Genomic DNA, 72,089 nt, shown 5'->3' with positions numbered 1-72,089 from the left:
GGCATCCTTCTCTTCAAGGAGATTCTTTCTCTCACTCAGCTCCTCTGAGGCTTCGTCAAAATCAGAGTCGCTCAGGAAAGTGATGTACTTAGCAGAGAGTCGTTGATAGTGGAAATTGTCACTGAACTCCTCTTTGGTCGTCTCAAAGTTCTCTCTAATCTTTTGTGTTGGCTTGATAACACGTTTAGATCGTACTGCTTGTTCTTCAGTTAACATGGACTCTGCTTCCTGCATATCTGAGTTTTTGGGAGCAGGGTGACTTTCTGTATGTTCAGTTACTGAGAGATCCACTAAGCTTCTTGTGGACATGTTATTCCTAATTAAGCGGTACTGTTTCTTTAGGAGGGTATTCCAGCTTGTGCACTGTGCTTATGAAGCCACGTGCGTGTAAGATGGCGTACAGCTCTAAGCTCGCTGGCAGACTGTGTGTAGACATGCAAGACTGTAGATTTAAGCTTCTTTTTGACTATTCTGCCACAGATGTACGTTAGAGATTATCCCCTGATTGGTTGTGAGTGATAGCCCCTGTACAAGCAATGGTAGATAGCTGAACTCACTAATATCTCCAGATATAGGCACCAGTTGCATGTGATGATCCAGTGAGGAGAATACAATGGTGAAGCTTTGATCATTTATTGATTTGCCTTGAAAACAAATGCAGGGAAATGAGGGTATGCTGGGAGGATATTAGAGGTCAAAAAGAATAGCTCTCACCAGGTTGAAGGTCTGCGACAAAGAGGAAGTACAAAGGACCTTACAGAGGATGTGATGTCACAAAAGAGGGAGGAGAGCAATGCAATGGAAATTTACATAACACATTATAAATGGTATTATAAGAATAACCACAGGGTGGCAGCGTTACACAACATAGTAAATGATAATATAATGCAAACAACAATTGTAGAATACAAGAATAAAGGCTGGAACAGCACAGGAGGAGTTTTATAAGATCTGGTCAGTATCACATTAATTCCCACAGAGGGCTCAGCATTCTCTCTTGGACCACTATAAGAATCCTCACATGTTTCTCCTACATACGGAGGGGGTGTAGAGACCTTTCCTTGCTTTGCACCCATTTCTTATAACCTAATTGAGATGGAGGAAGAGCAGAACTCTCCCCAGGACTGGCTGTACTGAACCGTAAATGTTCTGACAATTCCTGTCAACTGGGTATGGAGGACTTATGTCTATGCTCAACTTCCTTCTCAACTGTCTGTTAGTATTATCCCTTAAAACCGTCACTTGCTTTCACCAGTTTCTGGGTTAGCGGGTTTCCCCTTGCCAGAGTGGTGGGACGTCTTACGGTTCTCCAGGACACACACAATAAAGTTAGTACAGTTTTCACAGTATCATTTGCTGCTTACCTTTAGCATAAAATAAAATTACTTAATGCTTCATAACATCATAATATAAAAGAAAGCATAAGAAAGCGACAGATAAGAAGCAATAGAAATTGGCTGACAAGAGAAACCAGGGTGCAGACAATATTTGAATTTTTCCCAAAATAATTCCTCTTTTAAATCCTTCCCTAAGGAATTTTTCTTTTAGACTTGGCCAGTAGTCTATTTATAGTCTATCTTGCCTAAAGATAGATACAATTCAATTCAGTGTGTCTGAAGTGGATTCAAGATAGAAACAACAGTTTCTTTCGGAAAGCATCGGAATCTCCCCAGTCCTAAAGGCAGGAAATTTCCGTACTTACCGAATTCCTGTATGTTCTATCCCGGACAGAGCCCCCAGCTGAAAGAGATCTGCTTCTGTATGCACCCTGATTTCTCCTTCATTCCCAAGGACAGGCGCCTGGAGAGCTATCAATGACACACACACACACACACACAGTATGATATCAGAAACAGCTCTGGAGTTTATTCTAAGAATACAGCCTCTTATACATACATACATACATACAGGAAACAGATGTGGCTCACATTACAATAGTGCTGAGTAGAAACAATTCCTTATATGGAAATAAGGCTAATGTAAATACATTCACCCTCTAGTATGATTTCACCCAACATCCTGTCATTCATACAGATCATATAGCTTATTCTATTTAACCCTTCAGTCGGGAGTATGTGCACCCAGTATTAGACCTCCCAGAGGCTGTGGTCACATTTGATCATGGCATCTGGGTGGTAAATGTATGCAATCGACATTACTGTTTTAAAAACAGGTACCCGGCGGCTATGGTGTCTGCTGTCAGCGGGCGGGGGCTCAATATTTAAACCCCCCACTGCTGACCTTATCTTATGATCTTATGTTGAGGTTGCGGGAAGTAGTTAACCCCTTCCCGACATATGACTTAATAGTACATCATGGCGGCAAGTGACGTACATCATACATAATAGTACATCATGGCGGAAAGTGACTTGCCGCATTTTGATGTACTATTATGTCATGGTGATTGGGCGGGCACCGATAGCCGAGCTCCTGCCGTATCCGCCAGCAATGCTGTAAAAGTCTATGCCGGCGGATTAACCCCTGACCGCGGCATAGAAGGTGTGGGTGAGGGAGCACATCGGGTCCCCATGCTGCTGTGGCGGGGACCTGATGGGTGACAAGGCAGCCCAATGCCATGCACAGGCTGCCCAATGCCTTGCACGGCATCGGGACCTTCCTTCTATGGGGGCCGAGGAGATCCAGCCCCACGCTTACTCAGTGTAATACACTAACAGACAGATGTATTGTAAAGAGTTGCAGAGGGGATCAGACCCTTAAAAGTTGAAGTCCCAGAGTGAGACAGAAATAAAGTTTAAAGTGTTTTTAATAAAAAAAAAAAAAAGTTTCAAGTAAAAAAAGAAAAAACGCCCTTTTCTTCTGATTTTATAATAAAAAAAGGAAAAAACACACATATTAGGTATCACTGTGCCCATATAAGACACAAAGAGGATTTCTGTGTGATATCAGGAAGAGGTGAAGCAGCCTGATTAGCTTGTAACGCCCCAGACGAAGCAAAGGCGAAACCCGGGTCGGGCATCTACACACGCTTTTTACCAATCGAAGTTTGTAAGTACAATAAATCTTACTGAATATTAAACACCCTGGGTATTGCACTATGTTCTGTTTCTCCTGAAGGAGAGAAAAAAACTTTGCTGGTCGGTATCGGGATTGTTATTGGAGATGTGCCTGTTACATCGTGGAATCTCCATAGAATCTTCCTGTGAGTGAAACGCCTGCCTGTGGAAATCTAGCGCGGACCTATATATATGTACTTTTCTGGAGAAGGGACTTACTCCAATTTCTTTGACTGCTGCTTCACCTCTTCCTGATATCACACAGAAATCCTCTTTGTGTCTTATATTTGTTTTAGTCCCACTGTGTGGATCAGGTATTTATAACATGGATATTTTTGAGTTCAGAGAGAATTTGCATCTGAACATAGATGAAGTGTTCAACACAAAAAAAGAGATCCATCAGTCTAATGACATTGATGTTGTTTTTATTGAATTGCAACACCTCATTTGCAAAGAAATTAGGACCACATGGGATGTGATCTCACTAGAAAAATTCCTAGTGGAAGAGAAAATCCCAGATGGTCTCAGGTGGCAAATCCCATTCAACTCAGATGATGATGAGGATTTAAATGATTGCTAGAAATTTGTTAATAGCTGTGGTTTAAATGCAAGGTTTATCATTGAAAAAAGAAAGACCAAACTCACAGCATTATGCAATAAAATCGACAGCATTAAAACCAAGTTATTGCCCTTTAAAGATATGGAAGAGTACAAAGAATTTTCATATAAATGTCAGAAGGAGACTTTAAAAGTTGAACAAGATGTAAAAAAAGAAAAAACAGAAAAAAATATGTTAAAGTGAATGAAGATTATAATAACAATAAGGTTTACAAATGGCGGAATAAAAAAGTAGAAGGGAGAGAACACAAACAGGAGGATATATCTGATACCTCTGCCAATATCTGAGCTCCTATGAGTTAAAAGAAGAAGAAGAGAAAAAAGTTCTCAATAAAGGACTCAAATTTGCCCCCACATATAAGGGTAATAAATTTGAAGTGTATTTGGACATACACAGATACATAAGGAAACTTAATATCTTCAAATATATGATGTCAAAACCAATAATAGAAGCTGTGGTGATGGAACAACAACCACATACCTCCCTAAAAAATTTATCAAAATTCTACCCGAATAATAAGGATAATGAATGCATCGAGGCCTTCAAGAAAGGAGTAATAAAAGGACTAGAAGGGATTAAAAACAGTAAAAATATAAAAAACAACCTCAGTCGGAAAGAGAAAGAAGCTTTAAAGGGGTTATCCCATCTTAGACAATGGTCGGATATCGCTAGGATATGCCCCCATTGTCTGATAGGTGCGGGTCCCAGAGGTGGGACCTGCACCTACAAGGAGAACGCAGCGGAGAAAGTGGAGGAGGGCGCACTGCGCATGCACAGCCGCCCTCCATTCATTTCTATGGAGCCGCCGAAAATAGCCGAGAGCTGGATCGGCTATTTCCGTCGGCCCCATAGAAATTAATGGGAGAGAGGCCGCTCATGCGCGGTGCACTCCCATTCACTTCAATGGGAGAAGCGGGGAGCTGCGCCTGGTGGTGGACGGATCCTGGGAAACCCGGGGTCCTCCAGCCACAACTCTTCCCGGCTCCGTTTTCGTTGTAGGTGCGGGTCCCAGAGGTGGGACCCGCACCTATCAGACAATGGGGGCATATCCTAGCGATATGCCCCCATTGTCTAAGATGGGATAACCCCTTTAAGGGATTTAGAGAATAACACTAATATAATAATAAAACCTGCGGATAAGGGGGGAGGGATAGTGGTTCTTAATAAGGAGTGTTTTGAAAAATAAATTGCAAGAATTCTAGGTGACAAGGTAACTTACAAATTGTTAAAAAAGGACCCAATTAACGAATATAAAAAAGAACTAAAAATATTACTCGATAGAGGCCTAAAAAAAGGAGTCTTGAATAAAAAAGAATTTGATTATCTCCATAATATTCATCCAATCACACCCTTTATTTATTATTTGCCGAAAGTCCACAAGGATCCAGTCAATCCACCAGGGAGACCCATTGTCTCTGGGATCGGATCTATCACCAGCAGGATCTCAGAATATGTGGACATATTTCTTCAGAAGTATGTGCCCACTACACCATCCTACCTTAAAGATACAGGTCATGTTCTGCAGATCTTGAAATGAGGTTGACACGGTGAAAGAGGATGTACATCTGATGACAGCAGATGTTTCATCACTCTACACCATAATTCCCAACGATAAGGGTTTGGAGGCAGTACGATATTTCATGGACAATGACCAATGCATGACAATCGAACAAAAATAATTTATTTTAAACTGCATCGAATATTGTTTAACCCATAATTACTTCTGGTACAGTGACTCATTTTACTTACAGACGTCTGGTGTGGCGATGGGTGCGAAATCCGCACCCAGTTTCGCCAATCTTTTCATGTCCTATTGGGAAAATATTTTCATTACCCCAATCATACAGAAAAATAGGAGCAGGAGGGATGTTGATTCTTTCGAGAAGATATATCGATGATTGCCTGTGTATCCGGAAGGGTGATGAGTCCTCTCTAATGGTGTTTATTCAGTACATCAACAATAATCAATAGAACATTAAATTTACGGAGGAAAGTAGTAAAATTAGGGTTAATTTCCTTGATTTGGAAATATCTATCATCAATCAACGACTTACAACTAAAACCTTCTTCAAGCCTACAGATAGGAATGGCTATATTGATGCCACTAGTTGTCATTATAGCCCATGGCTACAGGGGGTGCCCAAGAGTCAGTTCCAACACATAAAAAGAAATTGCTCCCATCAGGCAGACTATGAGACACAGAGTGATATCATTTTAAATAGGTTTAAAGAAAAGGGTTACAATGAGGAGGTACTACAAGATCAAAGAAGCGAAATTGGTGAAAACCATGGTGGAACAAAAACAGCCAGAGAGAAAAACACTGATAGATTCAAGTGGGCATTTAAAACTGTGTATTCAGCCTCATGTCCTGAGATCAAGCAGGCAATCAGTAAGAACTGGAGAATATTGAAGAATGACGAGGTCATTGGTCCTCTGATCCCAAACAAACCACCTTTTATTTTTAAGAGGGCACCCACTGTACAGAACAAAATAGTACGAGGATGCTTAAAAGCGAAAACTAAAAAGTCCACCAAAAATAACTTTGTGTGGTGTGGTTTCTGTTTGGGTTGTAAAAATAGATTCATGATGGATAAAAAATGTAGTACTCAAAACACTATATCCTCCTGCTCCAATCAAAATGAATTGCGCATGAGAGGACAACTATCTTGTGAGTCCGCAGGGGTAATCTATGTATTAGAGTGCCCCTGCAGGCTACAATATGTGGGCAGAACCTTAAGAAAATTAAAAACTAGGATTGGCGAACATATAGGCAATATAAAACGAGGTCTTGAGTCACATAGTGTATCTGCACACTTTAAAAGAGTCCACCAGAAGAATCCTGCTGGATTAAGATTTGTTGGAGTCGAACATGTGCAGAAAAATTGGAGAGGTGGGGATGCGGTACAACAGATTAATAAAATCGAGGCAAAATGGATATACGAACTGAATACCCTGCAACCCAAAGGTCTTAACATAGAATGGGACATGAAGGCAGTTAGCATGTATTGAACGTGATCACCAGTTTAGATATCTTTAAGTGTCCATCAGCTGCTCCTTATCTAGTATATGTAGGAAAATAGGTGGTTCAGGTACAGGGTGGGCTAATAGAGGATTTAGCATAGGGTATTTATTAGGTAGTCCCTAGTTTATCAATAGTTTCCATGCCATAGGTGTGTTTTTTATATATAAGTAGTAGTATTGGGGTTAACATAATCCCTTTTATTGTACATGAAATGGGTAGAAAAGATAATGAAGTATGATACCCAAATCATTTGTGTTGCTCATGTTCAACTCAGAGCGCGCACACTGGCGCTGGCTCTAATGTGTTCGTTGAAGTCATGCATCTTTTCAATAATGTAGCAATGTGTTGGTGATTTTATGTGTGAAGAAAGGGGGAAAAAAAAAAAATGTATACGATTTTATTGTATGTTTTAAAAGTTGACGATTTTACAATGCAATTTTAAAATAATCTGATTTTAAAATAATCAAATGTTTATCGAATGTATACGATTTAAATAATCAAATGTTTATCGAATGTATACGATTATATGTGAATCGGGATTCGGGAAACCGGATCTGACATAAGAGTTTGGAGTTATAAGATCACAGCTTTGCCTGATTAGCTTGTAACGCCCCAGACGAAGCAAAGGCAAAACCCGGGTCGGGCATCTACACACGCTTTTTACCTATCGATGTTTGTAAGTACAATAAATCTTACTGAATATTAAACACCCTGGGTATTGCACTATGTTCTGTTTCTCCTGAAGGAGAGAAAAAAACTTTGCTGGTCGGTATCGGGATTGTTATTGGAGATGTGCCTGTTACATCGTGGAATCTCCATAGAATCTTCCTGTGAGTGAAACGCCTGCCTGTGGAAATCTAGCGCGGACCCAAATATATGTACTATCACTGTGCCCTTAACGACCGGCTCTATAAATGTATCACATGATCCACCCGTTCAATAAACACCATTAAAAAAAAATATTTAAAAAATGACAATTTTTTTTTTGCCACCTTACATCACAAAAAGTGCAACACCAAGTGAGCAAAAAGCCATATTTCCCACAAAATGGTCCCAATAAAACCATTACCTCATCCCGCAAAAAATTAGCCCCTACATAAAAATATCACTGAAAAAATAAAAATAACTATAGCTCACAGAACATGGAGACATTAAAACATCATGTATTTGCTTCAAAACTGCTATTATTGTGTTAAAGTGAAATAAATAAAAATAAAGTAGACATATTAGGTATTGTTGCGTCCATAACAACCTGCTCTATAAAAATATCACATGACCTAACCCCTCAGGTGAACACCGTAAAAAAATACAATTGTGTCAAAAAAGTCACCTCATCCTGCAAAAAATGAGACCCTATCTAAGACAATCGGTCAAAAAATAAATAAGCTATGGCTCTCAGACTATGGAGACACTAAAACATCATTTTTTTTGCTTCAAAAGTGCTATTATTTTGTTAAAGTGAAATAAATAAAAAAAAGTAGACATATTAGGTGTTGTCACGTCTATAAAACTGTCACATGGCCTAACCCCTCCGGTGAATGCTGTAAAAATAAATAAAAACTATGCCAAAACAACAAATTTTTTGGTCACCTTGCCCCATAAAGTGTAATAATGCTTTAGGGATGAGCAAATCGACTTTGGATGAAACATCCGAAGTCGATTTGCATAAAACTTTGTTTGAATACTGTACAGAGAAAGCGCTCCGTACAGTATTAGAATGTATTGGCTCCAATGAGCCGAAGTTATTGCTTCACGAAGTCTCGCGAGACTTTGCATAATACCTTCATAAATTAATTTGTACTGTAAAAAAATATTTCCTGAACTCGGGTTCAGTTCCAAGTGGTACCTTAGAATTGAACCCGAATTCGGGAAATGTTTTTTTACAGTACAAATTAATATATGAAGTTATTACGCAAAGTCTCACGAGACTTCGCAAAGCAATAACTTCGGCTCTTCGCAGCCAATACATTCTAATGCTGTACAGAGCTCCTGCTCCGTACAGTATTAGAACAAAGTATCATGCGAATCGACTTTGGATGTTTCATCCAAAGTCGATTCGCTCATCCCTAATTCATTATTACACTTGATGGGGCAAGGTGACAAAAAAAATTGGTTGTTGATTCGCTTATCCCTATAATGAATGATCAAATAAATAAATAAATAAGAAAAAGTATACATATTAGGTATTGCCACATCTGTAACGATCTGCTCTATAAAAATGGCACATGACCTAACCCCTCAGGTGAACGCTGTAAAAATAAATAAATAAAAACTGTGCTAAAACAACATTTTTTGGTCACCTTGCCCCATAAAGTTTAAAAATGAATGATCAAAAATCACATGTACCCAAAAATGGTACCAATAAAAACGTCAACTCTTCCTGCAAAAAACTAGCCCCTGCACAAGACGATCAGCAGAAAAATAAAAAAAATATGGCATTCAGTAAATGGAGACACAAAAACATAATTAAAAAAAAATGCTTTATTATGTAAAACTGAAACAAAGAAAGAAGATATATTTGATATCATTGCGTCCGTAACAACCTGCTCTATAAAAATAGCACATGATCTACCCTGTCAGATGAATGTTGTACAAAATAAAAACGGTGCCAAAACAGACATTTTTTGGTTACCTTGCCTCGCAAAATACATTATATATTGCAATTAAAAATCTGATGTACCCCAAAATAGTACTAATAAAACTGGCACCTTATCCCGTAGTTTCGAAAATGGGGTCACTTTTTGGGAGTTTCTACTGTAGGGGTGCATCAGGGGGGCATCAAATGGGTCATGGCATCTACCAACCAATCCAGCAAAATTTGCCTTCCAAAAACCATATGGCGCTTCTTTTCTTCTGTGCCCTGCCATGTACCCTTACATCAGTTTATGACCACATGTGGGGTTTTTCTGTAAACTGCAGAATCAGGGTAATAAATATTGAGTTTTGTTTAGCTGTTAGGGCTGTTTCACACGAGTACATGCCGTGCGTGACATCTGTTGCGTAAATGAGAGCCAAGACCCGCTGCGGACAGCAAAAGCACGGAGCATTAACATGATTGATCATGCTACGTGCCTCTCTGTGATCTTTTTACTACAAAATCACAAACAAAGTATACATATGGTGATTGTTAAGTAATAAATATTTTATGAGGTATCACTTTCTGTTTTAAAAGCAGAATAAATGAAATTTTGAAAATTGTGAATTTTTCAAAATTTTGGTTAAATTTGGGATTTTTTCATAAATAAAGGTGAAATATATTGACTCAAATTTATGACTAGCATGAAATATAATGTGTTACGAGAAAACAAACTCAGAATGGCTTGCATAAGTAAAAGTGTTCCAAAGTTATTACACCATAAAATGACACGTCAGATTTGCAAAAAATGGCCTCAGCAGGAGGGCGAAAACTGGCCCGGGGTAGAAGGGGTTAAACAGGTTGTCTCACTTCAGCAAATAGCATTGATCATGTAGACAAAGGTAATATAAGGCAATTCCAAATATATTGTGATTGTCCATTTTGCCTGGCTAGCTTGATTAATTTTTAATTGCATTATACACTTCTCGTATCCAGGGATTATGACCACCTTGCAATCCAGCAGTGGCTGTACTTGCAAACTAGAGTAAAAAGTCAAAAAGTGGATCCAGCACCGATTTAAAATCCAAGTGAATCTTTATTTAAGGCCTCCTGCACACAACCGTTTTTTTTTGCGGTCCGCAAAAACAGGTTCAGTTTTTCCGTGATCCGTGACCGTTTTCTTCGTCCGTGGGTCTTCCTTGATTTTTTGAGGATCCACGGACATGAAAAAAAAAGTTGTTTTGGTGTCCGCCTGGCCGTGCGGAGCCAAACGGATCCGTCCTGACTTACAATGCAAGTCAATGGGGACGGATCCGTTTGACGTTGACACAATATGGAGCAATTGCAAACGGATCCGTCCCCCATTGACTTTCAATGTAAAGTCAGGAGTTAATATACCATAGGATCGGAGTTTTCTCCAATCCGATGGTATATTTTAACTTGAAGCGTCCCCATCACCATGGGAACGCCTCTATGTTAGAATATACCATCGGATTTGAGTTACATCGTGAAACTCATATCCGACAGTATATTCTAACACAGAGGTGTTCCCATGGTGATGGGGACACTTCTAGTTAGAATATACTACGAACTGGGTACATGACTGCCCCCTGCTGCCTGACAGCACCCGATCTCTTACAGGGAGCTGTGATCCGCACAATTAACCCCTCAGGTGCCACACCTGAGGGGTTAATTGTGCGTATCTTAGCCCCCTGTAAGAGATCAGGGGCTGCCAGGCAGGAGGGGGCAGACCCGGCCAGTGCGGCCCCCCCGCCCCCCTCCCTCTATTGTATTATCATTGGTGGCCAGTGTGCGGCCTCCCCCGGCCCCCCCTCCCTCCCTCTATTGTATTATCTTTGGTGGCCAGTGTGCGGCCCCCCCGGCCCCCCCTCTATTGTGTTAATATCATTGGTGGCCAGTGTGCGGCCTCCCCTCCCACCCCCCCGATCATTGGTGGCAGTTCCGATCGGAGTCCCAGTTTAATCGCTGGGGCTCCGATCGGTAACCATGGCAACCAGGAAGCTACTGCAGGCCTGGTTGCCATGGTTACTTAGCAATATTACAATATTAGAAGCATCATACTTACCTGCTGCGCTGTCTGTGTCCGGCCGGGAGCTCCTCCTACTGGTAAGTGACAGGTCTGTGCAGCGCATTGCTTAATGATCTGTCACTTACCAGTAGGAGGAGCTCCCGGCCGGTCACGGTCACGGCCACGGATCACGGACTCGGATGCCAATCTTGTGTGCATCCGTGTTCTTTCACGGACCCATTGACTTGAATGGGTCCGTGAACCGTTGTCCGTCCAAAAAATAGGACAGGTCATATTTTTTTGACGGACAGGAAACACGGATCACGGCTGATACTTACAGCAATACACAAATAAGAGGAGATGGCACCGCGACGTTTCAGACAATTTACATGTCCGTAGTCATAACAGAGGTGAACTGATACTGTTGGCCAAATTAAATGGAAAGTCCAGGTGCATATAGATAAAAATAGCTAAAAACTGGACACTATTGGCAGAATAGAGTGGCACAGGAACAATAAAATCAGGTGAAAAAATGAAAAAAAAAAAAACAAAAACTGCAGTGATCCGCAAAACCACTGTGCTAGGACTCAATTTCAGAATAAATACTTGACATATTATCTTTGTTTATTTTATAAAAATGGATATATTAAGGCTACTTTCACACTCGCGTTTGGTGCAGATCCGTCATGGATCTGCACAGGCACAGACAGATCCGTTCAGATATCACAAACGTCTGCATCCGTTCAGAACGGATCCGTTTGTATTATCTGTAACATAGCCAAGACGGATCCGTCTTGAACACCATTGAAAGTCAATGGGGGATGGGTCCGTTTTCTATTGTGCCAGATTGTGTCAGTGAAAACGGATCCGTCCCCGTTGACTTACATTGTGTGTCAGAACGGATCCGTTTGTGGTCAGTTTCATCAGACAGACACCAAAACGCTGTAAGCAGCGTTTTGGTGTCCGCCTCCAGAGCGGAATGGAGACTGATCGGAGCCAAACTGATGTATTCTGAGTGGATCCTTTTCCATTCAGAATGCATTGGGGCTAAACTGATCCATTTTGGACCGCTTGTGAGAGCCCTGAACGGATCTCACAAACGGAAAGCCAAAACGCCAGTGTGAAAGTAGCCTAAGTTGTCAGGCCTGTGCAAATTTGCATAAAAAAAAAACAGGGTGTGAATAACCAAACTATCCAAATACCCATAAAAATATTTAACTAGTATCTAACCTGCAGTGCTATTAGAAAAATAAACTATTCTTTTTTTCTTTTTTTTATAAAAAAAGAAAATAATAATGATAAAATCACCTTAAAGGAGTTTTCCGAGAATTTTATATTAATGACCTACCCCCAGGATAGGTCATCAATATCAGATCTGCTGGGGTATTACACCCAGCACCCCTGCCGATCAGCTGTTTGAGGGGAAGGCACACACCGTGTGAGCGCAGCCTTTCCATTCATTGTTTACCTGATTGCTGTTTTGATTTCAACCGCTGCAATATCATTCATTTCAATGGGACAGCTATACGTTCCTATACACTTGAATACGAAGGAGCCATCCCATAGAAGTGAATAGGACGGCTTCTTGTAATTATACCTGCTCACCAGTGGCGTGCCCAGGGTGTTTGGCACCCGGGGCGGGTCATTTCTCTGGCAAATTCTCCCCCAATACTTGACCACATACCTCTTACATCCAGGGACATCTCCTGTCATGTAGACCTTCTCTTTCCTCTTCTCCTCTGTTAGACCTCCATGACAAATTCTTTCAGCCACATCTCGTCTCTAGAGAGTTTGTAACACAGACACGTTAGATTTCTAAATTTTTCCATCAACCTCCCCATCCTGGTGTCCCCACAGTGTCATCCTGCTGCCACCCCCCAATACTGTGCCCGTTGTGCCCCCCAATGCCCCAGGTACTATACTGCTGAAAAAATAGTGACCCTAATAGACATAATTGGGGTCATTTATGAAACTAGTGTAAAGTAGAAATTTCCAAAAGAGATGTCAAATATGAAAGGTGGAATCTGATTGGCTGCTATGGGCAACTAAGCCAGTTCTACTTCACACCAGTTTGATAAATTACCCCAAATGTCCCTATAGTGTCTACAGCAGTTATAATGTCCCTATATTGTGCTCCAGGCAATAATCCCTGTATAGTGTCCCCAGAAATAATAGTATGGCCCCTACACTGCCTCCCCAATAGCAACGTCCCCCACGCTGCCCCCCACACTGCTCCCCACACAGTAGTGTCCCTCACACAGTACTGTCCCCCACACTGCCCCACACACAGTAGTGTCCCCCACACAGTAGTGCCCCCCACACAGTAGTTTGCCCCACACTGCCTCCCACACAGTAGTGTCCCCCACACTGCCCCCACACAGTAGTGCGGGGGGCACTACTGTGTGGGGGCAGTGTGGGGGACACTACTGTGTGGGGGGCAGTGTGGGGCAAACTACTGTGTGGGGGACACTACTGTGTGTGGGGCAGTGTGGGGGACAGTACAGTGTCCCCCACACTGCCCCCCACACAGTAGTGTCCCCCACACTGCCCCCCACACAGTAGTGTCCCCCCACACAGTAGTGTCCCCCCACACTGCCCCAACACATGACTGCCCCCCACACAGTAGTGTCCCCCACATTGCCCATATAGTAATTTTCCCCCGACATAGTAATCCCTCCCATAATAATTTGCACCCACACAGCATCCCACCATATTCCCATATTCTCTTGTGTGCACCCCTTTATGTGCCCCAATGTTGGCACATAAAATAAAATAAAAAATTTGCCCTCACACAGTATCCCACCATATTTTCCCCCCACACGTCCTCCTGTGTGCACCCCGGCCCCCTCATGTCCCCCAAAGTTGGCACATAAAAGAAAAAAACAAAACTAAAAGCTAAATACTTACCTGCGCTTGCTCGCAGAGTCCCAGCACTGTGCTGCTGATGACGTAATCACGCGCACCTCCACTGGGATTTCACTACCGCATAGGATTCAGGCCTACTAGGCCTAAAGCCTATGGCGGTGATCGGCGGCAGGGCAGGAAACTATGCACTCCGCTCCCTGCCCTGCCGCAGGGCCGTCTTTAATATTGATTGGACCCTGGGCAAAAATTTACTTAGCTGGCAATCACGCCCTCCACCACAACACACACACAAAAAATCCACACATCTGGTAGAGTACAGTGAATGACTGTAAATACTTCCAGTCAGGGCTGGCGCCACCAGTAAGGCGAACTAGGCAGTCGCCTAGGGCGCCATTTAGCAGGGGGCGCCCGTTGCGGCTTAAAAAAACCCAAAACATTGGTTATAATTTAAGTTCGGGCGGCTGGCCGGCCGGCGGCGCCCCTCATGCTGTGCCACGCCGCCTGAGCGTCTGAGGGTGAGCGCTTTGCCGCTCTAAAGAATCTCCAGTCGGGACGCCTCCGGCTGCCGGCTCACAGTCACTGCTGTAGTCTGAGTCTGACTCCTACTAGTGAGTAGTGAGTCAGTGACTAACTGCAGTCTGCGTCTGCGAGGCTGCGCCTGCTGTACCTGGCTCTGGCTGGCTGCTGAGGGTGGAACGGAGGCGGAGCTCTGCCACCCTCCCAGGCTCCCTGAATGATCTTGAATCGATCTGAACTGTCTGAACCCCCTGACCCCTCCCACCCTTGAGCACGTCACGTGACACAGATAGAGAGAGGGGTGGAGGCGGAGCGAAGGAGGGAGAGAAGGCTGCACATTGAGCAGCAGCCCAGCAGCCACCAGCAATTTTCCTCCCCCGACCCCCAGTGCGGCAGCAGCGCATTGCCTTCTCCTAAAGTCCTAGACAGTTCTTCTGGGACAGAACAGAACAGAAGTGGGCTCCAGTCCAGACCATCCTACCTGGATTGGAGTGCAGCAGGACAGGTGCAGCTGCTTTCTTCTTCCCCAGGATGGACGGACCCCAGGGCGACATTGGTGAATTACTACCTACCGTGTGTTTGTCTCCAGGAGGACCAGTCCCCAGAGCCAAACTGCAGGCGAGACCAGCTCATCTTATTGTCCTGGACTGGTAAGTAGTCAGTAGACAATGCAATATGTTTATTATTTACTGTATTTTTTGCCTTATAAGATGCACTTTTTCCCCCCCAAAAGTGGGGGGAAATGGCCGTGCGTCTTATTGCGGATACTTCGCTGGCCGCTATGCTGCACAGCGCGGCCAGCGAAGTATCAGTGTGGAGGGAGGAGGCGGGGGACACTCATGGCGGGGCCCGGTGCAGTGATTCTACTCTAATACACCAGGCCCCGCAACTGTTAAGTACATTCAATCCGAATGGGTCTGCAATTACTGTACTGTACTTACTGTAGTACCTTATGTATAGCATTAAGATGGCGCTGACCGTCCGCTCCCTCGGTCATGCGCCGCCTGCTGCAGTTCCCTCCTCATGCGCCGCCTGCCTGTTCATTCATAAAGTGAGATAAGCAGGCAGGCGGCACATGAGGAAAGAGCTGCGGCAGGCGGCGCATGACCGAGGGAGCTGCTGGTCTGCGCCGTCTTAATGCTATACATAAGGTACTACAGTAAGTACAGTACAGTAATTGCGGACCCATTCGGATTGAATGTACTTAACAGCTGCGGCGGGGCCTGGTGTATTAGAGTAGAATCACTGCAACGGGCCCCACCATGAGTGTCTCCGCCTCCTCCCTCCACACTGATGCATCTGATGGGGGATCTGTAGATGACACTTATGGGGATCTGTGGATGACATAAGTGTCATCCACAGATCCTCCCATAACAGTGCGTCATCCACAGATCCTCCCATAACAGTGCGTCATCCACAGATCCCCCCATAACAGTGCGTCATCCACAGATGCTCCCATAACAGTGCGTCATCCACAGATCCCCCCCATAACAGTGCGTCATCCACAGATCCTCCCATAACAGGGCGTCATCCACAGATCCCCCATAACAGTGCGTCATCCACAGATCCTCCCATAACAGGGCATCATCCACAGATCCCCCATAACAGTGTGTCATCCACAGATCCTCCCATAACAGTGTGTCATCCACAGATCCTCCCATAACAGTGTGTCATCCACAGATCCTCCCATAACAGTGTGTCATCCACAGATCCTCCCATAACAGTGTGTCATCCACAGATCCTCCCATAACAGTGTGTCATCCACAGATCCTCCCATAACAGTGTGTCATCCACAGATCCTCCCATAACAGTGTGTCATCCACAGATCCTCCCATAACAGTGTGTCATCCACAGATCCTCCCATAACAGTGTGTCATCCACAGATCCTCCCATAACAGTGTGTCATCCACAGATCCTCCCATAACAGTGTGTCATCCACAGATCCCCCCATAACAGTGCGTCATCCACAGATCTCAGTGAAGCTCTGACTGAGACTGTCTGTCACACTGACACTGACAATGACAGTCTGACACCGCTGTTCTGTCTGTGTCTGTCTCTCTGGTGGTCTGACTGAGTGACTAACTGCGTCTGCTGTGCTAGCTTACCTGGCTGGCTGCTGAGGGTGGAGCGGAGGCGGAGCTCTGCCGCCCTCCTGAACCCTGAATGATCTTGATCTGGACTGAACCCCCTGACCCCTCCCTGACTCCTCCCACCCTTGAGGACGTCACGTGAACATATGTAATGTCATGATATGGGCAGATCATCTGATAAGGGGGAGGGGGGGGCAGCAATTTTTATCTTGCCTAGGGCGGCAAAAATCCTTTCACCGGCCTTGCTTCCAGTTCTGAAGACTCCAGCGGCTCAGGATGAGTGCTCTGGGCAGCTGGGCTAAGGCTGGAAGTGGGCACCACTCTGCAGGAAGGAGACCAGGGCTCGGCTCACCCTAGTGTTACAGTGCACCCCAGCAACCCACAGTATGCAGTATAGCACCCTATAGTATACAGCACCCACAGTATGCAGTATAGCACCCTATAGTATACAGCACCACACAGTATGCAGTATTGCACCCTATAGTATACAGCACCACACAGTATGCAGTATTGCACCCCACACTATACAGTACCCCACAGTATATAGTAGAGCAGTATAGCAGCCCACAGTATACAGCACCACACAGTATACAACACCTCACAGTATAAAGTAGAGCAGTATAGCACCTCACCGTATACAGCACCCTAAACTATACAGCCCCCCACACTATACAGTACAGCAGTATAGCACTCCATAATATACAGCACCCACAGTATACAGCCCCCCACAGTATACAGTACAGCAGTATAGCACTCCACAATATACAGCACCCACAGTATACAGTATACAGCCCCCACACTATACAGTACAGCAGTATAGCACTCCACAATACACAGCACCCACAGTATACAGCCCCCCACAGTATACAGACCCCCACAGTATACAGGCCCCCACAGTATACAGCACCCCACACTATACAGCACCCCACTATACAGTAGTTTACAGTATATTAGCATAACAGCCCCTGTCACCTTTTTCTGATGTAATCTTCACAAAAAAAGCTCCACAGTTAAGGGAACTTCTCCTGCAACACTCCTGGTAGAAAGGACCTTGATGACCTCATAGCCATGTGACCAGTAATATTGCTAGGTTACTGGTCACATTGTGATGATGTCATCTAAGGTCCTAGAGAATCACAGCTCTCACAGTACGTTGCCTGGAGTGCCGGCAGGCATGGCATGGCAGCACCCCCTGTGTAGCTGACAGCCTGACACCCGGGGCAGTGGCTAGCAGGGCTCAAGAGGCAGCTGCTTTGGGCCCCCCAGGAGCAACTGGGCCCTGGGCAGCTGCCCCTTTTGCCCCTTGTTAAAGACGGCCCTGCCCTGCCGCAGTATGTGGCTGTCAGCGCTTCAGCGCTGTATTGATCGAAGCGCTCATTGCTTCTGGGCCTGCTGGCACCCCCGTGAGAGCCGGCACCCAGGGCGGACCCTTCCCCCCCGGGCACACCACTGCTGCTCACCACTGCAATGCTGACAGCGAGCAGGTAAACAGTGAAGGGAAGATTGCGCTCTCATGGCACATGCCTTCTCTTCAAACAGCTGATCGGCGGGGTGCCCACAAGTTCTGTTATTGATAACCTGTCCTGAGGATAGGTCATCAATATTAAAATCCCAGAAAGCGCCTTTAATAAAATATATAAGGGTCTATTAATGACAGCAATGCAATTTGCACCACTTTATACAAATGCAAATATGCATGTGAAAAATAGAAATACATACAATGTTTGATAACTATTAACCTGGTATTAGACATGTACGACAGGCATGCTCAACCTGCGGCCCTCTAGTTGTTGCAAAACTACAACTCCCAGCATGCCCAAACAGCCTACAGATATCAGCCTACAGCAGGGCATTGTGAGAGTTGTAGTTTTACAATAGCTGGAGGGCCGCAGGTTGAGCATGCCTGATGTACGAAGACCAATACACGAACCATCAGTATTGAATATTAATAATGATATATTAAATCCTTACGTAGATTTAATCCATGTGGATGTCTCGTATCGAGGCAAAACATCCAATACACTTCCTTCTCTAAGGCCCCTTTCACACGGGTGAGTATTCCGCGCGGGTGCAATGCGTGAGTTGAACGCATTGCAACCGCACTGAATTAGGACCCATTCATTTCTAAAGGGCTGTTCACATGACCGGTGATTTTCACGCATCACTTGTGCGTTGCGTGAAAATCACAGCAAGCTCTATTTTGTGCGTTTTTTCACGCAACGCAGGCCCCATAGAAATGAATGGGGCTGCGTGAAAATCGCAAGCATCCGCAAGCAAGTGCGGATGCGGTGCGATTTTCACGCACGGTTGCTAGATACGATCGGGATGTGGACCTGATCTTTATTATTTTCCCTTATAACATGGTTATAAGGGAAAATAATAGCATTCTGAATACAGAATGCATAGTACAATAGCGCTGGAGGGGTTAAAAATAAATAAATAATTTAACTCACCTTAATCCACTTGCTTGCGCAGCCTGGCTTCTCTTCTTTGCTGTGTACAGGAAAAGGACCTGTGGTGACGTCACTCCGGTCATCACATGGTCCATCACATGATCTTTTACCATGGTGATGGATCATGTGATGACTGGAGTGATGTCACCGCAGGTCCTTTTCCTGTACACAGCAAAGAAGAGAAGCCGGGCTGCGTGAGCAAGTGGATTAAGGTGAGTTAAATTATTTTTAATTTTTTTTTAACTCCTCCAGCGCTATTTTACTATGCATTCTGTATTCAGAATGCTATTATTTTCCCTTATAACCATGTTATAAGGGAAAATAATACAATCTACAGAACACCGATCCGAAGCCCGAACTTCTGTGAAGAAGTTCGGGTTTGGGTACCAAACATGCCGATTTTTCTCACGCGAGTGCAAAACGCATTACAATGTTTTGCACTTGCGCGGAAAAATCGTGCATGTTCCTGCAATGCACCCGCACCTTTTCCCGCAACGCCCGTGTGAAAGAGGCCTAATACTTCTCTAAAGCCAGGCAAGAGTATTTCAATTCTTGTTTGAGGAATTTTTATCCATTCTTCCTCGGAAAAGTCTTAGGCCCCTTTCACACGAGCGCATAACACCCATACTGAATCCTGACCGGTTCATTTTAATGGGTCTGTGCACATGAGCATTTTTTTTACGCATCACGCAAAAAGATAGTTGCATGAGAATCACAGCATGTTCTATATCCTGCATTTTTCATGCAGCCCTGGCCCCATAGAAGTGAATGGGGCTTCAGTGACAAACACTTTGCATCTGGATTCTGGATCCAATCTGGATGCAGTATGTTTTTCACTGATGGTTGCTAGGAGATGTAGTTTTATTCACACGGGTGAAACACTCATCAAAACTGATTGCACTCATATGGAAAAACTGAAACACTGCATTCAATTGCAGACAAAACTAACTGACCTTGCTTGAGAAATGGTGCATGTGCACTGAATGCATCCTAACACAATCCGTATCGTTCGTGTGAAAGAAGCCGTATAGTTCTGTGTGATTCCTTGGTCATCTTGCATGCACTGCTATTTTGAGATCCATCCACAGATTTTCAATGATGTTCAGATCAGGGGACTGAGGGTATGGTAAAACCTTCAACTTCTGCTATTTGAGGTAGTTTCAGTTTGCCATTTCCTCAGTTTGAAATGTAATTAAGAAATGGCAGTTTTAGGCTGGGTTCACACCTGAGCGTTTTACAGCGCGTTCCTACGCGCTGTAAAACGCTCAACAGGCAAAAAACAATGTTTCCCTATGGGCATGGTTCTCACCTGAGCGTTTTACAGCGCGTACGAACGCGCTGTAAAACGCCCTACGCCCCAAGAAGTACAGGATCTTCTTTGGGGCGTATTGTCACGCGTATTGTGGCAGTTTTTCATTGGATTAATCACACAAACGCGCGTACTACGCGCGTTTCCAAAATACAAAAACGCCCCAAAATACGCGTCAAAAACACCCGATAAAAACGCCTGTAAAAAGTGCTTATCGAATACGCTCAGGTGTGAACACAGCCTAAAGGAACAGTGTTGGTCAAGAGAAGGTCTGGGAGTCTAAGAACAATTTCAGAGACAACTGTTTGTAGGATTGCTAGACAGGCGAATCAGAACCCCCACATGGCTGCAATAGACCTTCAGGAAGATTTAGCAGACTCTGGAGTTGTGGTACATTGTTCTACTGTTCAGAGACACCTGCACAAATATGGCCTTCATGGAAGAGTCATCAGAACCTCTCCTCCATCCTCAACACAACATTCAGTGTCAAAAGTTTGCAAAAGTACATCTAAAAATGCCTGATGCATTTTGGAAACAGGTCCTGTGGATCGATGAGGTTAAAATAGAACTCTCTGCCCACAATGAACAAAGGTATGTTTGTTGTGGACTTTTAACCGTTCAGATGGTCACCATCTTATATGGCAGCTAGTTTTCAGGCTCCTGTCCCTTATGGCAATAATACAGTGGCCATGTTTGATCCATCCACCATGTTTGACCCATCTTGTTTTAACCCTAGTACATTTTGAAAGCAAAATACCATTAGGTTTATAGTATGGAGGGATCCACATGGGTTAAGTTTTTGTTGCACTGCACAGTGACGTAGAATTTGTTTAAAATTTATTGTGGCTGTCAGATGATGAATTTGGGTCCTGTTGGTGGAGCGGATTGTCTGGTAGTACCGTCGTAGTTTCAACCAAAAAACAATTGCAATAGTGACACAAATAAATCTTTTCATTAAAAGAACCTATTAACTACAATGAATTTAGGTCGAGTTGGTGGAACGATTTGTGTGGTTCATTTCGGTAACCGACGAGACTCCTCCGTGCTAAGTAGTTATTTGACCTCAAAGCACGTCCAACATCTTCGAAGGACAAGTGGTGTTCAGTAATAACAGGTCTGTAATGTCCTTAGAAGTCTGGGGCTGCACACACGCTACACTGAAGGTATCTACCCTTTGTCGACAGGTGCGTGTAACCTACTCAATGCCGTTCGTCATATGGATCGGGGATTGCAATACTGACGCAGAATCTTTTTTTCACTAACAAATTGTATTAGTGATGATAAATTTGGGTCCACTGCACACTTGTACAGGGCGAAATATTTAACTAACTATATCAGAATCAGAATTAGCTTTATTCGCCAAACACGACAGTCGATCGTGCTCGGAATTGGGTTAGGCACAGGTACAGGCATAGTACTAGGGGGTGGAAGGGGTGGGTTATGCAATGGGCACATCAGGGGCGAGGGATTATGGGCGGGAGATGGGGCGCGATGAGTTCAGCAGTCTGACGGCCGTTAGGAAGAAAGTGTTCAGCCTCCTCGATGTCCTTGCAGGGATGGCCTGATACCTGCGGCCGGACTTTAGACGTCTGAAGAGATGATGGACCGGATGGGAGTGGTCATTGAATATTTTCAGAGCCCTGGAGCGCAGTCTGTTGGAGAAGATAGAGTCAAGGGGTGGTAGTGGCAGTCGAGTAGTTCTCTCCGCCGAGCTGATGACCCTTTGTAGTTTGCGCTTGTCACTGGCTGATGAGCCGGCATACCACACCAGAAGGGACGAGCACAGTACCTACTCGATGGTACAGGAGTAGAAGGACTTCAGTAGGTCCTGAGCCATGCCAAACTTCCTCAGTTGTCGAAGGAAATAGAGCCGCTGGTGAGCCTTCTTTATGATGGACGAGATGTTGGGACGCCAGGATAGGTCCTCAGAGATTGTCGTGCCTAGGAGGCGGGCACTGGGTACCCTTGCGACTTCAGATCCGTCAATATAGGTCGGGGGGGTGTCATATAGGCCCACGAGTATGGTGTCATCTGCGAACTTGATGACTTTAACTGAGGCCTCCTCCGATCTGCACTCGTTCGTGTACAGAGAGAACAGGAACGGGATAGTACACATCCCTGAGGGGCGCCAGTGTTGGTGACCCTCGGTTTGGAGGTCAGATTGCCTAATCTGACAACCTGGGACCTGTTAGTGAGAAATTCCATGATCCAATGTCGTAGTGTTGGGTGAAAATCAAGCGCCGTAAGGTTCCTCTGCAGGATGCTGGGGAGATGGAATTAAAAGCCGAGCTGAGGTCTAAAAGGAGGATTCTCGCGTATGTGTTGGGTTTGTCGAGGTGTTCAGTGACATATTCTAGGCACATGTTAATCACATCGTCAGTGGATCTGTTTGCCCTTTAGGCGAATTGCAGAGGGTCCAGCCGGTCCAGAGTGGCGGTCTTCAGGATGGAGAGGACCACCTTCTCTAGGGTCTTCATGACCACCGAAGTCAGAGCCACGGGCCGGAAGTTGTTTAGATCAGAATCGCCCTGTTTCTTCGGCACAGGGATGATAGTTGAGATCTTAAAGCAGGCGGGGACATGTCCCTCCTTAAGGGATCTGTCAAAGATTGGGGTGAGGGCCGGGGCCAGTTGGACTGAGCAATATTTCAGGCACGCAGGAGTGACACCATCGGGACCAGGGGCTTTTCTCGCATTTAGCTTGGACAGCAGGGTGTGAACCGTAGTCACATTCACTGTAGGTGGATCAGCAAAGTCAGCGAGCGGGCCAGATAATGTGGCAGCCGGGACTGGGGTGCCCACTCTGGGGGGCATTGTCCGAGTTACATCACCCTCGGTCGAGGTCTCGAATCTGCAGTAGAACCTGCCCAGCTCCTCTGCCAGCGCCTGACGAGGGGTGGTGAGCGCCGGGGGGGTTTGTAGTTGGTCGCAGACCTAAGGCCCTTCCAGACCGCTCTCCGGTCGTTTGAGCGCAAAGTATGGTGGATGCGTTCCGCGTAGGCCCGTTTCGCCGCACGCAGTTCCCGATTAAGGCAGTTTTTGGCCAGTCTGTATTCTAATTGATTACCGGATTTATGCACGGTTTCCTTGCGCCTGCGTAGTTGTTTGAGCTTGTTTGTGAACCACGGTTTGTCATTTGGGTAAATCGTGTAAGATCTTGAGGGGACGCAGGAGTCTTCGCAGAAACTGATGTACGAGGAGACAACATCCGCCCAGGTGTCCAGGTCATTCTCTTCTAGGGCTCCCCAGTCTGTGCAGTCAAAACAGGCCTGTAGTTGTAGCTTGGCCTCCTCGGACCACACTCTGGAAGTTCTACGGATCGGTTTCGATGACTCTAGGCGACGTCTGTAGGAGGGGACCAGATGGACAAGGCAGTGGTCGGATGAGCCTAATGCGGCTCTCGGGACGGCTTTGTACGCTTTCCTTAGAGGCGTGTAACAATGATCCAAGGTGTTCGAGAGTCTCGTGGGACAATCAATGTGCTGGGAGTAGCGTGGTAGGACACGACGGAGGTCCGCTTTATTAAAATCACCCAACACGATGAACAGTGAGCCAGGAAGGACCGACTCCCAGTTTGTGATGGTATCGCTGAGGGCCTGTAGGGCATTACCGGTGTCAGCGTCGGGGGGGATGTAAACACCCACCAGCACGTACGAAGAGAACTCCCTTGGCGAGTAGGCCGGCCTGCAGTTGATGAGGAGCGCCTCAAGGTTCGCAGTGCATATCTGTTCTAAGAGGGAGACACTAGGGCACCAGGTAGCACTGATGTAGAAGCAGATGCAGCCGCCTTTGGACTTCCCCGAAAGGGATGGTACGCGGTCCGCACGAACAAAGTTAAATCCGTGGAGATGGAGAGCGTTGTCCGGGATGTCATCATGCAGCCATGTTTCCGTGAGGCAGATGATCGGGGTATGCTCGCCGTGACCATACTTGCAGACTATCAGCCAGAGTTCGTCCAACTTGTTGGGGAGGGATCGGACGTTCGCAAGGAGAATCGAGGGTACCGCTGACCTCAGACCTTTCCTCCTTAGTCTGACGAGAACACCGGCACGGCGACCTCTAGGCCGTCTGTAAGCATGGGCTGTCGGCGTGGCTTCGGAGATCATTGCTGCATGGCTCCACACCTCGTCGAACAGCAGCTTGCCTTCCAGGAGGGAGGTGCCGCCCGTCTCCCAGCGGGTGAGATCCGATCTGGAGAGGGTGGGGGCCTTAAGGGCAATGCAGGGAGCAACCATTGCAATTCTTCCCGGAGACACCGTTGTACCCTGATGAGGAGCTTGGCCGGAGGGGGGGGGGGGGGAGGGTTAACTTATATGCAGGCACGGAGGAGCCGCAGCAGCTTGGAAGTCAGGGAGACGCAGGAGATCGTCGCAAATGCTGGCCTGGGGGGGGGGAGCTGGGAAGTCAGGGGGGGGTGAGACACAGGAGACCAGCGCAACGCTAGCCTGATGGGGGGGGCCGAGGTAGGTGGCTGTAAAGCCGCAGGAGAGTGTGGGCCACCTGGGGGGAGGGGGGGGGCAGGGGGGACAGGCCTAGCCCGCTTCTACGGGCAAATAACGGCTGAAAGGGACCAGAGCTCTATCCCAACTTGCATGAGTTTGAATTTCCCGCCTATGTTGAGCTGCTGGAGGAGCCGGTCATGTGACCTGTACCTGCGCCAGCGCTTCTGGTCTCTGCAGCTCCGGAACGGATTGACCCCTCAGCGGCCTTCACTGGAGCGGGAGCAGCAGAACCGGAGTATAACCAAGCAGGTAGTGAGAGCTTGGGCCACCCGGAGAGGGGCTGGGGAGGATGGGCGGACCTAGCCCGCGGTCGAGCGGCCACCACGTCCCAGCCTAGAAAGCCGGTCCCAGCCTAGAAAGTCACGCTGGGTCCCCCTGGAGGTCGGCCTGTGCGAGACGGGGGGAGTGAGGGAGGAGAGGATCGGCTCCGGTGGTGAAAGGATCAGCTCCGGTGGTGAAAGGATCAGCTCCGGTGGTGAAGGATCAGCTCCGGTGGTGAAGGATCGGCTCCAGTGGTGGGCTTGAAGAAAATCCGAACCACATGGAGTCAGCGGTCACACACCCCCAGTGTCCCGATCCAGCGTCCTGGTCAGCGAACAGTCTTCTGGAGAGGTGAGCAGAGAAGACAAGAGGGGCAGTGGGGGACGGGGAATTCAGCTGTAATGGCTGAAGGCAGGGGGGGGGCAGAATTGGGGAGAAATAGGGAGAATTAGGGAGAGCGCTGTGCCGAGGCAGCCATCATCGGCGCCATCTTGGAGGTATCTATAATTAATATCTATCTATCTATCTATCTATCTATCTATCTCTATCTCTCTCTCTCTCTCTCTCTCTATATATATATATATATATATATATATATATATATATATATATATATAAAAAGCAAAAAACCACTGGCAGCACCACCCTGGGTAGTATGGAAAAATAGACGGGTGCAATATCCAAGTACGGTAAAAGGTGCTTACCCACTTATAGAAGACAAAAATCGGACTGCACTCCAAGCATTTCTTCAAAAAAGTGTGTTTTTATTCACCCATATGGTGGCAAAAGCGACGTTTCGGCTCAAGCATGAGCCTTTCTCAAGCATTGGTGAACAGTGAATAGCAGGTATATAAAGGTGTGCCAATACATACAATCAAACAACATAATTGATACTTTAAAAGTAATACATGTATACAATGTACAGATATGTGCAAAAACCGCATAATGGTCATGATTATTAAGATGACTAGTGCATTCCATACAGTAAATCTCCAAGATACAATAAATTACATGTAAAAACACCATAGGACATATAATTGGTTACATCTGTAACTCATCAATACATCATTCATGCATCAACTGTAATAGTGCACATGTGCAAATAAGGAAGACTAATGAATTACTACCTGGGGGAGTAATGGCGCCCACATATACAATAGCGCTGATCCGCACGTCCTCAGGAGACCACCGCGCATGTCACAATCGTTTCACGTCATCCTGGGAGACCGACCGATGCATAACAGTGCCGCCTACTGATGACATCAGCGGCGCACCCGATAGCATGTCACCGCCTTCTCCCATCGATGACTCCACATAGCGGCGCATGCGCAATAGTTACAGCAAGCTGTTTGCCGCCATATTGGACAAGGGAATCCGAGCAAAGAAATGATCATAAAATCTGTCGCTTACTGCCCTATTCGTTCTGCATATTCAGTTATTGTGGTTGAATACCACCATACTGCAGGGTGGATGAGTAACCATCTTTTCCAAAATGGTACACCCAAATCCACTCGTCACCCCAATACCATGGCACGTCAGTGTCGTCAGAATTGTAGGATCATACCCTGCTTCAATACACAACTGTGAGGGTACTCCTCATTATAACAGAATGATTCAAGACAAGCGACAGTGTGCACTATAGAAAAAAAGGTATAGAATACTCAGTGTCAGCTACAGCAAGGAAAATATAAATTGCTCATTCCCAATTTTTTGTAAACTCTTCTTGGCGGGACATACGCATGGAATCCAGAGAAAAAAATATCTCAACACAATTATTTTTTCGTGGGCTCATCATCCACCAATCAGGTTCATCAGTTTTCTGAGGTGCCATCTGTGCAGGTGTATCTGGAAAGATAATGCAAAAGTGTCAGTGTCATAAATTAGTAAAATTACCCATTACATTTATATTAAAATCAATTTGTTACTCATAGTTATGTGTTTACATTTTTTCTTTTTTCTTTTTCTTTTTTTAAACCAATGAATCTGTCAACCACAGGAGGTATTGTGGAGCCCACATCAATGAAACACAGGGGCAAAATGACCTACTCACAGACCTCCACCATATCTATAGTCAATATTTAAACCTTTGGGGTGCAGACTTTGTAGTGTCTGGATCGAATGCATTTCTCTTTTTTTGAGTAGAGATACTCGATCTCCACCCCTCCGTGGCATTGGAACTTGATCCAGGATCCAACATCTAAGATCTTTTTCTTTATGTCCCAGTAACCCAAAATGTCTGGGCACTGGCAAATCTTTGCGTCCCTTTCTGATTGTGTAACGGTGATTATTCAGCCTAGTCTTAAAATCCGTGGAAGTTTCGCCTACATACAGAAGTTGGCATGGACAGGATAGGACATAGACTACAAATGAGGAATCACACGTTAAGTGAAACTTAATGGGGTATATTTGTCCCGTGTCAGGATGTGTGAATGTCTTAGATCTACAAATCAGGCTACAGTTGACACAATGCAGGCACGGGAATCTATATATCTCATATACATCTATATCTATCTATCTATCTATCTATCTATCTATCTATCTATATATATGATATCATATATATAATATATATCTATAATTAATATCATTAAAATAATGAACTAATTCTGAATATTGGTGCAGTAGAACTTGATGCACATGGCAATATACTACACCTGCAGCCACAGTAATTAAAGCTCCAACATGTATTAAAGATTCATGACGTAGTCAGATCTAACCGTGGCCTAATAATGTCACGGCTGTATGTGAGCAACAATAGTAATACACAGTACAGAGCAACTGACTGGACGCAGAACTAGGGAGGATAAAGGGTGACCCCTGTCCGACCCTCAACGCTCTCCCTATTCTGCTAAAGCACATGCCCGGATCCCAATGGCGGAACGAGGCATGCCCACTAATGACCACTGTAACCCCTACAATAGTGGAAGGGGCACGGCCACCAGTGCCCTACTCAGTATATGGAGGGAACCGTGGCCATCTCAGATCCAGTCAGAAAACAAACAGGAACACAACAATGTCTGCAGACTTAGCTGAAGGTGTTGCAGCCACAGAGAAGACGGATCCAAGGACAGGCTGGCAATATCCGGAGTGCTAGCTGCAGCAGAACACAGGTCCAGTGAACTGATAGCTACAAGTGAAGAAACTAAAGCAAGAGCTACAACTGAAGTGAGAACTATAATCCACATCCTATCATAGGAGGAGGGGTGATATAAAGAGAGGGAAATCAAACACATGAAGAACAGCTGTGGTGAAAGAAACCAAAAGTAAACAGAGTAGTGAGAACTCCTCCCAGCTCTAGTAGTGACATCATCACAGGGGTGGAGAAACAGAGCTGTGAGAACGTCCCAAAGCTCTGGTAGTGACAAATAAGCAATGAATCAGATTCCACCTTTCTTTTTCCAAAGGAGCTCTGCAAAATTAAAAGCGGAATCTGATTTGTTTCTATGTGCAACTAAGCTATTTTCCTTCACACCAGTTTAGATAAATCTCCCCCACTAACTGTATGAGTAAAATAACTTTAATGTGGCTGCAATAGAACATTATGCACATGATGATGCACTCAGCCTACACAGTCTCCATACAGTCTACCTGCCCTTGCCCTCTCCAATATTCTTTTTAAAACCGTTTTTAGCAACACTGTCCCTAGAGCATGAGCTCTTGCCACATGTCTCGGTGAAATGGTGGGGACCGCGAGGGATGAGGCTTTTATAGGGCTATGACAGCAGGAGGATGGCTAACAGCAGATTGGCTGGCTGCACAGCATTATGGGTCATATCACGTTCTTACTTTCACTTTGTAACACGTGCAACCAACATTGTAGGAAAAACTGATTAGTTGCCATGAAGCGTAAGGAAATTCAGTTTTGTGTCAAATCAAATTTTTCCTAAACTTCGGATCGATTCCACTTCGGATGCTTTGATTCGCTTAACACTAGTGTTGAAGCAGGGCCGTCGTGCCAACATTAGCATCATGGCCACCATTCCTCATATTCTGCCCACATATCCTGCATACTGCCACGCTAATGTCCAACATCGACTTTCTGAATTCCCACACTGCCAAATATGCTATTTTCCCGTCACCACTGTGTAATGCCTGCCTCATGCACTGCTAGTTGGTTCCTCACGTCTAGTATCCAGAGTAGCAGACTCTGTATCCCTGCCGCTTATGGCTACAGATTTCCCACTGCTGCCACCCTGCAGTGTCACGGGCACGCTTCCACCCTTGCCATTTGATGATGACAATGCCTTCTCTTCACCCAGTTCCCATGTGCAATCAACTAAATGTACATCGGTTTGTTCCTTACTAATGTCACCCTCACCTGTCTCTTGCGCACATCCCCGACCTCTCACAACGTGCTCCCTCCCGACTGTTATCATTGGTAATTGCATGCCTAGAGGAGTCCGCAGCGGACCTCTCCTCCAAGTCTGTGCTGTCCTGTAACTGCTAGCTGTCCTCAATAAGCTCATCCTTACTGAAAAGCAGAACAGAGCCGAGTTACATGGATAACAAAAGGAGCAGCAAAAGCATGAGGCAGGTTCAGGACAGGTGAGGGCACAAAGGCAGTTCCTGGGCCAGGCTGAGTGTATTTGTTATCACCTGAGATGATGTTGAAGAGTGAGTTAATTCCAGTAAAGCTGGATAGATATAGCCTTGCGGTTCGCGCGGCGGTCTTTTCCTGGCGAACTTTGCTCGTTCGCGATTCGCCGAACATACGGCGATATTCGCACGTGCCATTTTTTTGCATAGCGCTGAACTTTGACCCATGACACATCCATCAGGTGGGACAGGACAGCCAATTGAGACGTTTCAGCACATGGACACCCCCCAACCCTATAACAGAACCCGATCTGGTAGCCATTTTACATTATGTGTTTTGCCAGTGAAGGGGAGGTTGCATTTTGGAGCAGGGACAGTTAGGGACACCAAACGCTAGCTAATAGGGCCACAAAAGTCCTTTTAAGGACTGGTATAGATGTGCTATCAATAGATGTGATATAGAGGGGTGTGATATACTTATAATATACTTTCTAACATAGAAATTATATTATAGTGTATTTGTATTGTGCAGCAGTTGTGTGCGGTTCTGCTGCAATACCGCCGCTAGATAGAGGGACAAACACTATTGGAGTAACTAATTGCAACGGGTGTGATATACCTGTTGCCCCCAAAATAACTGCTTAAGGGCTGCAATATACCTTCTTCCACAAAATCCTGATTGAGGGGTGCTATACACCTGTTTCCGCCAAATACTGATTGAGAGGTGCTATATACCAGTTTCTGCCAAATACTGATTGAGGGGTGCTATATACCTGTTTCCGCCAAATACTGATTGAGGGCTGCGATACACCTGCTTCCACCAAATACTGATTGAGGGGTGCTATATACCTTCTTCCACCAAATACTGATTGGGGGCTGCGATACACCTGCTTCTACAAAATACTGATTGAGGGGTGCCATGTACCTGTTTACGCAAAATACTGATTGAGGGGTGCTATATATCAGTTTCTGCCAAAATACTGATTGCGGGGTGCTATATACCTTCTTCCACAAAATACTAATTGAGGGGTGCTATTGCTATATACCTTCTTCCACCAAATATGGATTGAGGGCTGCGATACACCTGCTTCCACAAAATACTGATTGAGGGGTGCCATATACCTGTTTACGCCAAATACTGATTGAGGGGTGCTATATACCTGTTTCTGCCAAATACTGATTGAGGGGTGCTGTATACCTGTTTCCGCCAAATACTGATTGAGGGGTGCCATATACCTTCTTCCACAAAATACTGATTGAGGGGTGCTATTGCTGTATACCTTCCTCCACCAAATACTGATTGAGGGCTGCGATACACCTAAGTAACATAGTACATAAGGCCGAAAAAAGACATTTGTCCATCCAGTTCGGCCTGTCATCCTACAAGTTGATCCAGAGGAAGGCAAAAAAACCCTGTGAGGTAGAAGCCAATTTTCCTCACTTTAGGGGAATAAAAAATTCCTTCCCGACTCCAATCAGGCAATCAGAATAACTCCCTGGATCAACGACCCCTCTCTAGTATCTATAGCCTGTAATATTATTACACTCCAGAAATACATCCAGGCCCCTCTTGAATTCCTTTATTGTACTCACCATCACCACCTCCTCAGGCAGAGAGTTCCATAGTCTCACTGCTCTTACCGTAAAGAACCCTTTTCTATGTTTGTGTACAAACCTTCTTTCCTCCAAACGCAGAGGATGTCCCCTTGTCACAGTCACAGTCCTGGGGATAAATAGATGATGGGATAGATCTCTGTACTGCCCCCTGATATATTTATACATAGTAATTAGATCTCCCCTCAGTCGTCTTTTTTCTAACGTGAATAACCCTAATTTTGATAATCTTTCAGGGTACTGTAGTTGCCCCATTCCAGTTATTACTTTAGTTGCCCTCCTCTGGACCCTCTCCAGCTCTGCTATGTCTGCCTTGTTTACAGGAGCCCAGAACTGTACACAGTACTCCATGTGTGGTCTGACCAGTGATTTGTAAAGTAGTAGGAATATGTTCTCATCACGGGCATCTATGCCCCTTTTGATGCAACCCATTATCTTATTGGCCTTGGCAGCCGCTGCCTGACACTGTTTTTTGCAGCTTAGTTTGCTGTTTATTAAAATTCCTAGATCCTTTTCCATGTCAGTGTTACCGAGTGTTTTACCATTTAGTATGTACGGGTGACTTGCATTATTCCTTCCCATGTGCATAACTTTACATTTCTCAGTGTTAAACCTCATCTGCCACTTATCTGCCCAAGCCTCCAATCTATCCAGATCCCTCTGTAGTAGTATACTGTCCTCTTCAGTGTTAATTACTTTACACAGTTTAGTGTCATCTGCGAAAATTGATATTTTACTATGCAAGCCTTCTACAAGATCATTAATAAATATATTGAAGAGAATAGGGCCCAATACTGACCCCTGAGGTACTCCACTAGTGACAGTGACCCAATCTGAGTATGTACCGTTAATAACCACCCTCTGTTTTCTATCATTGAGCCAGTTACTTACCCACTTACAGACGTTTTCTCCGAGTCCGAGCATTCTCATTTTATATACTAACCTTTTATGAGGTACAGTGTCAAATGCTTTGGAGAAGTCCAGATACACGACATCCATTGATTCGCCGCTGTCAAGTCTAGTACTTACCTCCTCATAGAAACTGATTAAATTAGTTTGACATGACCGATCCCTCACGAAGCCATGCTGATATGGCGTTATTTGCTTATTTCCCATAAGATGCTCTAACATAGCATCTCTCAGAAAACCTTCAAACAGTTTACCCACAACAGATGTTAAACTTACCGGCCTATAGTTTCCAGGCTCTGTTTTTGGACCCTTTTTGAATATTGGCACCACATTTGCCATGCGCCAATCCTGTGGGACATTCCCTGTCAGTACAGAGTCCGCAAATATCAGAAATAAGGGTCTGGCTATGACATTACTTAATTCCCTTAGGATACGGGGGTGTATGCCATCCGGTCCTGGCGATTTGTCTATTTTTATTTTTATTTTTATTTTTTTTTTAAGTCGCTGTTGTACTTCTTCCTGGGTCAGACAGGACACTTTTAATGGCGAATTTATTTCAGCATTCAGCATTTCATCTGACAGTTTATTTTCCTCAGTGAATACACTGGAGAAAAAAATATTTAACAGCTTTGCTTTCTCCTCGTCGCTCTCTGCGACTCCCCCCTCATTACTCTTTAAAGGGCCGACACCTTCAGATTTATACTTTTTAACATTTATATAATTGAAGAACATTTTAGGGTTAGTTTTACTCTGTTTGGCAATTAATCTCTCGGTCTCTAGTTTGGCCACTTTTATTTGTTTTTTACATGTTCTGTTTTTTTCCTTATAGTTTTTCAGTGCTTCCGTGCTACCCTCCTGTTTTAGGGTTTTATATGCTTTCTTTTTGTCATTTATTGCTTTCTTTACAGTTCTGTTTATCCACATTGGTTTCTTTTTGTTCCTTAACCTTTTATTCCCATACGGTATGTACCTCTCACAATGAGATTTTAGGATGTTTTTAAAGATATCCCATTTTTTGGCTGTATTTTTATTTTTGAGGACTTTGTCCCAGTTAGTTAGGCCTATGGCCTCTCTTAGTTGGCTAAATTTAGCTTTTTTGAAGTTTGGTATTTTTGTTTCTCCCTGTAGAAACGCTCTTTTGAATGATAATTGGAAGGTTATCACTTTATGGTCACTATTTCCCAGGTGTCCCCCAACCTGCACGTCTGTTGTTCTGTCAGGTCTATTGGTTAATATTAAGTCCAGTATGGCCGTCCCTCTAGTCGGGTCCTGAACCAGTTGGGAGAGATAATGGTCTTTGGTTATTGCCAAGAATCTGTTTCCTTTATGAGATATACAAGTTTCAGTTTCCCAGTCTATATCTGGGTAGTTGAAGTCCCCCATAATAACCACCTCATTATGATTTGCCGCCTTGTCTATCTCGTTTAGTAGTAGATTTTCTGTGGACTCTGGTATATTAGGTGGTTTATAGTAGACTCCTATTAGTAATTTATTGTTGTTTTTAGCTCCATGTATCTCTACCCACAGTGACTCCACATGTTCATGTCCCTCACTTATATCTTCACGGAGTGTGGGCTTTAGACAAGATTTTACATAAAGGCAGACCCCTCCACCTCTCCGGTTTTGACGATCCTTTCTGAACAGACTGTAACCTTGTACATTAACTGCCCAGTCATAGCTATCATCCAGCCATGTCTCAGTTATTCCCACTATGTCATAGTCCTCCTCACACATCACTAATTCCAGTTAACCAGTTTTATTAGTCAGACTTCTGGCATTAGTATACATACATATGAGAGGTTTATGTATATTTTTTACCCTACACCTTTCCTTCTGAACTGTTCTTGTCCCTCCTTTCATTTCTCCCCCAGTCCCACTACCTTGCCCCCGGTCTCTATCTGCACTATCTTCCCCTTCTATAGTGTAATTACCCTCCCCCCCAGTCCCTAGTTTAAACACTCCTCCAACCTTCTAGCCATCTTCTTCCCCAACACAGCTGCTCCTTCCCCATTGAGGTGCAGCCCGTCCCTACGATAGAGGCTGTAGCCGACAGCGAAGTCGGCCCAGTTCTCCAGGAACCCAAACCCCTCCATCCTACACCAGTTCTTGAGCCACTTGTTAATTTCCCTAATCTCCCGCTGCCTTTCTTGTGTGGCCCGTGGTACCGGTAGTATTTCGGAAAATACTACCTTTGAGGTCCTTGCCCTAAGCTTTTGCCCTAAATCCCTGAAATCATTTTTAAGGACTCTCCACCTACCCCTAACTTTGTCATTGGTTCCGATATGGACCATGACCGCTGGATCTTCTCCAGCCCCTCCCAGTAATCTGTCAACCCTGCCTCCACAAAATACTGATTGAGGGGTGCCATGTACCTGTTTCCACCAAATACTGATTATGGGGTGCTATATACCTGTTTCTGCCAAATACTGATTGAGAAGTGCTATTGCTATATACCTTCTTCAACCAAATACTAATTGAGGGCTATGATACACCTGCTTCCACAAAATACTGATTGAGGGGTGCCATATACCTGTTTACGCCAAATACTGATTGAGGGGTGCTATATACCTGTTTCTGCCTGTAACGGATCTCCTAGCACACCGACCGGGTACCTCCGTTATGGATGCTCCTAGCGCTTCCCGAGGACTCCAAGCACTCCACTTGACACCGTAAGCGCTGCAGACCCCACGAACCGCCGAAGCTTGGTTGAGGTCTCGCCGTCTCCTACCCACCCTGGACCTACGACAAGGCTTCAGGCTCCAGTGGGTGAACCTCTCCTAAATACAGAGAGCAGGAACATCTCTTACAAGAGCTAGGAGTTATAGCCAGGGGAGTATACAGCGTATAGCAATCCCCATACACATGAGATGAGGCTCTTTGTTGAATGTAAAACAGGAACTCTTTATTGAACACACAGCATTGACTTATATACACATGACATACTGAGGACATGACATAGCAGCCAATCCTGTACATTTTAAAAACAAAACTAACCCTATTCAACAAACACAATGGCATTGTCTGTGACGCAATTAACAAACACACTGGCATTGTCTTTGACGCAATCAACAATGAACATGCAAACAGATATCTTCACCCCCTCCCTAATGAATGAATGGGAAGAGGAGACACATGTGATGGGATTATCTCCTGAGTGTATCATAGGAGTCGGCTGCTATTATAATCAACTATCTTAATCCCATCACTAACACAATCAGTGGGAGTCTCAGTGCAGAGTTAACCCTTTTTGTGTTGCTGAATCCACACCATGCCTTTTTAATGGGCAATAGGAAATATTTGGCATATGAATTACACACATAAATCAGGGTTCATAGTTCCTTGTAACCCCAAAAGGTCTGAGGGGGTCTCCATAGTTCTCGGTCCATAGTCTGTAGGAAGGAGGCTGGCCCTCAGGCTTCTCCAGCAGCCCCAGTGACGGTTCAGTCCGTCACACTGCCAAATACTGATTGAGGGGTGCTGTATACCTGTTTCTTCCAAATACTGATTGAGGGGTGCCATATACCTTCTTCCACAAAATACTGATTGAGGGGTGCTATTGCTGTATACCTTCCTCCACCAAATACTGATTGAGGGCTGCGATACACCTGCTTCCACAAAATACTGATTGAGTGGTGCCATGTACCTGTTTCCGCCAAATACTGATTGAGGGGTGCCATATACCTGTTTCTGCCAAATACTGATTGAGGGGTGCTGAATACCTGTTTCTGCCAAATACTGATTGAGGAGTGCTATTGCTATATACCTTCTTCCACCAAATACTAATTGAAGGCTGCGATACACCTGCTTCCACCAAATACTGATTGAGGGGTGCTATATACCTGTTTCTGGCAAATACTGATTGAGGGATTCCATATACCTTCTTCCACTAAATACTGATTGAGGGGTGCTATTACTATATACCTTCTTCCACCAAATACTGATTGAGGGCTACAATACACCTGCTTCTACAAAATACTGATTGAGGGGTGCCATATACCTGTTTCCACCAAATTCTGATTGAGGGGTGCTATATACCTGTTTCCGCCAAATACTGATTGAGGGGTGCCATATACCTTCTTCTACAAAATACTGATTGAGGGGTGCTATTGCTATATACCTTCCACCAAATACTGATTGAGGGCTGCAATACACCTGCTTCCACAAAATACTGATTGAGGGATGCTATATACCTGTTTCCGACAAATACTGATTGAGGGGTGCTATATACCTGTTTCTGCCAAATACTGATTGAGGGGTGCCATTAACCTTCTTCTACAAAATACTGATTGAGGTGTTCTATTGATTTATACCTTCTTCCACCAAATACTGATTGAGGGCTGCAATACACCTGCTTGCACAAAATACTGATTGAGGGATGCCATATACCTGTTTCTGCCAAATATTGATTGAGGGGTGCCATATACCTTCTTCCACAAAATACTGATTAAGGGGTGCTATTGCTATATACCTGCTTCCATAAAATACAGATTGAGGGCTGTGATATACCTACTTCCACAAAATACAGATTGAGCGGTACCATATACCTGTTTCTGCCAAATACTGATTGAGGGGTGCTATATACCTGTTTCTGCCAAATACTTATTAAGGGGTGCTATATACCTTCTTCCACAAAATACTGATTAAGGGGTGCTATTGCTATATACCTGCTTCCACAAAATACAGATTGAGGGCTGCGATACACCTAGAAACATAGAATGTGTTGCTAGATAAGAACCATTTGGCCCATATACCTGTTTCCACCAAATTCTGATTGAGGGGTGCTATATACCTGTTTCCGCCAAATACTGATTGAGGGGTGCCATATACCTTCTTCTACAAAATACTGATTGAGGGGTGCTATTGCTATATATCTTCTTCCACCAAATACTGATTGAGGGCTGCAATACACCTGCTTCCACAAAATACTGATTGAGGGATGCTATATACCTGTTTCCGACAAATACTGATTGAGGGATGCTATATACCTGTTTCCGACAAATACTGATTGAGGGGTGCTATATACCTGTTTCTGCCAAATACTGATTGAGGGGTGCCATATACCTTCTTCTACAAAATACTGATTGAGGGGTTCTATTGATTTATACCTTCTTCCACCAAATACTGATTGAGGGCTACAATACACCTGCTTGCACAAAATACTGATTGAGGGATGCCATATACCTGTTTCTGCCAAATATTGATTGAGGGGTGCCATATACCTTCTTCCACAAAATACTGATTGAGGAGTGCTATTGCTATATACCTTCTTCCACCAAATACTGATTGAGGGCTGCGATACACTTGCTTCCACAAAATACTCATTGAGGGTTGCCATGTACCTATTTCCGCCAAATACTGATTGAGGGGTGCTATATGCCTGTTTCCGCCCAATACTGATTGAGGGGTGCTGAATACCTGTTTCTGACAAATACTGATTGAGTGGTGCCATATACCTTCTTTCACAAAATACTGATTGAGGGGTTCTTTTGATATATACCATCTTCCACCAAATCCTGATTGAGTGCTGCGATACACCTGCTTCCACAAAATACTGATTGAGGAGTGCCATATACCTGTTTCTGCCAAATACTGATTGAGGGGTGCTATATACCTGTTTCCGCCAAATACTGATTGAGGGTGCCATATTCCTTCTTCCACAAAATACTGATTAAGGGGTGCTATTGCTATATACCTGCTTCCATAAAATACAGATTGAGGGCTGTGATATACCTACTTCCACAAAATACAGATTGAGCGGTACCATATACCTGTTTCTGCCAAATACTGATTGAGGGGTGCCATATACCTTCTTCCACAAAATACTGATTGAGGGGTGCTATTGCTATATACCTTCTTCCACCAAATACTGATTGAGGGCTGCGATACACCTGCCTCCACAAAGAACTTATTGAGGGGTGCTATATACCTGTTTCTGCCAAATACTGATTGAGGGGTGCTATATGCCTGTTTCTGCCAAATACTTATTGAGGGGTGCTATATACCTTCTTCCACAAAATACTGATTAAGGGGTGCTATTGCTATATACCTGCTTCCACAAAATACAGATTGAGGGCTGCGATATACAAACTTCCACAAAATACAGATTGAGTGATACCATATACCTGTTTCCGCCAAATACTGATTGAGGGGTGCTATATACCTGTTTCCGCCAAATACTGATTGAGGGGTGCTATATACCTGTTTCTGCCAAATACTGATTGAGGGGTGCTATATACCTGTTTCTGCCGAATACTGATTGAGGGGTGCCATATACCTTCTTCCACAAAATACTGATTGAGGGGTGCTATTACTATATACCTTCTTCCACCAAATACTGATTGAGGGCTGCGATACACCTAGAAACATAGAAACATAGAATGTGTTGCCAGATAAGAACCATTTGGCCCATCTAGTCTGCCCAATATACTGAATACTACGAATAGCCCCTGGCCCTATCTTATATGAAGGATGGCCTTATGCCTATCCCATGCATGCTTAAACTCCTTCACTGTATTTGCAGCTACCACTTCTGCAGGAAGGCTATTCCATGCAGCCACTACTCTCTCAGTAAAGTAATACTTCCTGATATTACTTTTAAACCTTTCCCCCTCTAATTTAAAACTATGTCCTGTTGTAGTAGTTTTTCTTCTTTTAAATATTCTCTCCTCTTTTACCTTGTTGATTTCCTTTATGTATTTAAAAGTTTCTATCATATCCCCTCTGTCTCGTCTTTCTTCCAAGCTATACATGTTAAGGTCCTTTAATCTTTCCTGGTAAGTTTTGTCCTGCAATCCATGTACTAGTTTAGTAACTCTTCTCTGAACTCTCTCCAAAGTATCAATATCCTTCTGGAGATATGGTCTCCAGTACTGAGCACAATACTCCATATGAGGTCTCACTAGTGCTCTGTAGAGCGGCATGAGCACCTCCCTCTTTCTACTGGTAATGCCTCTCCCTATACACCCAAGCATTCTGCTAGCATTTCCTGCTGCTCTATGACATTGTCTGCCTACCTTTAAGTCTTCTGAAATAATGACCCCTAAATCCCTTTCCTCAGATACTGAGGTTAGGACTGTATCACTGATTTTATATTCTGCTCTTGGGTTTTTACGCCCCAGGTGCATTATCTTGCACTTATCAACATTAAATTTTAGTTGCCAGATTTCTGACCATTCCTCTAGTTTTCCTAAATCCTTTTGCATTTGGTGTATTCCTCCAGGAACATCAACCCTGTTACAAATGTTTGTGTCATCAGCAAAAAGACACACCTTACCATCGAGGCCTTCTGCAATTTCGCTGATAAAGATATTAAACAATATGGGTCCCAGAACAGATCCCTGAGGTACCCCACTGGTAACAAGACCATGGTCTGAATATACTCTATTGACTACAACCCTCTGTTGTCTGTCCCTCAGCCACTGCCTAATCCATTCAAAAATATGGGAGTCCACGCACAAAGACTGCAATTTATTGATAAGCCTTCTATGTGGGACAGTATCAAAAGCCTTACTAAAGTCTAGATAAGCGATGTCTACTGCACCTCCGCCATCTATTATTTTTTTCACCCAATTAAAAAAATCAATAAGATTAGTTTGACATGATCTCCCTGAAGTAAACCCATGCTGATTTTCATCTTTCAATCCATGGGATTTTAGATGTTCTACAATCCTCTCCTTAAGTATGGTTTCCATTAATTTCCCCACTATTGATGTCATGCTTACTGGCCTATAGTTGCCCGATTCCTCCATACTACTTTTCTTGTGAATGGGCACAACATTTGCTAATTTCCAATCTTCTGGGACGACTCCTGTTGCCAGTGATTGGTTAAATAAATCTGTTAATGGTTTTGCTAGTTCACCGCTGAGCTACTTTTAATAGCTTTGGGTGTATCCCATAAGGCCCCTGTGACTTATTTGTATTAATTTTAGACAGCTAACTTAGAACTTCTTTCTCTGTAAAGACACATGCATCAAAAGATTCATTAGTATTCTTTCCTAACTGAGGTCTTTTTCCTTCATTTGCCTTTGTAAAAAATGAACAGAAGTATTCATTGAGGCAGTCAGCTAGTTCTTTATCTTCTTCCATATACCTTGCTTTTTTTGTTTTTAATTTGGTAATTCCTTGTTTTAGTTTCCTTTTTTCATTTATGTATCTGAAGAATTTCTTATTGACTTTTTTCAACAACTGAACTAATTACTCTTCTGCCTGTGCTTTAGAAGCTCTTATAACTTGTTTGGCCTCTCTCTGCCTAATCTTATAAATTTGCCTGTCATCCTCATATTTTTTTTTTTTATAATTACTAAATGCTATCTTTTTGTTTTTAATGATTTTGGCCACTTCTGCTGAGTACCACAGTGGTCTCTTCCTTTTTTTTGCTTTTACTGACAAGCCTAATGCAATTTTCTGTTGCCTTCAATAGTGCCACTTTTAAGTAGTCCCATTTCTCCTGGACTCCATTGAAACTGTTCCAATCTGATAGGGACTCGTATACCACTAATCTAAACTTTTGTTTTTGTGTGGTTTGACTCAGTCACTGTACTTATAGTAAACCACACTGACTGGTGATCACTAGATCCCAAGCTTTCCCCTACAGTAATATCAGATACCAAATTCCCATTCGTGAATACTAAATCTAAAATGGCCTCCTTCCAGGTTGGCTCCTCAACTACTTGCTGTAGAGATAATCCCAGTAGGGAATTTAGAATATCTGTATTCCTGGCAGAACTAGCTATTTTGGTTTTCCAGTTTACATCAGGAAGATTGAAGTCTCCCATAATGATAACTTCCCCTTCAATGTCATTTTAGCTATTTTTTCAACTAGTAGATCATCTAATTCTAATCTAATGACTTGGCTAGGTGGTCTATATATTACACCTACATGAGTTACCTTATGATTATCAAGCTGCAAGGTAACCCAAACTGACTCTAAATTGTTCTCGTTAACTTGTATCAAATTAGATTTTATGTTATCTTTCACATACAGGGCCACCCCTCCCCCTTCTTGCCTTCTCTGTCTTTCCTGTATAGAGAGAACCCTGGTATAACCCTTGTTATATCCCAGTCATTGCTCCCATTGAACCATGTCTCAGTAACAGCCACTAAATCTATATTCTCAGATGCCATTATAGCCTCAAGTTCATTGATCTTATTCCTTAAACTGCAAGCATTTGTAGACAAGAATCTGAGCTTGTCATTTCTAAACCTTTGTGCTACTGGCATCTTCTGGCATATAGTTTCGGGGGGCAGTTGGACTGCTGGATTATCACTCTTTTGCCCCCCTTTCCTAGTTTAAATGCTCCTTAGCAAATACTTGGAACTCTTTACTGAGGACATTCGTTCCCTTGAGAGAAAGATGCAAACCATCTTTCTTGTACAGTTCTTTTCCATTCCAACAAGAGCTAACATGAGACACAAAGCCAAACCCTTGGTTCAGACACCATTCACCAGGCCATACATTGAATTCCTTAATGCGCATCTTCCTGTCATGTTGAAGGTTTTGCACAGGCAAAACTGCAGAGAATGAAACAGTTGATGCAACCTCCCGTATATCCTTTCCAAGTGTGTGAAAAGCTTCTTTCACCTTTGAAACCTCATTGCAAGCCAGATCATTTGTCCCAAGATTGCCTAACAATATTAAGGATCCGTCGTCTATCATTGCAAGCGGTAGCACCAGGGAGACATATCACAACACCATTTTCCTCAAACTTCACACCTCTTATGATGGAATAGCCCACCAACAGCTGCTTACTATCAGTCCTCACCTTCTCCTTTTTGTCTTTGGCTGCAGTCTTGCATACTTTAGGCATGGGAGATGATTGTTCTTCACCCACTGTGCTTGAGCCATCCTCCATGTTGCTCTTGCACTCTGAAAGTGCTGCAAATGAATTATGGAGAGCCACAGCCTGTGGGACATGTCTTCTATCCACAACTTTCAGTCTACCAGAACCTGCAGTAATTCATCTTCCATTTCTAGGGGGCCTCTGTGGCAGTGGCATTGCAACGTTCTCAGCCTGAGCCTCCCTCTGAACTCCCCTCCTCTTCCTCTCTTGTGGGCACCCACGTGACATCCATCGACACATCACCTTCACCGCCACTGACATAAGAGATCTCGGAATAAGCAGCAACAGCGGGGATCACCCTCCTTGGGCTGATCTGGGTACTGTCATCAGACCGCTGGGTGGCAGCCGTTGCTACCTCCTCTTCCTCATCCGATGGCAAGAATGGCTGCGCATCGTTAAGGTCTGGGAAAGGATGGGAAAATAATTTGAGTGGAGGGGCTATGGTGGTGGTGATGCATTTATTTTCCCTTTATTGCTCCTATCTTCCATTCTGGGCTATGTCCATGCAGCTCTTTCTTATTTCCTGTGATGTTATGCCTGCTTCCACAAAATACTGATTGAGGTGTGCCATATACCTGTTTTCGCCAAATACTGATTGAGGGGTGCTATATTCCTGTTTCCGCCAAATACTGATTGAGGGGTGCCATATACCTTCTTCCACAAATACTGCTCTTCTCTACAGACTTAGGCAGAGGGTCATTTAGAAAATGACAGCCAGAGGAAGAAGCAGATCGTTCTGCAGGGATGGAAGGGGTCGGACAGGTGCACCAGGCCGGAGCCTAAGTGGTAAGTTGGAAAAGGCGTGTGCGTAACTTCAAAGGGCTCACCAGAGTTGGTTGAGTGGCTCACTAAGCCTTCCGCTTCTGCACCCTCCTCACCCTTTGTATCTGCACCCTCCTCACTCTCTGCTGTGTGCACCCCCAAAGACACCACCACTACCACCATAGCCCCTCCACTCTAATTATTTTCCCATCCTTTCCCAGACCTTAATGATGCGCAGCCATCCAGCGGTCTGACGACAGTACCCAGATCAGCCCAAGGAGGGTGGTCCCTACTGTTGATGCCTATTCCGAGATCTCTTATGTCAGTGGTGGTGAAGGTGACGTGTTGATGGACGTCACGTGGGTGCCCACAAGAGAGGAAGAGGAGGGGAGTTCAGAGGGAGAGACTGAGCAGCAGATAGGGAGGAGAAGTAGGCAGAACTCGCAGTGCACAGGAGGCGAAAAAGCAGACTGCAAATGTATCTGGAGCAAGCCATCCACCATGCCGGCACATGGCTCCGCAGTGTGGGCTTTTTTTAACGTGTCAGCTGCTTATAATAGTGTTGCCATCTGCAGCCTGTGCTGTCAATGCATACGTTGCGGTAAGCCCAACACTCACCTAGGGACGACTGCCTTAAGAAAGCACCTGGCCTCCCATCACCGAGCCCAGTGGGATAGAACGTTAGAACCCACAAAGCCACACTCCCGATGCTCCATGTCCTGCCTCTTGTCCTTCTCCTCCCATTTGTCCTCCACACCACCTCGTTGCGTTCATCAAGCACAAGGCAGGCTTCCGTCCCCCAAATGTTTGAGAGTAAAAAAATGATGACGCCGGATAATCCTCTTGCCCAACGGCTGACCGCTGGCTTGTCGGAACTGCTAGCCCTCCAACTACTGCCATATAAATTGGTGGACTCGGATGCCTTTAGAAAATGTGTGGCCATTGGCACACCGCAATGGAAGGTCCCCGGAAGGAACTTTTTCTCCCAGAAGGGCATCCCTGAATTATATGGCCACGTTCAGCGGCAAGTTAATATATCTTTGGCACACAGTGTCGGTGCCAAGATACATCTGACCACAGACACGTGGTCTAGCAAACACGGGCAGGGAAGGTACATAACTTTTACTGCCCACTGGGTGAACCTTCTGATGGCAGTCAACCCATGGCACCCGTGTGGATTTGGTGTTACCACCACAGAATGCATGCAGGCCTGCCTCTTCTCCTCCTCCTCCTACTCCATCCTCCGTCTCCTCCTCGGCTGACTCCTCCTTTTCCACTGCTACCACCTCTTCCGCTGCACCTTCCAAGCTCCCCAAAACCTATTCCACGTGCCATGTGAGACGTTGGCATGCTGTGCTGCGGCTGTTGCTCTGCGGACACAGGCCGATCAGTGGCTAACCTTGCTCAATTTGACAGTTGGTAAAGTGGTGTGCGACAGCGGTGCCAATCTGCTGAGCGCACTGAAACAGGGCAAAATGACACACATGCCATGCATGGCACATGTCATGATCTTAGTCGTGCAGCGACTCGTTGCCAAATACCCTGGGGTCCAGGACGTCTTGCGGAAGGCCAGGAAAATCTCTGCAAAGAACTTTGGATTCTGTGGCTGGAGGTACATTAGGCGGTCACAGAATAAATATGTAACTGTCAGCCAGTATAGGCCCCAAAAATTAGGCAATAGGCATTCACCTGATAGCAAAGAGCTATAGAAGATCTTACACGGCCATGTCTCGCCTTGCTGACGTTCAGCGGCGACACCACTTGCCCGTCAAACGTCTGATTTGTGACTGCCCGACGAACTGGAACTCCACCTTGTATATGCTTGATAGGCTGCTCCAGCAGAAACGTGCCCTTAACGACTACCTGTACGAACTCTGCGGCAGGACAGGTTCTGGGTAGCTTGGTTTCTTTTCACCGCGCGAGTGGCTGCTCATGCGCGATGCATGCAGACTTCTGCAGCCATTTGATGAGATTACCAAACTGGTCAGTCGCAGCCAGGGTGCCATCAGTGACATCGTACCTTACGCCTTCTTTCTGGAGCGTGCATTGTATCGTGTCATTGATCAAGCTGTCGAGGAGCAGGAGGTGGAAGATGAGTAAGTCACAATGCTGAATGAATTCCCGAGGGGGGCTACTCCATCTGAGACAAGTCAGCAGGAGTCTGAAGAGGAGTCAGAGGAGGATGGTGGCTGGGGGGAGGAGGAGGAGCAAGAAGAGCAGGCTTTAATATTTTCAGGGATCCCTGGTGTTGTATGTGGCTGGGGGGAGGAGACCGAGGACATTCTCCTGGGCGACGAGCAGGAGCCAGGGCGCTCCACCACTTCCAATTTAGTGCAAATGGGGTCCTTTATGCTCCAGTGTTTGAAGAGGGACCCCCGTATAAAAAGCTTTAAGGTGAAGGACCTGTACTGGGTGGCAACGTACTTAGACCCCCGGTACAAACTGGCAGACATGTTACCAGCATCACAGAGGGCTGTCAGAATGAGCATTTACAGGCCTTGCTGTGAGAGATGCTGCATACTACTGTTGCGGGCACTGGCAGAGGAATTTCCACCCACAGCTGTCACCGCCACTTCTGTGGGAAGGTCTGAGAGACGTCCTTTTATACCTCTTGCATGATGTTCTTTGTTTTGGTTTCACTTTGTCATCTCATTTCCTTCTCCCAGGTGTCACCTACTTAGACTAATCCTCTTTCCTTTATATTCCCTCCCATACTGCCTCACTTTGCGGTTTATACTACTTCCTGGATTGAAGTGGTCACTTCTGTTGCTGCTTGTTCAGATAAGTACTTTCATGTATTGTGTTTCCTTGCTGGCTTGATTGTAGGTGACAATGACTCCCTCCGTATTAAGTGCAGGGTGCCGGTGGTCGTGTCCCCTCACTATTATAGGGTTTTCAGATGTCACACAGTCTAGGTACGAGGGCATGCAATCGTCTACCTCTGAGACCCTTGTATTGTATGTGCTTAGCAGTCAGGGTGAGCTCTTAGGGTTTTATAGGGGTCACCTTTATGCTCCTTAGTTTGGAATCAAGCCAGTTGGATGTTTATCCATAACTTCCAGCTATCTGCAACATCATCCGTGACAACAGCGAAACAGGTGCGGGTACCAATCCTACCGCGCCAGCAAAAAGAGGGCGGTTTGAAGATGTGTTGGTCACTTTTTATATGAGATCATTCTTGCACCCAACCCATCAACAGCCGACCTCCAGATCCAGCCTATTATGAGAGGGACTACACTATGTGGGGGCAAATTATTATGAGAGGGACTACACTATGTGGGGGCAAATTGCTGTGTGGGGGCAAATTATTATGAGAGGGACTACACTATGTGGGGCAAATTATTATGAGAGGGACTACACTATGTGGGGGCAAATTGCTATGTGGGGGCAAATTGCTATGTGGGGGCAAATTGCTATGTGGGGGCAAATTATTATGAGAGGGACTACACTATGTGGGTCAAATTGCTATGTGGGGGCAAATTGCTATGTGGGGGCAAATTGCTATGTGGGGGCAAATTATTATGAGAGGGAATACACTATGTGGGGGCAAATTGCTATGTGGGGGCAGTGTGGGGGCAAATTATTATGAGAGGGACTACACTATGTGGGGGCGAATTGGTATGTGGGGGCAGTGTGGGGGCAAATTATTATGAGAGGGACTACACTATGTGGGGCAAATTGCTGTGTGGGGGCAAATTATTATGAGAGGGACTACTATGTGGGGGCAAATTACTAGATGGGGCAGTGTGGGGGCAAATTGCTATGTGGGGGCAAATTATTATGAGAGGGACTACTATGTGGGGGCAAATTACTAGATGGGGCAGTGTGGGGGCAAATTGCTATGTGGGGGCAGTGTGGGGGCAAATTATTATGGGAGGGACTACTATGTGGGGGCAAATTTCTATATGGGGCAGTGTGGGGGAAACTATTGTGTGGGGGTAATTGCTATATGGGGACAGTGTGGGGTTATTTCTATGTGAGGACAGTGTGGGGAAATTGCTATGTGGGGACAAATTACTATATGGGGCAGTGTGGGGGAAACTATTGTGGGGGGGAAATTGCCATGTGGGGACAGTGTGGGGTAATTTCTGTGTGGGGAAATTACTACGGTATGTGGGGACAGTGTGGGGAAAACTATTGTGGGGGAAAATTGCTATGTGGGGGCAGTGTGGTGGAAATTGCAGTGTGTGGGCAAATTACTATGGGGGGATTACTATGTGGGGGCAGTGTGGTGGAAATTACTATATGGGGGTGTTGCTATTGGGGAGGCACTGTAGGGGCAATTCTATTATTTCTGGGGACACTATACAGGGATTATTACCTGGAGCACAATACAGGGTGTTATTATTACTGGGGGCACTCTAGGGGACATTATAGCTGCTGTGGACACAATAGAAACATTTGGGGTTATTTATCAAACTGGTGTAACGCAGAACTGGCTTAGTTGCCCATAGCAGCCAATCAGATCTCACATTTCATATTTGACAGCTCTTTTGGAAATCCAGTTCTACTTTACACCAGTTTGATAAATTACCCCAATTATGTCTATTAGGGTCACTATTTTTTCAGCAGTATAGTACCTGGAGCATTGGGGAGCACAACGGGCACAGTATTGGGGGTGGCAGGATGATACTGTGGGGACACCAGGATGAGGAGGTTGATGGAAAAATTGAGAAATCTAACATGTCTGTGTTACAAACTGTAGAAACAAGATGCGGCTGAAAGAATTTGTCATGGCAGTCTGGGTCAAATGGAGGAGAAGAGGAAAGAGAAGGTCTACATGACAGGAGATGTCCCTGGATGTAAGAGGTATGTGGTGCTGTATTCTCCTCCATGTCTTTTTTTATTACAATTATATGTATTTTAAATTTGGCGACCAAATTTTTCAGTTTAGGACCCAATTTGGGGTATTCTTTTTTAGTCTGAAGATGTCATATGGCCTAAGAAGAGACTGTGGCGCCCATGAAGCACCGCAGCCTCTTCATACAAAAAAAAAAACTAAACTAAAATGGAGGGGGGGGGGGGGGGGGGGGGGGGGGGGGCCCAAGTTGGGTAGACAGCCCCGGGCCTATCATGCACTTAATCCGCCCCTGTTAACTGGATAGCCATAACTGTATCCCTTTCCCTGCCGATGCCATCCTTTTTTAGACCTGGCATGAGTGGGAAAAATATGCAGATTGTGGAGCTAAGGACCTTTGCGACACAATCTGTGTCAGAAATACGCCTATAGACGTATTTCTATATAATAAATGACCACCTAATTGTATTATTATTCGGGGGTAGGGCTAATATCTTTATATTATATAAATTTTAGTGTATTATACTGTGACCTGTATTTCCCAGTAGAAAATGATCCTTGGGAAACACAGTCCTTATCCCTGACCACCAGGACCAGGTAGCGCTCTGTCAGTACATGGCGGCCTCCCCTCTCCGCCACGCTGCTCTACTGTGTACTGGTGCTTATTCTGACACTAGGGCTGGGTTCACATCCTATTTTTGCCCTCCATTTAATGCATACCAAAAATATATGCGTTAACAGATGCCTCAGACTGATGCCGTACAGTGGCGTCCGTTTACCATACAGTTCCATGGTAGAAAAAAAATACGTTAACGTATGCAGTTTTTTTATGGACTCTGCAGGATACAAAAACGTGGAGTGCTGCACATTTTTATACATCAAACCAATAGGAAATAATAAATTTCTAGGCTCCAGCAGGGCACATTTTTGAGAGTTTCCCTTTAAGACACATAAAAATGGCCCCTGATTAAAATACATATTTTTTTGTGGGAATTTTTGCCAATTAACCGCCTCTGGTATGTCACTATCCATGTTGTGGAACTATTTGTGCACTCATAGTTTGTATTTGGTGGATGCAAATATGACCTGAAGGTTTTTCAGGTTCGCCTGCTATTAAAGTCAATGGGCATGATGCGAACGCACGGTTTGCGAACATTTGATCGTGAACGCGCATTCACGTTCGCGAACCATCCTGGCCGATGTTCGTCTATTACTACAGCTGGACAGTAATTATGTTTATAAAATGTGAGATTAACTGCTAATGTGCAACGGTTAAACAAGATGCAGACAGCAATATATTACACTGCACTTTAATACTGAGGCACACTAATTCTATGTATAAATTAAAAGATTAACTGTGATTGTGGCAGCAGGTGAACAAGATGCACATAGGGATTACACTCCACCTTAATCGTCTCTGCAGTGTCTCTATGCTCTCTCTACAGTGTCTAAAACTCTCCCTACACTCTCCCTGCACTATCCTATCCAATATTCTACAATTAAAAGCTTTCTGCAACATTGTCTCGTCTTTCCTATGCTCAGCTTACACTGAAATGATGGAGAGCATGCAGGATAAGGCTTTTTATAGGACTATGACCCCACAGGGGATGGCTATCTGCTGATTGGCTAACTGCAAGACATTATGGGTCATATTGCATTTCCGGGATTCTTACTTTCACTTTATAACATGTGCAGCAGCCATTTTAGAAGTAATCTGATTTTTTACCACAAAGCAAGAGGAAATTCAGCTTTGCGGCGAATCAACACTAAAGTATGGGGGTGGATCAATCATACTTTGGGGTTGTGTTGCAGCTAATGGCATGGGGAACATTTCACGGATGGAGGAAAGAATGGATTCAATGAAATTCCAGCAAATGCTGGAAGCAAATATAAGATAAACTGTAAAAAAGCTGAAGTTGAAAAGAGGATGGCTTCTACAAATGTCCTAAACACATCTCAATATCCACAATAGACGCAAGCTGAAGGTTTTACCATTCCCCTCACAGTCTCCTGATCTGAACATCATTGAAAATCTCTTGATATATTGTACCTCAAAAGAGCAGTGCATGCAAGACAGCCCTAGAAGAACTGTAAGACTTTTGGAAGGAAGAATGGATGAAAATCCCTCAAACAAGAATTGAAAGACTCTTGGCTGGCTACAAAAATCATTTAAAAGCTGTGATACTTGCCAAAGCGAGTGCTACTGGTACTAACCAAAGTTTTGCTTCTGGCCCCTTTCATTTTTTATTATTTTGAAAATGTAAAAGATGGAAAAAAAAAAAGTTTTTGCTTAAAATATGAAAGGTGTTTATCCATTTTGGAGATCATTTCATCTTCAACTTTCTTAGGCTACTTTCACACTAGCGTTCAGAGCGGATCCGTCTGGGGTCTGCCCAGACGGATCCGCTCATATAATGCAGACTTTGGATCTGTTCAGAACGGATCCGTCTGCATTATATTGTAGAAAAAATTCTAAGTGTGAAAGTAGCTTCAGACGGATCCGTCCAGACTTTACATTAAAAGTCAATGGGGGACGGATCCGTTTGAAAATTGAGCCATACTGTGTCAACTTCAAACGGATCCGTCCCCATTGACTTACATTATAAGTCTGAACGGATCCGCTTGCCTCCGCACGGCCAGGTGGACACCCGAACGCTGCAAGCAGTGTTCGGGTGTCTGCTTGCTGAGTGGAGGCTGAACGCTGCCAGACTGATGCATTCTGAGCGGATCCGCATCCACTCAGAATGCATTAGGGCAGTACGGATGCGTTCGGGGCCGCTTGTGAGCCCCTTCAAACGGAGCTCACAAGCGGAGCCCCGAACGCAGGTGTGAAAGTAGCCTTAACTGTTCAAGGTAACAGTAATTTTGACCAGGAGTGCCCAAACCTTTGCATGTCACTGTAGGCATGCATGCACAGAAGCTCCTATCCTGCTCACCTCGTATCTGCACTGCAGAGGTGGCCATAACTTCTGGATGTGAGCATTGTATAATGCAATGTAGAAATTAATCAAACCAGCAAAGGAGGCAATATAAACAATCAAATAACATTAATAAGTGCCTTGTATTAACTTTGTCTACATGATAAATGCCATTTGCTGAAGAGAGACAACCCCTTTAAGGCTACTTCCACACTTGCACTTTCCCTTTCCGCTATTGAGATCCATCATAGGATCTCAATAACAGGGGAAAACGCTTCCGTTTTGTCCCCATTCATTGTCAATGCGAGATACAGCAATAGTCTGAAGTCCCAGCAGGTATTGGCAATGTGTGGCAGGAATCTGTCACGGGGTAGAGTCGCGGGTATAAAGATAGAGCGGAGGTGCACCCCCTGAGCTGCTACCAGGTCAAGCATAGAGATAGAGACAGCAGGGAAGCGGACAGCCAATGAGAGGTAGCACTAGAGCGGACAGAGAGGTGGAAGAAGCAAAGTACCACCAAAAACGGCCAGGTCAGGGATTAGAGGTTCAGGTTCTGGCCGGGGCTGTTCTCTGAAACGCATCCGGCCGTCTGGGGTTTCTTACAGACAACGGACCTTCCCTGCAGAGCCTGGGTCTTCCTGCCAGGTCTCTGGGGCGACTGCATGTGTTAACGGTTTAGCCAGCAGGGTCACACCGGCAGCAAAGGGGCCTTGGACGGAGCACATAGGGGTGTATTCTACCTGGTCCCCTGCGTACAGGTTGTAACTGGGCCTGTGGTAGGTAATAGCGCTTGACTGAGAGGCGGCCCACAAATATTTCTGACCCAGAGTGGCTGTCCCGGAGAAATCCCACTCCTCTCTCCACTGAAAACCAGAGCACAGTCCCAGTGCGCCTGGCCAATTTGGGGTCTCCTGGCTGGGGGTTATTTACTACTTGCTTCACCCACTTTTCAAGTTCCCAAGGGACTTCAGGGTTAAGGCATCCCAGTTTGGGTGGAGTGGAAGTTCCGGCCGCCTCCATTGCACCAGTAGGTGTCCTTGGCGGAGCAGGCCTAGGCCTGCTTGGGGTATCAGGACCCACAGGGAGCAGTGCAGGGGCAGCTACGGACCGGGCCTGGGCCTCAGAAAGCGCGTCTGCTCCTACCTGATGACGCGGCCGGGCGGCCGGTACCGGTGCCTCCTGGTGGTCATCGTGGGCTTCAGGTGCCGTCCGCGGTGCAGACTGGTCCAAGGCCTGGGCAACTGTATCAGTGGCATCCTCTGTGGGAGCAGGCTTAGCATCAGCGGCCATCTTGGTGAAGGGAGCGCCTCCTTCCTTGGCTCCTATGTCGGGGTGCATTCAGAAAGTGAGGGTGGAGCCCAGAGGGAGGAGTCCTCGCTCCCTTGGCTCACAATGAAAAGTTCTTGGTGTGCCGGCTTTAGATTTCCCGCTTCTAGGGGGGGAGTTTTCGGCATCTTCGCGCTCTTGAGAGGACGTTCCTGAGTTTTCCCTCTTCTGGGCATGAAGAAGCAGTGCCATTTTGCGAATATGGCGAATTAACCCTTTGAGTGCTGGTGCGCACGTTTAGCGCTTTCTGGCACAGCAACAAAGCAATAAAGTCAACCTTCACGGTTTTTGCACAATCTGTAGATCTTGCAGTACTGTGAAACATGCAATTTGATCCAGTTAAGCACACAATTGGATCCGGTTCTGATGGCACACAATTCAATTGGTATCCTGTTCGTGACGCCTAAATATGCAGTAAGCCGGATTGGGGTATGCACTCTGACGCCAATAATATGCAATGGCTGGGTCAGGTGTAAGTGATAGTCTATAGTTTTGCTTGTGACGCCAGATTCCTACCACCAAAAACGGAAGGGCGAGGCGGGTCAACTAGCCGGGGTCAGTACAAGAGAAGAGGCAAAGACAAAATCCAAAAGCAAGCCGAGGTCAAAATCCGAGAGGTAGTATCAAGGTTCAGGGAGCAGGCAGAAGAGGTGTCAGGAAGCAGATCAAGGGTCAAATCCAAAGGTAAGCTAAATAACAATAATAATACACAGCCTAAGGGACCAAAATCACAGGCAACCTGTAGCCAGCAGGTTGCCTGTATTTATAGTGGGGAGTGAGGGTCATGTGACGTGGCCAGCGTCACATGACCAACAGACAAACAAGTCGAGCATCGAGTGATCAGCTCGGTGCTCAAGGCAGACCTAGGAGCAGGGAGCCTCCCAGCTAGCAAAAGCCGCCCTGGGAACAAGGCTGAACACAGATCCTCGCTCCCGAAGCTAAGCAGCAGATCTGCGGCTGATGGGAGACCGAGTGTGCCTTCGGCGCCCCGTTACAGTACCCCCCTTTTATGAGGGGGCACCGGACCCAAGGCCTTGGGTACAAATCTCCCAGGATGCTCATCATGAAACTTCTTGATGAGCCTTGGGGCGTGGATCTTAGTAGCTGGGACCCAAGACCTCTCCTCGGTCCATAGCCTTTCCAGTGGACCAGGTATTGAAAGGTGTTCCTAACCTTTCTAACATCAATAATTCTAGAGATGATGATTTCCTCCTGACCTTTAACCTCCAAGGTTGAGGAGGTTTTTTAACCGGAACCACTGGTGACACATATCTCTTAAGCAACGACTTATGAAACACATCATGAATACGAAAGGAGTCGGGTAGCTTATGTCTAAAGAACACTGGGTTAACAACTTCAATAATATTGTATGGTCCAATGAAATGCGGAGAGAATTTCCTAGAACACTGTTTCAAAGCAAGATTCTTAGTTAACAACCACACCTTATCGCCGAGTACAAAATTTACCCCCTTGGAACGTCTCTTATTGGCATGTTTAAACTGGGTTTCCTGGGCCTTTTCCAGGTTCGTTTGAACCTGTGCCCAGACTGTGCACAGTCTAGAGGTAAAAGAATCTGCCTGCGGGTTGAGTGAGGATACAGAGGGACTAGAACAAAAGCGAGGATGCAAACCACTGTTACAAAAAAAAGGAGACACCCCCGTGGAAGAATTAACTTGATTGTTAATAGCGAATTCTGCCAACAGGAGGTATCTCACCCATAAGAGTTGGTTATGTGATACATAGCGCCTTAGAAAAAGCTTCACTGCCTGATTTAACCGTTCCGTCTGCCCATTGGTCTGTGGATGGAAAACAGACGAAAAGGATAAAGAGATGTCGCATCTTTGACAAAAAGCCCTCCTAGAAACCAGAAACAAACTGAACGCCTCTATCAGAGATGATATTCTCAGGGACACCATGCAGACGTACCACATGTTCAATGAACAAGGATGCTAAGGTCTTCGCATCAGGGAGCTTACTTAAAGGAACAAAGAGCACCATCTTGCTAAAACGGTCAACCACTACCCACACCACTGATTTCCCCTCAGAAGCGGGCAGATCAGAAATAAAATCCATGAAAATGTGAGACCATGGCTTGCAGGGAATGGGTAGTGGTTGTAGTTCACCAGCTGGAAGTGTTCTCGGGGTCTTAGACCTGGCACAATCATCGCAAGCCAAAACATAAGACCGTACATCCTTAGACAAAGTGGGCCACCAGAAAGACCTCAGCAGCAATTCCTTATTGGCACCAATACCTGGATGACCAGAGAGCACGGAGTCATGACATTCACCCAATAATTGAAAACGAAAGCACTCAGGAACAAATAACTTATCTGCCGGTGTTTGTGGAGAAGCAAGTTGCTGAGCCCGTAGAATCTCAGACGAAAGATCCGCAGAAATTGCTGCCACAAAGATGGTTGGACGGCAGGAGGTTGGATGGCATTAAAACTTCAGGATAAGGCATCTGCCTTAATATTTTTACTACCTGGTCTGAAAGTAACAGAAAAATTAAACCAAGTAAAAAACAGGGCCCATCTGGCTTTTCTAGGATTAAGGCGTTTGGCCGCCTCAAGAAACACTAAGTTCTTATGATCGGTGAGGACAGTAATATGGTGTCTAGCCCCTTCTAAAAAATGCCTCCATTCCTCAAATGCCCATTTTATGGCCAGTAATTCGCAGTTTCCAATATCGTAATTTCTCGCTGAAGGAGAGAACTTACGAGAGAAGAAGGCGCATGGCCTTGAATTAGTGAAGTTAGAAGACCCCTGAGAAAGGATAGCCCCCCACACCATCCTCTGGGGCATCAACCTCCACCACAAAAGGTTCCTCGGTATCGGGCTGAACCAAGACTGGAGCCATCTGAAAACAATTTTTAAGGGTATCAAAGGCCTGACAGGCGTCCAACAACCAGTTAACTAGATCCGAACCTTTTTTAGTTAAGTCAGTAAGGGGCTTGGCAATAACAGAAAAATTCTTTATGAATATACGGTAAAAATTGGCGAATCCTAAAAAGCGTTGGAGTGCCTTTAAGGAGGATGGTTTTACCCAGTCTTGTATATCCTGAACCTTACTGGGATCCATTTTAAATGAATGAGGAGTAAGAATATAGCCGAGATAAGGAATCTCTTGAACTCCAAACAAACATTTCTCTAATTTAACGGACAGATGATTCTCCCTGAGGATTTTAGGAACCAATCTGATATGAGACACATGAGAATCCCAGTCAGGTGAAAAGACAAGAATATCATCGAGATAAACAATCATAACTTTGCCGATGAGTTCTCTAAAAGTTTCGTTCATGAAATTCTGAAACACAGCTGGGGCATTGCAAAGACCGAATGGCATAACAAGATACTCAAAATGTCCCTCTGGAGTATTAAAATCAGTTTTCCACTCATCTCCCTCCCTAATACGAACTAGGTTATACGCTCCTCTCAAATCAAATTTAGAAAACCACGAAGCACCCAAAATCTGGTTAAACAAATCAGGAATCAACGGGATGGAATACTGATTCCTAATAGTAATTTTATTCAAATTTCTGTAGTCAATCCAGGGCCTGAGACCACCGTCCTTCTTTTTAACGAAAAAGAATCCTGATTCCAGGGGAGAGGTGGAGGGCATAATATGTCCCTTCTTGAGACTCTCCTGGATATAGTCTTTCATGGCCCTGTGCTCAGGACCGGAAAGATTATAAATCCGTCCTTTAGGAAATTTGGACTCGATAACACAGTCATAAGACCTATGGGGAAGGAGAGTATCTGTCTCTGTGGTGGAAAATACATCTGAATAATCAGAAATAAAATGAGGAATAATATCTGATGAAACCCCAGCTTGAACTACGGCTAAGCAAGAACTACAGTTAGGCCCCCATCTCTCTAACTCGCCCGAACTCCAGTTAATGACCGGATTGTGTTGCTGAAGCCAGGGCATACCAAGGACTACCTGAACAGGAAGATTCTCTAAAACAAAGAAAGAGCATTTCTCTGAGTGGCAGACCTCCACAGACAGGGTAACCTCCGGAGTACGGAGTTTTACCGTGCCCCCTAGCAGGCGGGTAGAATTGATGGCGACAACCTGGATCGGGGTGGACAATTCTAGTATAGGAATTCCCATTTGTTCAACAAATTTGTAATCAATAAAACTAAAAGCTGACCCTGAATCCAGAAAGGCATTTCCTAACCCCTTTAAGACTCCAAAGGCAATAGAAACCGGCACCAATAATTTACTTTTTACCACCTCCGGGAGTACCTTGTCCTTGGATACTTCAGACTTGGATGACTTTCCAGAAGGCGGAGCTTTAGGACACTGACGGATCCAGTGGTCGGGATCCCAATAAAAACAAGAGCCCTGACGACGGCGTAGCTTTCTTCGTGTCATCCCGAGTTGCATGGTCTCGTCCGAGTGGGCCTCCATCTTGGGTTCAATGGGGGAAACCTCAGGTTGAAGAAGAGTATGAGGAGAAAACAAATGCTCTCGCTGTTTCTCTCTTATCCGTCTATCTAGTCTGATGGCTAGCGTCATGGTCTCCTCTAAAGAGTCATGACAGGGATAACAAACCAACATGTCTTTTAACTTCTCAGTCAAGCCTGCCCTAAATTGACATTTGAGCGCTGGTTCGTTCCAACCCGAGGGAAAGCACCACTTGCGGAACTGCGTACAATAATCCTCCATGGGACGATTCCCCTAAATGAGGGCCTTAAGATTGGATTCTGCCACAGAGGCTCGGTCTGGTTCATCATAAAGAACCCCTAACGCCTGGAAAAAGAGATCCACAGAATTAAGACAAGGGGAATCCAGAGGCAAAGAAAAGGCCCATTCCTGGGGGTCCCCTTGAAGCAGGGAGATGATAATACCAACCCTCTGTGGATTGGGACCAGAGGAGTGAGCACCTAGTTGAAAATAAAGTTTACAGCTTTCCTTGAAAGCTAAAAAACTTTGGCGGTCACCCGAAAACCGATCGAGTACTTTAATGTGTGGTTCTACCTGAACGGTGGCAGGAGCAAGAATGGGGGGAGTTCGGACGGTCTCCTGAACCTGTAGTCTCTCCCCAAGTTCCTGTACTATTTGAGCAAGAGCCTGCACATGTTCGGTGAGGCTCTGTAGAGGGTACATGCTAAATTAAGGCCTGTGATTCTGTCACGGGGTAGAGTCGCAGGTATAAAGATAGAGCGGAGGTGCACCCCCTGAGCTGCCACCCGGTCCCCTGTCCCTGCCTACTTGCACCACCCACCCTAGGTGACTGGGCGCAACTGGGCGACAGTCCCTGACCTGAGTAAGTGCAAGCAGAGAGACAGCAGGGAAGCGGGCAGCCAATGAGAGGTAGCACTAAAGCGGACAGAGAGGTGGAACAAGCAAAGTACCACCAAAAACGGAAGGGCGAGGCGGGTCAACTAGCCGGGGTCAGTCCAGGAGGTCACGTCAGTACAAGAGAAGAGGCAAAGACAAAATCCAAAAGCAAGCCGAGGTAAAAATCTGAGAGGTAGCGTCAAGGTTCAGGGAGCAGGCAGAAGAGGTGTCAGGAAGCAGATCAAGGGTCAAATCCAAAGGTAAGCTAACTAACAATAATAATACACAGCCTAAGGGACCAAAATCACAGGCAACCTGTAGCCAGCAGGTTGCCTGTATTTATAGTGGGGAATGAGGGTCATGTGACGTGGCCAGCGTCACATGACCGACAAACAAATCGAGCACTGAATGATCAGCTCGGCACACAAGGCAGACCTAGGAGCAGGGAGCCTCCCAGGTAGCAAAAGCTGCCCTGGGAAGAAGGCTGAACACAGATCCTCTCTCCCGAAGCTAAGCAGCAGGTCTGAAGCTGATGGAAGATTGAGTGCGCCTTCGGCGCCCTGTTACAGAATCTATTTTCTGCTTCTATCATGTGCCTGGAGCTCTCTGCAGGATAAGTCATCTGCTTGTGGCTCTGTAATGTGGCAGGAATCTATATCTTCTGCGCTATCTGTCTTCTGCTGTGTATGGGGACTGACTAGCTGAGGAGGAATTTAGCTTCTCCTGGTCTCTGGAGGGTACTCACAGTTGTGCTCACAGGGTACGCTACTTCCTGGAATACTGGAGGTGGCTGCTTGCTTTCTACCAGCTGAGGATGAAGGGCTCAGACTGGGAATGATGATCAATGTCTCAGCCGAGACAAGATTCTGGCTTGGATCCCTAGAACTGGGAGCTCTTACTTGCACAGCCTTCCCCTAGCCAGGGTGGCTGGCACACTAACTCTAACTTCTTTCTCTCCCCATCAGGCAGGACATGGGCGAGCCCACTCTGCTCAAAAAGAAGGGAGCTAAACTGGAATAAACTATTCTAACATTGGATTTGAAAGGAAACGAACAAGATGTGCTTTAACTGCAGACTGTCAGCTTTAATTTGAGGGTATTTACATCCAAACGGTGAACGGTGTAGGAATTACAATAGTTTGCATATGTGCCTCCCACTTGTTAAGGGACCAAAAATAATGGGACAGAATAATAATCATAAATCAAACTTTCACTTTTAATACTTGGTTGAAAGTCAATTACAGCCTGAAGTCTGGAATGCATAGACATCACCAGATGCTGGGTTTCATCCTTGGTGATGCTCTGCCAGGGTTGTCCTTCCTCCAGTTGTAAGGCCTTTTGAGTATTCTCAGAATCTTTGTTTGTGCATGGCTTAATATGATCTGGAGTGGCATCAACAATATGCATACCCCCAATCTCTATTTCACGTGTACCACATGTCCAGTGACCGACCATCTCCCTCTAAGATTTATATGATTTGGACATAGTACCAATAAGATCATTTCCACCATGTTGAATTGACATATCGATGTCTGTGGCTTCCCCAAGGCTTGTCCTTCTATAAGCCAGGTTAATATTTTGAACATCGGGTGCATATTGTCATGCCAATATATGCAAACAAATATTCTCCTTCCCTTAAGTTGTCACTAAATACTCCATATTGAATGTCTTTCTGCTCACCCGTATTTAGCAATAACCAGTATCATTCACATACACTGTTGCCATCATGAATCGTTGTAGTGATTCTGGCAGTATTCCCTGTGCACCATGCGTTATTGCCAATCTCCCAATATTTGAACTATGATTTACCCTCTCAAAAGAGAAAACCACCCTATATTTGAATTGCCCACCAGGATTCTGATAATATCTCTTGGCTACATCCTTTCCCTCCGGAATGAGCCGCACTTTTCTACTCCTAAATTTGTGATTATTAATATCCATAGTTATCAATTCTGATGGTATCAATACTGCCTTTTCATATTCCCTATCTGGAAACATATGTGTGTCCTCATCTCCTGATTGTTCCAATTACTGCATTCCGATAACATAGGTGACGCCAATCATCAACAAAATTGTTATAATTTCCATATCCAGAATCCGGAATTTTCAGCCTGTTAATTCACGCTTCATTTAAGATACTGGAATACAAGAGAAGCATCACACTCTTATCAGTTGCATTAATTTGCATTGATCTGCATGAACCCACTTCTCCATATCACTTCTTTTCATTCACTTGGCCCCTTTCTTGTTGTCCACCCGTTTGACCTTTACGACCTGATTGCTCAATCTTACTGTTACCAGGAATGGGCCCATCCAATTGGCACCCCATGAAGACTTAGGCACAAAGTTCATTACCATCACCCTGTCTGCTACTTCTAGTTTAATTTGTGGCCTGTGAGGTTCCTCTTTTGCCTTTGGAGCCATATTGCTGGCCGCAATGTATACATATTTTTGCACCTGGTTTTGCAACTGTGCGAGGAATTTTTCCTTATCAGCACTGTCCCTCATTGGTGTACTAAGATTTGGGTCTGCAGGGTGGCACAGGTTCATAATTCTACCTGTCATTAATTGATATGGGGTGATTGAGGTGCCTCTTGCCTCTGTACCCCGTATGGCCAATAGAATTGTGTGTAAGTGACACAACCAGTTATTTCCAGATTGTAGTACCATTTTTGTAAGTCTTTCCTTTAGGGTTCAATTCATTCTTTCTACCATCCCTGGCGATTGGGGATGATATGGTATGTGAAATTTCTGCTCAACATTTAACATCTCACACATGCCTGTCATGATCTTTCCTATGAAGTGTGTCCCTCTGTCTGACTCTATGATTTTAGGGAATCCCCATCTTGAGATGACTTCCCTCCTTAGGGCTTTTGCTGTTGCTGTTGCAGTGTCTTTCCTCATGGGCAAGGCTTCCACCCATTTATAAAACACATCAATCACGACTAGCAAGTAATGGTACCCTCCAGAAGCACTGGGTAAAATTGCCAACAAAGTCAATTTGTAGCCTTTCCCATGGTCCTTCTGCCAACGGTATCTTGGACAGCACAGGCCTTTGTCCTTTTGGCCTTGGATTCATTTGCGCACAGATTAAACATTCTTGTATAACCCTCTCAACAGTGTCTTTCATGTTTTCCCACTAATATTTTGCTTGAATAAACTTTAAAGTACCCTCAGTAGCCATATGCCCTGTCAGCCTATGGTTCTCTTTGGCAATGTCCTTTTGATACTGACAAGATACCACAAATCTAGGGCTGCCTGGGGTTTCTCTGAGCAACAAATCATCCTGGATACTGTAATATTGGGTTTTATGTGCTGTCTTTTCCCTAATGGAGCATTTTATTTGCTGTAAACTAGAGTCTTTATTCTGCTCTGCTGCTAAGCACGGTGTTGGTGCTTTAACCACAGGCAGGCATTCAAGCATTTTGTCTCCGTCCTCACTATCATGTTCATCCCAGAGTCCACCTGGCCCCTGAAAGGAATCCATGTTTTTTTATATGTCAAAACCAATTCTGCTTTTTGCTGTAGTTTCATTTCTCTGTTAGAAACTAACCCTGATTGCTGTTAATGTGATTGCTGTTAAGTTTATTTTCTCTGTAACCCTGAATTTTATCTCTTTGGCACGACTCCCGGACAATATTCCTAATATGGAAGTTCCGTTTTTGTTTCTCTTTTTCTGTCTGTAGAATAGAACGTGTTAATATGATAGGTTGAATACATAACTTACGATGATATGCTAATAAAGGGTGTAAAGCCCCCTCTATATAACCTGTGTGCATTAAAAATAATTCTCAGAGTGTTCATTCAGTACACCATTGTTGTGTCTGTTATTCCCTACTGAGTGAAGCGCTCTCCTGACGTCAGAACAAGACTCAAACCAAGCTGATACTAGAAGTTTGGTGCCAGGGGTACCAAGTGGGACATTGAGATTCCTTTCAGTTTGGCGGCTCGTGTCCGGGGTCGAGAAGGTCATCCTCGGGTCCGGTAAGAAAGGCATCTGTTATTGTCCACTGGCCGATCCGAGGACCACGTCTCGATCTAGTAAGTAGAACCTACAACTTCTAGTATAATTACTGTATCAGGGATACATGGAACAGACTCCGGGAGTCTGGGGGAGTGACCCGGGGACTCCGGGAGTTCGCCGTGAGGATCACTCAGAGAAAATATAGTGCGCACTAGATAATATTGTCTCAGGGAGACAAAGACGGAGCTTGGTTTGACTCTTTTTAAAGTTGTTTTAAAGCTGTTTTAAAGTATAAGAATATTAGAGTTGATATAAGGATACTGATGTCCGGGTGGTAAGTGTACGGATTGAAGTTCACTATTTGCATAGAGTTTTAAGGACATTGCATTGTTGTTTTACTGTGTTGCGGAGGTCTGCAATACGCCCCACCCCCGGCTAGGAGCAATCCATTAACCCGGGGATAGGTGAACACAAGCGGCAGACCAAAGCAACAAATTATATGTTTGATGAAACTCTCTGATATTTTGTGATCAGACCTGAGTCCTTTGCCTAGTTGACAGGATTAATTTGGTGGAGCCTTAACGCTTCAGTACAGCCAGTCCTAGGAAAGTACCATCATTAAAATATCAGACGGAATGGGGGCACAAGGGTCTAAAACAAATTATCCCAAACCTGAGACGGGAGAAACATGCAAAGTTTATGTTGCACGGTGTAGTCCCACAAATTACTTCCTAGTTAACCCATGGGTGGATAATTTAGCTGGATGGACTGAGTTCATGCCCCTTTCCCAGGGACGGCGATAATAGCCCGTACCACATGGACATGATAAAGGGTCTTTGTCTGGGAGACAAAGAAGCATGGCCACATTTTGACCATGACCCGTCCTGGGATATGGATTACATGATACAAGGGGGGAAACAGTGGTTGGAGATAGCCCCACATTGGTACAATGTAGAATCAAATAAGAAAAAAGGGAAAACGAATAAGACTCCAAAAGATGACAGTCAGTTACATAAAAGGGAGAAAAGAAAAGAATTTAAAGACGTGCCTGAGAAGCCAAACCCACCACCTTACACTGTCCCGTCTGCCCCTGCACCCCATCTCACACTAAACCCTGTACACATATGTCCAAGTATGCAGGAGATACAGGACGAAGATATAGGTGCTACATTTACGCAGGTCCATGACGACTTAGAGAAAACAAAATACAGTCTAAAACAACAGAAAGCTGCAGAACAATATAAGTACAATACACGCAGCAAGGGAATAGAAGCCAAAGAAGAACAGGTAGATCTCAGTGCACCCATCATAACAATAGGAGAACACTTAATGAAGAAACCCATGGACATCGAGGACCTTAATAAAATTATCAAACACTGCCCCAAACCCACAGTGGCTCATTTGGGAACCATCACCTATCTTAAAAAGGCTTGTAAGGGCAGAAATTGTACACAAGTAGTTAAGGCTGCATGCAGCCTGTATTTGTGGGCGGGGCCAGGTCACTCCTTTTAAACCCCCGCTCCTGGCTTCTCTTCGCCACGCACGCCGTCTTCGTACACTCCCCGGCAGCTTACGTCACTTCCGGTACGCACGCTGTCCAGGTAAGTTGTGGCGCACGCCACTCCATGCGAACTATCGTTTCTACCCCAGTTTTTTCTCCCACGTACGACTCACCCTACCCGCTCCTGGTGCCTGTTCATCTGAGTTCCCTCCATCTCCGGTCGGTCCGCTGCTGCTCCACGGCGCGTCCGTCCTCTCGCGAGAGGACGTGCGCATGTTCGCCGCCCTCGCTCCGGAGCTCTGCGGCTGACATCACGCGCCCTCCTCCACTTGGGGGGAGGGGGGCCCCACACCACACCACATGCGTACCCTGAGGACTCAGTTCCCTCCCCCCCCAGCACGACATCTTCTTGTTCCACACTGGCATGGGGTGAAGGATAGTACTGCTCCAACATGTCGTTTGTGCCATGGATTAAGCTGAGCGCTACCTATGTAACAAACTAGGTATAAACGGTACATACAGTCCGTGCATAGTTGTAGTCACCGGCACATCATATGTAGGTCATCCACCATGTTGTCAGGTCTGTTGTTTTCTCAAAAAAAAAAAAAAAAAATTTTTTAAAGGGAATGTTCAGGTATCCTCGGTTTTTCTGCCTCCACTCAGATACTGACCAGCGGGTCCGGAAGACCATCTCCATTCCTGCCAGCCGCTCATTCTGGCGCAATCCTGTGGCCTGTCTATCCTGTTTTAGCACAGCTGGTACTGGGCCATGCGGCACTCTGCAACTTACCTGGCCTGCTTGTTCCCAGCGGTCATACTTCGTCACTAAGACTCCTTTATTTCGCCGCGTCCAGCGAGCCATGGTCACTCGTAAGTTAATACCTCACATTTGTGTCCTCTTCTCAGGTTCCTTTAGAGTTCGTGGTTTTGCCGCATCGTGTTCTTGACCTCCTGACGTCTCAGGTTAAGGTATTGCTAATAAAAAAAATCTTTTTCCTACAGGCACTTCTGAGGGTCCCTGCCAGTCAGTCGAGTGGATTTCTTAGGCCTGAGGGTCTTTCAGGTAGGTTTTTGTGCTGCACTTCACTTTTCCGCAGTTCACCCGCTAGCACTATGGTCTCCCTCACCTGAGGCGTTCAGGTGATATTTTCTGTCCGTCTTAGCCTGAAGCGTTCAGGTGTCTTCCCTGTCCATCTTTGCCTGAAGTGTTCAGGTATCTTCCCTGTCCATCTTGTCTGAAGCGTTCAGGTATCTTCCCTGTCCATCTTTGCCTGAAGCGTTCAGGTGTCTTCCCTGTCCATCTTTGCCTGAAGCGTTCAGGTGTCTTCCCTGTCCATCTTTGCCTGAAGCGTTCAGGTATCTTCCCTGTCCATCTTTGCCTGAAGCGTTCAGGTGTCTTCCCTGTCCATCTTTGCCTGAAACGTTCAGGTGTCTTCCCTGTCCATCTTTGCCTGAAGCGTTCAGGTGTCTTCCCTGTCCATCTTAGCCTGAAGCGTTCAGGTCTCGTCCCTGTCTTTTCAGCCTGAAGAGTTCTGGTAACACGACTCACCTCCCCAACCTGAAGCGTTCAGGTCAAACCGCTCTACTCGGCCTGGAACGTCCGGGTCTCCTTCTTGCTGCAGTAACCATGTCTCCTCCTCCTGGTACCTTGGACACCCTTCGGCATCTTACTTTCCTCCCTAGCTGTGTGTTCGCTTGGCTCTCGGGAGCCTCTTCTGGGTTTCCTGCCTCACCCATCCAACGTCACTCTGTTTTTTCGTGTCAAACCTGCACGTCGGTGCGTCCATCCTTTCGTCCATCTACGCCACAACTGGTTGTTATATCCGGTCCCGCCTAACTCACTCACGTCGGCTCCTGACTTTTCCAGTCCCCAGGGCGAGTCGGGTCTCATCCGTCAAGCCTCAAGCGGTAAGGCAAGGGTGTCGAGTCTGCAGACACAGGTACGTTCCCAATTACGTTTCCTCGTGAGCTTAGTAAATACGGAACATGGTCCTCGTGTCCTCTCCAGCTGCCATGTTTTGTCTTTAAATTTCAGGTCCTATGTAAGGTCTCTTCAAGGTCTTCCGAGCCATGTCTCAGGTGTCAGACGTGGACGACACATTGTCCCTCCCGGGTACCTCGGTCTCTGGTCAAGGCGGCCCAGAGTCCCTCAGGAGATGGACCGTACCAAAACTCGTCGCCGAATTGCACAGAAGGGGCATCAGGCATCCAGCGTCGGCACGAAAAGCCGAACTATACAGGCTGTTGATGTCGGAACCTGGTCCTTTAGAAGGGGAAGATTCATCCCCATCCATTCAGCAATCTCTGGTGCAGTTGCAGGCCACCATGGATTCCCTCGCCTCTTCCGTGGCTGACATCAGGGCCAGGGTGGTGGACTTGGAATCCAGAACACTGTCGACATCCCAGGCGGTGGTCCCTCTCTGCGACCCTTCTTCATATCAGCTACCGGCTCCAGGTACGGCTCCAGCAGTTCCAGTGGTAGCACCAGCCCACTTCGTGCCGGACAACATCAGGAAAGACATCTTGGCAGGAAAGGATGTGAACCTGGCTTCAATTCTTATAGCATCCCATGATACCACTGACAACAAGACCTTTGATTGCGGGGAAATCTCGGTTGTCCTTAGGGCCAAGGATGCCCGTCTCAACCGTAAGCTCTCCGTCCCAGAGTTCGTTTTGGCCTTTAGCCTGTATAGAGACGTGGTCTGCTCCGCCTTCCCATCTTGGAGGGAGGAGCTGGATACGTATCTATACAGAGTCACTGATCTTGGGCACAAGTACGGCGGTACGGCTTTTTACGATTACCACCGCTCCATCTCAGCTAAAGCCGCCGCCGCACTAACTCAATTTCAGTTTTCTGTTAACTGGGCCACTCTGGATATGGAGTTATTCTGCCGGCATTTCGCCGGTCTCCGGGCCCCCTCCTGTTCGACTTGCCAGTCGATCTTCCATTCGACGGAGTGGTGTCCTCAAGCAGCCACGGCTCAACCAGATAGGGTCACCCCCGGCCCCTCCGGTGTCTCTTGCAGCCCCTCCTCCATGGACAAGTTAGGTAGACCCATTGTCTATCTTGGCAACAGCCAAGTTTGTAATCATTTTAACTTTGCCACTTGTCTCTTCAGTGGCTGCAGGGCCCTGCACATCTGCACCATTTGCTTCAGGGCTCACCCCAGGTCCACGTGTCCAAAGAGGTTTTCCAAACAGCTATGACTAGCCGACTGCAATATTGATCTTTTGGCTTTCTTGTTGCGGGAGCATCCGGCTCCGGGATTTGTGGACTCCTTGATTTCCGGCCTCTGCTTCGGCTTCGACACTGGGATGGTGGAACTCCCCTACGCTAACTGGGTGTGCGACAATCTTCAGTCGGCCAGGTCGGATCCCGCCGCTGTTCAGGAGCTCCTGAACTCGGAGGTTGAGAAGGGGTTCCTGCTGGGCCCATTCAACCTGATTCCATTTTCTCGTTGGCGGATCAGCCCCATAGGAGTTGTATCAAAGAAAGATTCCAATAAAAAACGCTTGATATACGACCTCTCAGCCCCTCATGATTCTGTCATCCCCAGCATCAATTCATTAATTCCATCTGAAAAGTTTGCCATGAGGTATGCGTCCATTGACGAGGCCATTGCTCTCATCCTCAGGGCTGGGAAAGGCGCCTGGTTGTCTAAAACTGACATCGCAGACGCATTTAAACTACTTCCAATCGCTCCACATTTATGGCAATTTTATGGCATTCAATGGGAGAACAGGTTTTATTTTGCTAATCGGTTGACCTTCGGCTCTAAGAGCAGCCCATGGTTGTTCGACCAATTGGCTCAGGCTTTACACTGGATTCTGATCCAACACGGCAGTACTCCAGCGGTCATCCACTACCTGGACGACTTTCTCCTCATAGAACAACCATGATGCCACCCGTCAGGGCTTCACTCCCTCCTGGAGCTCTTTTCCTCCTTACGCATTCCCATTTTGCAGGGCAAGACCTCTGGTCCTGACACCTCCATCACCTTCCTGGGCATTATCCTGGATTCTGACAGGATGGAAGCCAGGCTACCGGAAGTCAAGTTGGCCCAAATCCGCGAAGCCGTTTCCAGGGCTCTAGCATCTTCCCAGTTGACCAAAGTAGAGTTGCAGTCCATTCTGGGTAGATTAAATTTCGCCTTAAGGGTGATGCCCCAGGGTAGGGCCTTCATTTCACGTCTGCTCTCGCTCCTCCCAGCAGCCCCAGAACCCGACAGCATTGTCCACTTAGACAGGGCAGCCATGGCAGACATACGCATGTGGGACAACTTCCTTTCAGCCTGTTCGTCCCTTCCTGGACTCAATCTTCAGCTAGGGTGTTTTCTGATGCCGCGGCTTCCCGGGGGTTCGCAGCAATCTTCGGGTCCCACTGGTTAGCGGGACCTTGGCCGCCTCAGATCAGTACTGATCCTCAGGCCCTTAGTTCTTCTCCATTTCTGGAATTTTATCCCATCGTGGCAGCTGCCGCAATCTGGGGTCACCTTTGGGCCAATTCCAGTGTTATGTTTATTTCAGACAGTCAAGACTTGGTGGACATCATCACCAAGGGTCGGGCTAAGTCGGCAAAAATCATGTCCCTCCTGCGTAAACTGGTCTGGCTGTCCATGATTAACAATTTCCATTTCTCATGTTCCCGCATTTCAGGTGTTAGCAACACTGCGGCCGATGCTTTATCTTGATTAAATTTTCACACGTTTTTTCAGGAATGTCCAGAAGCCGACCAGACCGGAGCATGGATTCCCAGATTCAGCGACCTAATGTTGGATTAAGGTCACTGTTGGCTACGGCCAAGGACCTCATGCACCGATCCCTCTCTGTCAACGCGGCCCGCAATTACCACACCGGTTGGAAGCTTTTTTCAAAATTCACCATAGATCATCCCCAACGGGATACAGCTTTCACACCCTATATCATGGCTTTCATGGCCTATTGTCATGTCAACCTTAAATTGGCACCCAGCACCATCCGTTTGTACCTCGCCGGGGTGCAGCATTTCTTGGTGCTGCAAGATCCAGAGCATCGCTCTGCGTTCACGTCTCAAGCCGTCAAAGCCACGCTCAGGGGCATTGAGAAGAGCAGTAGGGATACGACCCCATCCCGACGGCCGGTCTCCGGCGGACTGTTCAGACAGCTTTCAGCAATCCTAGATGAAATCCTTTTGGCCCTTCCTTCAGTCTGGTTATCAAGGCCGCAATGTATTTGAGCTTCTACGGCTTCCTGCGCCCTGGAGAGTTCTCCGTCACTTCCCCAAGGGCGACCTTCCTGAAGAGGAAACAACTATCCTGGAACCTGGATCACTTTGTCTTAAGCCTTCCTTCCACAAAGACGTCTCAGACAGGTCCTACTATACAGATTCGCTTCTTTGAATCCAAGAACGACTGGTGTCCGGTTCTCGTACTCCGACACCTCTTAAACACCATATATCTCCGGACCCTGAATCACCTTTACTTCCGTTCCAAGGGAAGCCCCTATCCACGCGGCAATTTGTATCCCACATCAGGTCCCTGGTCGCAGGGTTAGGGGTGGACCCCAAGACAATAACCGGGTATTCCTTCCGCATCGGAGCGGCATCTGCAGCCTCCAAACACAGGACACCTCCGCACGTCATACGTCACATGGGTAGGTGGAGATCTGCATGTTTTGCCCGGTACATCCCGGATCCGCAATCAGAAACCCGTGAAGTTTTCCATTCGTTGGCTTTGTAATGTATATTAAATGACATTGCTTTTTCCCTACTCAATGTCTTTTTGGCCCTCTTTTAGGCCATGCCTTCAGCATTATACCAGATTGCCCAGTCAGCCTGTTAGGGAGAGATTTGTTCATTAAGCTTGACTTACAAGTGTCAGCCAAAAATCAGGGCATAAGAGTTCACTCAGATCTCATTCCAATATCTACACTAGTGCCACTGATTCTTGCAAACATACAGAACCACCCAGAACTCAACAACATTAACCCTGCATTATGGTCTTCAAATGAATATGACACGGGCTCATAGATTGCACACCTTACAAGGCTACTGTGACATCAGGTGTCATCTCAGTGTTCCAGAAACAGTACCCGTTGTCCACAGAGAAAATTGAGGACTTGAGGCCAATGATCGAAGAATTTTTAAACAAAGGCATCCTGGAAGAGGTGATTTCACCCTTCAGCACTCCCATAAATCCTGTGGCAAAAGCAGATGGTTCAGTTCGCTTTGTGCAGGATTTAAGGGAAATCAACAACATCATTGTGCCTATAGCCCCTATTGTACCTGACATTACTCAGTTATTATCTGCCATCCCAGCAGACTCTGTTTGCATCAGTGTGATAGACCTAAAAAAAATGCATTCTTTTCTATCTCAGTTTTTTGCTTTTTCCTTCGAGGGGCGACAACTAACCTGGGCAAGAATGCCACAGGGATATTCTGATTCACCTGTAGTGTTCAGCATCGTCCTCCAAATGACTTTAAAACCATGGCACCCCCCCCCCAAGGTTCCGTGTTGTTGCAATACGTGGATGATTTACTGTTGTGCAGTATGTCAGTGGAGGCCAACATTGAGGATGGTATATCACTGTTACAATGGTTGTTTGAATGTGGACACAAAGTGTCATTAGGGAAAATGCAATGGTGTAAACAGCAAGTCGAATACTTGGGGTTTGTCCTCACAAAGGGGGAAAGAAGGATCAGTCCAGGGAGAGTCCAGTCTGTAGCGGGCCTGGTCACCTGGTCACCCCGCTCTCCAAGAAGAAAATGCTATCCTTCCTTGGAATGATAAACTACTGCAGACAATGGATCCCAGACTGTTCCTACTATGACAATATCTTGAGGCAGGCAACACTGCAGGACAAACCTGATTTAATAAGATGGTCTTCAGAAATGTACAATGCATTTGATTATCTGAAATGTTCATTAATGTCAAGTCCAGGATTGGGCCTCCCTGACTACAAACTGCCCTTCCACATGTTTGCACGACAAAATTGTAAAACCATGGCGGGCGTACTGACACAATAACATGGAAGCAAGTTGCGCCCATGTGCATTTTTCTCGAAGGTAATGCCCACCTCTGTCCAAGGGATGCCGGCATGTCTGCGTTCTCTTGCAGCCTGTGCTATGATGGTAGAGTTGGCAACTACTTTCACAATGGGACATTACACCATTTTGCACACCACACATGATGTTGTAGGCCTACTCAAGGGCATCCACACACAACACATGTCTGCACAAAGGCTTTCAGGATATGAGGTAATACTGCTCAGTGACCCTTCACTCAAAATCAAGTATGCTCTCTTAGGCCTTAAAGGACAGGAAGATTGCCTCACAGCTACACATGATTGCTTACAAGTCTTGGAACACGAAACTTCTCCAAGACATGATTTGTCATCCACACCCATTGTAGGTGCTCCAGAGGTTTTTGTAGACGGCTCATGCACCAGACCAAATGACACCAGATACTGTACAGGCTACGCCATTGTCATGCTCCCAGATGTTGTACTAGAGGCAAAGCCCATAAAGTTTCAGTCTGCACAGGCAGCTGAACTCATTGCCCTTACCAGGACATGCATTCTACATGCTGAAAAACCTGTCACCATCTATACTGACAGTTGATACGCACATGGTGTAGTTTGGGATCATGGAATGATTTGGCACAGGAGAGGTTTCACTGCAGCAGATGGTAAACGCATCTCACACTCACAGTTGGTCGCAGATCTACTTGAAGCCATCAGATTGCCTTCACAATTAGCAATTGTCCACTGCAAGGCACACACCAATGGTAAGGATCATGTCTCACAGGGCAATGCGCTGGTAGATAGGGAGGCAAAACGAGTGGCCAAATGCAACCCCACAGGTCCATGTAACCATTGGGAGATGCCATGTTTGGCACCTCCAACCCCTGAGATGTCACAAATGCTTACTGATCTTCAAAGATACGCCACTGAACAGGAACGGCAAGACTGGTGTTATCCAGTATTGCAGAAAAATCATAAGACAGGATTACTCTGCAAAGAGGGGAAGCCATGCATCCCTCAACACAGTGCTTCCATCTTTATAGCACATTTCCATGGAGTAGGACATAACAGCATACAGACAACTCAGTCATTGTTAAGTCAAAATTTTTACATTACTAACATCAAAAAGTTAGTAACAGAATATGTACACAGGTCCATTACATGTTTGAGGAACAACCCCAACAACCCCTTGAAGGTAGTCCATCAACACCTTGACTATCCCACTACTCCATTCACCCATTTACAGGTAGATTTCACACATATTCCCAAAACTCATGGTAGACAGGAATATGCTTTGGTGATTGTTGACATGTTCTCCAGATGGCCTGAAGTATTCCTCACCAAATCAGAAGATGCTAAAACAACAGCAAGGATACTTACCCAACAAATTATTCCTAGGTGGGGATGCCCTCTGATGATTGAATCTGACCAAGGGCCAGCATTCACCTCCAAACTTAACAAGGAAATTGCTAAATTACTACAAATAGAATGGAAATTTCACATTCCATATCACCCACAAAGCTCAGGCATTGTGGAGCGCATGAACACGACTATCAAAGATAAATTGAGGAAGGCCACTGCAGGTACCTTTGAAAAATTGAAAGAGATCCTACCCAAATAAGGATGACACCTAATAAGAGGTTAGGGTTATCACCATTCGAGATACTCATGGGAAGGCCTTTCCCCACCCCCTGGGCAAGACGCCCAATGATAGTGCAGGAAGGGGACCTTGATTTAATAAGGGAAGAATATGTCACCAAATTGATACAGGTACTTAATAAAACTGAGGAAAAAGTTGCTCTTAAGTCTCCCTTTCTTCCACAGGAACCCACCCACCCATACAGGGTGAAGGATGAGGTAGTGATCAAAACACTGAAGAAAGGAAAATCCCAAGGTGACTTCGCATATGGCCCACCCACTTCCGTGGTTGCAGTGACCAGAACAGCTGTGCTGACTGAACAGTCTCCAACTTGGATCCACGCCACCCGAGTGAAGCTTGTGAGAACAAGAGAGGAGGCAGGAACGGGGGCAGACAGCCCTGACCTCCAACGAGGCCCAGAGGTACTAACGGGGGCAGACAGCCCTGACCTCCAACATGATGAGCTCCTCACTCTTTTCTGGGAAATGGTTGAATGTACTGACTAAGGCCTTGTTCACATCAGCGTTCAGCCTTTCCGTTCTTTCCGACTATAATGGGGTCCGTTAGGTTTCCGCTCAGAAGATGATTTTGGAGCGGAGACAAAAGTCCTGCATGCAAATATAGGCCTGTCCTTCTACATATTCGTTGTAACAGTAGTTATAATGAACATGTTTTCAATATATCACAAAGACAAAAGGTGTAGGTAGCCAAGTGAGTGTTAGATGAATTATACCAAAAGGTGATGACA

General features: G+C 45.6%; 1 protein-coding gene across 1 annotated transcript; it reads right to left on the bottom strand.

The window, feature by feature from the left end:
* Positions 1-22,888: 22,888 nt before the first annotated feature.
* LOC120979812 lies at positions 22,889-51,920 on the bottom strand. The gene is given in 6 exon segments (XM_040408769.1): positions 22,889-23,226; positions 23,559-24,699; positions 31,768-32,946; positions 39,213-40,178; positions 40,180-40,245; positions 51,801-51,920. Coding segments are annotated over 6 exon segments (3,810 nt in total).
* Positions 51,921-72,089: the final 20,169 nt, after the last annotated feature.

Source organism: Bufo bufo, chromosome 9 (assembly GCF_905171765.1).
Source record: "Bufo bufo chromosome 9, aBufBuf1.1, whole genome shotgun sequence".
Taxonomy (NCBI): Eukaryota; Metazoa; Chordata; class Amphibia; order Anura; family Bufonidae; genus Bufo; species Bufo bufo.
Note: the sequence above shows the minus strand (reverse complement) of the source record. Positions and strands in the feature narration are given on the sequence as shown.